This window comes from Macaca mulatta, chromosome 8, assembly GCF_049350105.2.
Source record: "Macaca mulatta isolate MMU2019108-1 chromosome 8, T2T-MMU8v2.0, whole genome shotgun sequence".
In the NCBI taxonomy this organism is placed as follows: Eukaryota; Metazoa; Chordata; class Mammalia; order Primates; family Cercopithecidae; genus Macaca; species Macaca mulatta.
This window is the reverse complement of record NC_133413.1, coordinates 29,361,784-29,433,354: the sequence shown is the minus strand read 5'-3', so window position 1 is coordinate 29,433,354 and position 71,571 is coordinate 29,361,784. Positions and strand designations below refer to the sequence as shown.

At 46.0% G+C, this 71,571-nt stretch overlaps 1 protein-coding gene, 1 long non-coding RNA gene and 1 other non-coding gene across 3 annotated transcripts; 1 reads left to right on the top strand and 2 right to left on the bottom strand.

Moving 5' to 3' along the window:
• Positions 1-11,326: 11,326 nt before the first annotated feature.
• LOC114680469 (U6 spliceosomal RNA) lies at positions 11,327-11,430 on the bottom strand. Its single transcript, XR_003732692.1, has one exon. It is a non-coding gene; the product is annotated as a U6 spliceosomal RNA (small nuclear RNA).
• A 7,798-nt stretch (positions 11,431-19,228) lies between these two features.
• Positions 19,229-57,455, bottom strand: SCARA3 (scavenger receptor class A member 3). Its single transcript, XM_015145037.3, has 6 exons — positions 57,150-57,455; positions 41,689-41,787; positions 39,862-39,981; positions 34,345-34,443; positions 32,319-33,362; positions 19,229-21,417 (listed from the first exon to the last, which is right to left on the bottom strand). The coding sequence occupies exons 1-6, from the start codon at positions 57,154-57,156 to the stop codon at positions 20,966-20,968; spliced, it is 1,821 nt and encodes a 606-aa protein (XP_015000523.1). The 5' UTR covers positions 57,157-57,455; the 3' UTR covers positions 19,229-20,965.
• Positions 57,456-58,521: 1,066 nt separating this feature from the next.
• Positions 58,522-60,963, top strand: LOC144330762 (uncharacterized). Its single transcript, XR_013397219.1, has 2 exons — positions 58,522-58,704; positions 59,973-60,963. It is a non-coding gene; the product is annotated as an uncharacterized LOC144330762 (long non-coding RNA).
• Positions 60,964-71,571: the final 10,608 nt, after the last annotated feature.

Sequence of the window (71,571 nt, the reverse complement as noted above, 5' to 3'; positions counted from 1 at the left end):
AAGAGGGAGACAGAGAGATACAGAAGGAGAGAATAAGAGAGAGAAGACGTGAAGATGCAGTCAAGGGCACGAGCGTTTTGAGATATGGACAATGTTTGCCCCCCTTCTTTAAATGCACACAGGCTACTCATGTGCTGACTAGGTGGAGCTGGCCTGTGGACTCCCTGTCTGATGGGAAGAAACCGTCAGAAATACCAAGATACATGCTGTTTGTCTCAGTTCTTGCGACAACATGGTGAGGCATGGAGGTGAGTAATTCCTGTATTTTATCACAGAGTGTCAAGATCAGAAGGGGCTAGAAATTCCAAAGTAACACAGTGACTTCTGATCAGTCTCTTGGGCACTCTAATATTGGAAAAGGTAGCCTCTCTGGATAACAGATACAGATATTTGGTCTCTAGAAGTTTAAGTCATTTAAAAAAATCTTTATTGTATTTATTTATTTTGGTAGAAATGTTGTCCAGGCTGGTCTTGAATTCCTGGCCTCAGGTAGTCCTCCTGGGTCAGCTTCCGAAAGTGCTAAGATTAATTACCAGCTGGAGCCACTGTGCCCAGCCTAGAAGGAAGTTGTGCTCATGATAAATACATAAACCGCCTCTCTGGTCCACACTGGTCTTTGGGATGGGCCCAGGATCCTCTGCTAGGTCCGGCCCAGGGTAAGCACAGCTGAGAGAGCACCAGGTCTCCCATCCCACTAGGTTCTGCGAGGACCTGGGGCCCTTCGAGGACCCAGCTGGGCCATCCCCAAACATGCGGTTCCCAGATTCTAGAGCAATTAGGTGTTTTCTTGATGCTCACACACCCACATCCAAACACAACAGCACTTGTGTTTTCAAAGACAGGACCTTGGTAATCCTGTCCTCCCACCCAGATCTGCCCTCTGTGCTGTGGGGAGGTTATGAGATATGAGTGGGTCACAGCTCAGTGCATTCCCAGCATTGCGTTGGGTCACTGGCTTAGCTTGGAACCGGCTCAGGATAATCACGCTTTTCATCAGCCGCCCCTGTTTCCCTTCCTCATTCCTCTTCCGTGTGAACTTCCACCCCCAGCCTGGAATAAAGCCCTTTCACTCTCAGCGTTCCAGGTTCTCGAAAAACAAAACTAGTTCCCACTGCCTCCACAAGCCCGCCCTTCCGTCGGAACTGGGGGTCCTTAGACCCTGGACCCAGACAGTGGCTCCATTTCCTATGGACACTTCCGGAACTGGTTTATCACATCTCACTTCTCAGGATGCTTTTAGGCTGCCTCGACACACACACTCCTCCCAGACTCCGCTTTGGATTTTCAGACCTGTTCTGATTGACTTGCTGTGGTCACTAACATTTTCAGGATATTTCCCATGGAATTCCAGGTTCTAAGTAGGTGCCTTGGGGGCTGCTACAGAGAGCCTCTTTAAACACAGAGCTCCCCAGCCCCTTCTTATAAAACACTGTGAAATATATCATACTTTTAGAAAATAACAAAAACATACGCATGTATGTACAGTTGAAAAATAATTATTAAGCCAATACCTGTGTAACTTTCACCCAGGTCAAGAAATAAAATATTGTCAGAACCCTAAAAGCCCCCTGTATGGCCCTCCCTAATCTACTTTAGATGTTTAAAGTTGCAGCTAAGAGCTCCCTTCCTAAGCAAGTCTGAAAAATACTGGGTTAAGGGATTCTTTCCTGAATGCCCCTATAGCCATATTCACTGTTAAATCTTGTATGTTCGCGTTATCTCTCCAGGTCTCAGAGGCTCCGAAATTTTGCTCTCTCCCTACCCCTGACCTCTACCTCCCAGACTCAAGTAATCCTTTTGCCTTTAGCTGGGACTATAGGCACACGCCACCATGCCTAGCTCACTTTTTGATTTTCTGTAGAGACAGAATCTCACTGTGTTGCCCAGGCTAGCCTTGAACTCCTGCACCCAAATAATCCTCCTACCTCAGCCTCCCAAAGTGCTGGGATTACAGGTGTGAATCATTGCATCTGGCGAATTTTTTTTTTTTTTTTTATTGCTAATGTCAAGGACTTCTAGCTTTTTTCCTTTATATTTATCTGTTGCTTTCTATTCACTTTTCCCCTCCTTCCCCATCATAAGTCATCACTGACCATCTTTCATGAATACAACAAATCATTCCTTCCCAAAGATGGAAATAATTGTAGAGTACAAACCATACACAGGCCACTAATTACAGGGACAGACTGGTTGCATAATCCAGTTCTGTTTATCATTTTTCATTAGAATACTCGAAATACAGGAGACATTTAATAAATATTTTTGAATAGTTGAAAGTTTCTTGGAATAGCTCCTACTATTCCTGTCCAGAATGTTCTTCCTCTTGGTTACTAAAGAAGCCATCAGATTCCTAGTTCTTCCTTCATTTTCTTTTTTGAGGTGGAGTTTCACTCTCGTCACTCGGGCTAGAGTGCAGTGGCACGATTTCAGCTCACTGCAACCTCCGCCTCTCGGGTTCAAGCAATTCTCCCACCTCAGCCTCCCAAGTAGCTGGGATTACAGGTGCCTGCCACCACACCCAGCTAATTTTTGTATTTTTAGTAGAAACGGGTTTCGCTATGTTAGCCAGCCACCTGACCTTAGGTGATCCACCTGCCTTGGCCTCCCAAAGTGCTAGTACAGGCATTGGCCACCATGCCTGGCCTACTTTTCTTTTTCTAAGTTAAGCATCCTCTGCCCCTCTGGGGCCAGATACCATAGAGTCAGTCCCTCTGTACCTTTTACCATTTATGTTTCTTTATTGAAATTTATAAGATCTCCAGTTCGGTATTGAATAAGTGGTGAATGCAGGTAGACTTTTGTCTTGTTCTTGATTCTAAAGACAATGCATTCTCTTCCTGCCTTCCTTGTTTTTCTCTCTGCCTTTCTCTCTTTCTTACTCTCATTCTCTCTCTCTCCTCCCTCTCTTTCTTATTCTCTCTTTCTATCTCTCCCTTCACCCAGGGCCTTTTATTAATGAATATCCTGCACGATTGAGGAAGGAGACTGGCTAGCGCAGGGGAAGTATGGCTGTATTCAGAAACTCTAATATTGGCATCAGGCTCTGTTTCTCTACTTTTCTTAATGGTGGCTTCTTTCTGAGGTAGGGTCTTCTCTCCTATTCAGACAGATGGCCACAACAACTCCAGGCTTTCAGTCTTCTAAATTATCAACCCAGAGAAGACAAAGTGCCTCTTTTCTAATACTTCCAGCAAAATTCTGGGAGTGAACACTCTTTGGCTAATTGGTTCAGCCTGGGTAAAAAGCCTGTTCCTGCGATCAAGGTGATATTATCACTGGTCAGACCTGAGTCACCTGCCCACCCCTGGGGGAAAGTGGTTGGTGAGGTCAGCCCCATTTGAACCGCATGAAGTTATTAAAGGTGTTTATCCAAAAGAAAATAGGATTGTTGTTCACACTGGGGCCTGTCAAGGGGTGGGTGGGGAGAGGGAGAGCCTCAGGAAGAACAGCTAATGGATGCTGGGCTTAATACCTAGGTGATGGGTTGATCTGTGCAGCAAACCACCACGGCACATGTTTCCCTATGTAACAAACCTGTACATCCTGCACATGTACCCTGAACTTAAAATAAAAGTTGAAGATAAACAGAAAATAGGCATGTTGTTACCTGAAGAAGAGGGTGTGGATATTCGTAAACTAACACAACAGCTACCTGCTATAGGCAGCGTCTGAGCTGGGTTTGCAGGATGGACAGGATTTAAGCCCAGAGCAATAAAGAACAAGGGAAAAATAAATGGTACATGTGGAAGCCAGGGAGGTGCAGTGTAGACGTTTGAACCAGCAGCCTGGTCCCCCAGGAGGCCCCATGATAGTGAACAAAGAAGCCTTGTGTCCTCCTTGTTTCTTACTAAAATACTTGTTTGTATTATTATTTTTTGTCTTTAAAGTTTGCCTATGTATACATATATATGTGTGTATGTATGTATGTATTTTTTTTTAAGAGACAGAGTCTCACCTGTCGCTCAAGCTGGAGTGCAGTGGCACAATCACAGCTCACTGCAGCCTCGACCTCCCAGGCTCAAGCAGTCCTCCCACCTCAGCCTCCTAAGTAGCTGGGACTAGTACAGGTGTGCGCCTCCACACCTGGCTAATTTTTTCCTTTTTTGTAGAGAAGGGGTCTCCCTATGTTGCCCAGGCTAATCTCTAACTCCTGGGGTCAAGGAATCCTCCCACCTCAGCCTCTCAAAGTGCTGGGGTTACAGGCATGAGCCACCACACCCAGCAACAATAATTTCTTAACATAATCTAGTAATAAAATCTGCATTCAAATTTCTATGATTTTCTCAAAAAAACCCCACTTTTATTTATAAGTTGGTTTGTTTAATTAAGATTTAAACACAGTTCACACATTGCATATGGTTATGTATCTCTTAAGTCCTCTTTTTTCAATAAACTTTTGAGGATTAACTTTAAGTCTCTTTTAATCTTTAACATCCTCTGTTCTCATTTCTCATGTGTTTATTTGTTGAAGAAACTGGATTTTACAGGGTTTGACTGGGCAGCACCTCCCCAGTCATAAAAATTGAGTTGTTTAACATGTTTCTTTCTTTGGAGCTCTTGCCTCTAAACTGAAGTTAGTTCTAGAGGCTTGATTACACTTCGGGTAATTTTCTTTTGTTTTCTTTCTTTTTTTGACAAGTCAACTTCATAGGTGGTGGTGTGTACTTTCCGTTGCATCATATCAGGGGGCACGTCATGTCTGGTTCTCTTTTTGTTTGTTGGTTTGTTTGTTTTCTTTTTGAGACGGAGTGTCGTTCCGTTGCCCAGGCTGGAGCACAGTGGCATGATCTCGGCTCACTGCAAGCTCCGCCTCCCGGGTTCACACCATTCTGCTGCCTCAGCCTCCCGAGTATCTAGGACTACAGGCGCTTGCCACCACGCCTGGCTAATTTTTTGATTTTTGGTAGAGACAGGGTTTCACCATGTTAGCCAGGATGGTCTCGATCTCCTGACCTCGTGATCCACCTGCCTCTGCCTCCCAAAGTGCTGGGATTACAGGCGTGAGCCACCGTGCCTGGCCATGTCTGGTTCTTTTAAATGGAATACTTCCACTGCTTCAGCTTTCTGAAAGATGTGGGCATTTTGGGTACATACTATTTATTAGATCTAAAAGTTCCCTTTTATTCCTAGTTTGATAAGACTTTTCAAAAACTGTAAATGGATGCTTAATTTACTAAATGCCCTTTCTGCATCTATTTAGGTATTTTCTTTTCCGCTTTGGGTAATAGGATTTTCTGTCCTCATAAATTAAGTTAGGGGATGAGCTCTGTTTTTTCAGTTCTCAGGAAGAGTTTGTGTTGGATTGGAATTTTGACTTCTTTGAGTGTTTTGGTAGAATTTGCTTGTAGGTCTTACTATGTGGGCCTGGTGTTTTCCTTGTGGGAATATTTAAAGCCACTGATTCAATTTCTTGAATGGTTTCAGACCTATTCAGGTTTTTTACTTCTTAAGTCAGTTTCAGTGAGTTATGTTTTCCTATGAATTAGTTTGTTTCATCTAAGTTTTCAAAATTATTGGCATCAAATTTTCATAATATTTCCTTTTAATGTCACCTTTTCCATTGCTAATATTCTGTACTTACGCATTTTTTCATTTTCTTGATCAATATTGCATAGGGTTTGTTGTTGTTTCCTAAAGAAGAGCGTGTGGAACTTTTGGTTTTCATCGTCTTCTCCATTCTAAACTTTCCTTTTCACTGATTTCTACCCTTTATTATTTCCTTTCTACTTTCTTTGTATGTGTTCTGGTACACTTCTTTAAACTTTTTTTCTTTACATTAATTAATTTTTTTTTTTTTTAGAGAAGGGTCTCACTATGTTGCCCAGGCTGGGGTGTAGTTACTATTCACAGATGCTATCAGAACTCACTGCAGCCTCAAATTCCTGGGCTCAGGCAGATCCTCCCGCTTCAGCCTCTTGAGTAGCTGGGACTATAGATGACATTGCATCCAGCCAAACTTCTTAAGTTGAATACTTAGTTCATTTTACTTTTTTTTTTTAAGACACAGCCTTGCTCTGTTGCCCAGGCTGGAGTGCAGTGGCACAATCATAGCCCACTGTAACCTTGAACTCCTCCCTCAGCCTCCCAAGTAGCTGGGACTATGGGTATGTACCGCCATGCCTAGCTAATTATTATTATTTTTTGTAGAGATGGGATCTCCCTATGTTGCACAGGCTGGTCTAGAACTCTGGCCTCAAGTGATCCTCCTGCCTTAGCCTTCCAGAGTGCTGGGATTACAGGCATGGGCCACAGTACCCAGACTTTTGTTTCTAATATAGATGTTCAAGGTTATTAATTTTCTCTCCAGTTGCTGCCTCAGTCACATTCCTGTACTTATTTTCGTTATAAAATAGTTTGAAAATGTTTTCTATATTTATTTAAACTAATTTTTATTGCTTCTTTTTTTGGCTCATGAGCATTAGGAAGTTAATTTCTATTTTTATGACTTTTTTAAAAGTTGAGTTTTACTTTATATTCAGTGAAATGCACAGATCATGTGTGTTGTTTGATAAGTTTTACCAAATGTAGATACCTGTCTAAATCACACATCTATTAACATAGAGACCATTTTCATGACAGCAAAAACGTATGCTTTTTCTATCAGCTCTTTCTCTTCCCTGCACGACGTGAAGCAAGGACTATTTTTATTTTTAGCATCACAGAATAGCTTTGCCTTTTATAAAATTTAACATAAATGGAATCATACTATATGATTCTCTTTACGTCTAGGTTCTTTTCTTCATTACATTGTTTTTGAGCTTTTTTCATGTCGTTGCTTATATTTTATTGTCATTCTCCTCCTTCCTGTTTTTCTTCTTCTTCCTCCTCTTCCTTGTTCTCCTCCTCCTCTTTCTTCATAGTGTCACATTTCATGAAAATACCACAATTTACTTACCCATTCTCCTGTTGATGGATATATGGGCTGTTTCCAGTTTGGGGCAAATACGAGTGAAGTTGGTATGAGTGTTTTTGTACAAGTGTTTTTGTAGACTATGTTTTTCTTTCTCTTGGGCAAATACTTACAAGTGGAAATGCTGAGTCATCTGGTAGATGGGTGTTTACCTTCATAAGAAGCCAAACAGTTTTCCAAAGAAGTTCTACCATTTCATACTCCTACCAGGAAAATCCTAATATTTGACATTTTATATCTTTAATTTTAATTATTCTAGTGAGTAAAATATTATATTCTAGTTGTTTTTAAATTAGTTTTATGATTTTATAATGTATAGTTTACATACAAAAAAGACACACATATTGTTGGGCATAATTTGGCAAGTCTTGACAAATGCACACACCTGTGTGTGTAACCACCACCCTAATCAAGATATAGAACATTTCTCTCACCTCAGAAGGTTTCCTTATGCTTCTTTACAGTCAATTACACCCACTTCTGCCCCAGGTTACAATCTCATTTCTACCACTCTATTTTGGTTTTGCCTGTTCTAGAATTTTACATAAATGGAATTACACATGTTGTACCCCTTTTTTGTATGGCTTCTCTCGGCACAATTTTTTTTTGAGATTCATCCATATTTTTGAGTCTAATGTTATTTATTCCTTTTGACTGTGGGTGTGCCACAACTTGTTTATCCATTCTTCTGATGATCGACATTTGTTTTTTTTTCATTTCTGGCTAATTATAAACAAATCTATGAATATTCTTGTACAATAATTTTTTGGATCTACGTTTTTATTTCTCTTGTGTAAATTCCTAGGAGTAGAATGGCTAGACTATATGAAGGTGTTTGTTTAACTTTTCAAGAGACGATCAGACTGTTTTTCAAAGTGGTTATCTATCAATACCTGTGAAAAGAAGGGAAGAGGAAAACCAAAGGAAAAAAACAAAGTGGTTACATAATTTTACATTCCCTATAACAGTGTATGAGAGTTACATCCTTGCCAACACTTGGTATGGTTTTCTTAATTTTAACTCTTCTATTATGAGTGTAGTGGTTTTAATTTGCATTTCCTTGATCACTTGATAGGCGTTAATTTTTTTTTTTTTTTTGAGACGGAGTCTCGCTCTGTCGCCCAGGCTGGAGTGCAGTGGCGCCATCTTGGCTCACTGCAAGCTCCGCCTCCCGGGTTCACGCCATTCTCCTGCCTCAGCCTCCCGAGTAGCTGGGACTACAGGCGCCCGCCACCTTGTCCAGCTAGTTTTTTGTATTTTTTAGTAGAGACGAGGTTTCACCGTGTTAGCCAGGGTGGTCTCGATCTCCTGACCTTGTGATCCGCCCATCTTGGCCTCCCAAAGTGCTGGGATTACAGGCTTGAGCCATGGCGCCCGGCCGATAGGTGTTAATGTTGACCATCCTTACACATGCTACGTATCCTTCTGCGAAGTATCTGTTTAAACCTTTCACCTGTTTATGTGGACTATCTTCTTCTTATTGAGATGCAAGAGATATTTACATATTGTATTTATAAATTATTTGTCAAATATATTCTCCTAACGTGTAACATTCCTTATCATTTACTTAAATAGACCTATTAATAAGCAGATTTTAATTTTGATAAAATACAACTTATCAATTTTTTATGGTTAAGGCTTTTCTTGTTTTAGCTAAGAAATCTTTGTCATTCCAAGTTCATGATAGTATTTTCCTTTATCTAGAGACTCTGTAGTTTTAACTTTTATATTTAGGTCGTGATCCACCTCAAATTAATTTTTGTGTATGTGATGAGGTAAACATCAAGATGCATTTTTTCCCATATGGATATCCAATTGTTCCAGCACCATTTTTTAAGAATTTTTTCTCCATTCATTTCTTCTGGTGCCTTTGTAAAAATGTAATTGACTATTTATTATTAAATTCATTTCTGACTCTGTTCTGTTCCATTTGACTATCTGCCTATCTTGACATCAATACCACACTGTCTTGATTATAATATCTTTATAGTAACCAGCAATGTAAGTCCTCCAAATTGGTTCTTTTTTTCAAGATATTTTTGTTTTATTTTGCTGTTACTATTATATGTCCTTTGCATTTTCATGTACATTTTATCATCAGCTTCTCAATTTCTACCAAAAAAACAAAAATCAAAACAACACATGCTGGAATTTTGTTTGGGATTACATTGACTATAGATCAATTTGGGTATAGAGATATATCATCCATGAACATGGTATATCTCTCCATTTGGTCTGGCTTTTAAAAATTTCTTTCAGCAATGCTTTTCAAGTTTATATGTAGAGATTTGTTTATTTTATTTTTTAAGACAGGATCTCAGCCTGTTGTCCAGGCTGGAATGAAGTGGCATGATTTTGGCTTACTGGAGCCTTGACATTCTGGCTCAAGCAGTCCTCTTGTCTCAGCCTCCAGAATAGCTGGGGCTACAGGTGCATGCCACCACACCTGGCTATTTTTTCTTTTTTTTTTTTAAGAGATGAAGTCTCGCTATGTTGTCAGGCAGGTTGTAAACTCCTGGCCTCAAGTGAGCCTCCTGCCTCAGCTTTCCAAAATTTTGGGATGATGGGAGTGAGCCACTGCACCCAGTCCATATGTAGAGATATTAAACAAATTTTGTCAAATTTGTTACCAAGTATTTTTTTTTTTTTTTTTTTTTTTTTTTTGAGACGGAGTCTCGCTCTGTCGCCCAGGCTGGAGTGCAATGGCCGGATCTCAGCTCACTGCAAGCTCCGCCTCCCGGGTTCACGCCATTCTCCTGCCTCAGCCTCCCGAGTAGCTGGGACTACAGGCACCCGCCACCTCGCCCGGCTAGTTTTTTGTAGTTTTAGTAGAGACGGGGTTTCACTGTGTTCACCAGGATGGTCTCGATCTCCTGACCTCGTGATCCACCCGTCTCGGCCTCCCAAAGTGCTGGGATTACAGGCTTGAGCCACCGCGCCCGGCCCGTTACCAAGTATTTTATGTTCTTTGCTGATCATGTAAGTGACAGTTCTTGAATTTAATTTTTTAATTTTTTTTTTAGCTAGTATATATACAATTAACTGTTATATATTGACCTTGTAGGCTTTGATCAAAGTTTATATTTTATTAACAGTGAGTTTTTTTGTAAGTTCCTCAGGAATTTCTTTATTTGTAAGTAGAGAAAATTTTACTTCTTCTTTTCCAATATTTATAAGTTATCTTTACTTTACTTGCCTTATTTCACAGGATAGGGCCTCCAGTACAATGCTGGCTGTAAGTGGTGAGAGTCAATACTCTTGCTTTGTTCTTGATTTTGGAGAGAAAGCATTTGGTCTTTCACCTTTAAGTGTGATGTTAATTAAAGGATTTTTAAAAGGGCTTTGTCTAAGTTTAAAGTTTCCTTTGATTCCTAGGTTGCTGAGAGTTTTAATTATAAAATATTAAATTTTAACAATTATTTTTTCTGTAGTTATTGAGATGATAAAATTATTTTTCTCCTTAACGCTGTACATATGATAAACTATATTGATTGATTTTCAAAATGTTAAACTAACCTAGCATTCTTGTGGTAAGCCCCACTTAGCCATGGTACATTATCTTTTTTATGATGACTAAATTTGATTTGGTGGCTGCTAATTCAATTTGTTAAGAATTTTTGCATTTATAATCCTGAGAATTATTTGTCTATGATTTTATTTTCTTGTACCTTACTGGTTTCATACTCTTTTGAAAGAGTTTGTTTACTGTTGGCATTATTTATTTCTTAAATGTTTGAAATAAATCAGTAATAAAACCAACTGGACTTGGAGTTTTCTTTAGGAAAAAGTTTTAAACTACGAATTCAATTTTTTAAATATTAATGGAGTTTTTCTTTTTGCATTAGTTTCTGTAATTTTTATCTTTCAAAGAATTTGCCCATCTCATCTAGGTTATTGAGTTTGATGATATAACCTTGTTCAAAATGTTTCTTTGTTATCCTTCACTGTCTGTTGATTCTATAGTGATGTTCCCTTTTTCATTACTAATACTGTTATTTCTTCCCTTTTTGTCTTGATCAGTTTATCTAGGGGTTTCTTAATTTTATTTATCTTTTCAAAGAAGTAACTTTTGATCGTGTTGGTTTCCCTTATTTTCTTTTTTCTGTTTTATTGATTCTGGCTTTAATATTGTTTTCTACCTTCAATTTATTTTGGGTTTAAATTTCTTTTCTCTTTCTATCTTATTAAAGTGGAAACACATATCAGTAAGTTTTAAATCTTTATTTTCTTCTTACTCATTTAAAACTCTAAATTTCCTAAGCATTGCTTTATCTGCATCCAACATATTTTGGTATGTTATGTTTGCAATACTATCCAGTTCAAAATATTTTCTAATTTTCTCTGTGATATTTTTTCTTTCTGATCTATGGTTATTTAGAGGTTTTTATTTTTAATTGCTAAGAACTTGTGGATTAAAAAAAAAGGGGAGACTTCATGAGTTTGCATGTCATCCTTGTACAAGGGTCAGGCTAATCTCTGCATCATTCCAGTATTAGCCTATGTGCTGCTGTAACAAGTACTTGTGGATTTTACATGTATCTCTCATTTACTGATTTCTAATTTATTTCCATGTGGAGAGAGTATTATCTGTGCAATTTAAGTCTTTTTGAAATGCATTGAGACTTACATTATGGCTCAGCATATGGTCTATTTTGGTTAATATCTGATGTGCCCTTGAAAATAATGTATGTTCTGGAGTTGTTGGTTATTGTGTTCTGTAAATGTCAATAATGTTAACATAGTTAACCTAAATCATATCTTTTCAAATCTAATAGACTTTTTTTAGTCTATTTGACCTATCATTTCCTGAGAGGGTAAATTTTGTTGTTGTTGTTGATACAGGGTTGCTCTAAAAACTATAATATACATTCTTAATTTATCATAGCCTACCTTGCATTAATATTTTTGACTTATCAGAAGTGAATATGATACAAGATATTCCACTTATCCACTTCCCTTTCATTGTGCTACTGTTACTGCTCATTTTACCTTCATATGTCATAAACCCCACAATGATGATTCTCCCTTTAACAACACATGTTTTAGAGAAATTAAGAAATAAAAAAGTGTCTTTATTTTCACCACTACACTAATGAGGAAAGAAAAAGTATTTTATATTCATATACTTACCATTTCTGGCATCTTTCATGGGGGAAGGGGGTGCAGAACCCAACTTTCTAACCGATATAATTCCCTATTTCCTTTCAGCCTGAAGATCTTCCCTTAGCACTTCTTTTTATTGTCTGTGTGTGTGCAGGTCTACTGTTGATGAACTTGCTCAGCTTTTACCTATATAAAAATCTTTTATAGTCCATCTTTGTGCTTTCCATGTCATATTTAAGAAATATTTGCCTAACTGAATAGGTTTTTTTCTGTTGTTTATTTTAGAATTTTTATGGTGTTGCCTTTTACATTTAGGTGTATCCATTTTTAGTTAATTTTATGTATGTTGTGAGGTAAGAATCAAGGTTCATATCATTTCTATGCAGTTGTTCCAGCACCATTTGTTGTGAAGATTATCCTTTCCCCATCAAATTACTTTGGAACCCTTGTTGAAAACTGATTGACAATATGTATGCAGATCCATTTCTAAATTCTCCAATCTGTTTCATTGTCCTATAAGTATCTCTCTGTAATAACAGTACACTGTCTTGATTATTACAGCTTTATAAGAAGTCTTGAAATTGGGTAGTGTTAGTCTTCCAAGTTGGTTCGTCTTTTAAAGAATTGTTTTGGCTCTCCTAGGTCCTTCGCATTTCCAAACAAACTTTAGAATCAGCTAATCAATTTCTACAAAAAAAAATCTGGATGGAATTTTTCTTAGAATTACATTGAATATATATATATATTGATATGGAGAAAATTCAGATTGTAACAATCTTGAGTCTTTGGTTCATAAACACGGTATATATCTACATTTATTTGGATCTTCCCTAAAATCTTATAGTAATAGTTTTATAATTTTCAGTCTTCTAAATTTGAAGTTATACATCTTTTTCAAATTTATTACCATTCCACATTTTTTATACCATTGTGTTATTGCTTTTTAATTTCAATTTCAAATTCTGCCTTGCTAGTATATGGAAATTAATATTTGTATATTGACCTTGTGTTCTGCAGCCTTGCTTACTCACTCATTACTGCTAGTAGCTTTTTTAGTAAGTTTTGGGGAATTTTTACACAGATAATCAAGCTGTCTTCAAAGATAGTTCGATTTCTTTCTTCATTTTCAATCTAGATACCTTCCTTTTTTCTTTTACTTTCTTTATTGCAATGGTTAGGATCACCAAAGCATGGTTAAATAAAAGTGGTAGAAGCATACATGTTACCTCCTTTCTGATCTTAGGGAAAAACATTAAGTCTTTCACCATTAAGTATAATATTAACTATAACAGTTTTGGGGGATGCCCTTCATCAGAAAAGTTCATCCTATTCTTGTTTCTCTGTGAGTTTTTTCTTTCATGTAAATAAATTTTGAATTTTTTTTCAAATGCTTTTTCTGTATATACAGAGATGATTGTATTAGTTTATTTTTACTAATGTGATGAATTACATTTTTATTTATTTATTTTTTGAGATAGAGTCTCACTCTGTAGCCCAAGCTGGAGTGCAGTGGTACGATCTCAGCTTACTGCAATCTCTGCCTCCTGGGCTCAAGTGATTCTCATGCCTCAGCCTCCCAAGTAGCTGGAACTATAGCTGTGAGCCACCACACCTGCTAATTTTTTGTATTTTAGTAGAGACGGGGTTTCACCATGTTGCCCAGGGTGGTCTCGAACTCCTGAGCTCAGGCGATCTGCCTGCCTCAGCCTCCCAAAGTGCTGGGATTACAGGTGTGAGCCGCCACGTCCGGCCTACATTGATTTTTGAGCATTAAAACAACTACAAGGCTTATCCTGAGATAAATCCCACTTACGATATATCATCCATCTTAAGTATTGCTGCATTTGATTGGCTAAAATTTTGTTTAAAGCTTTTACTTCTATATTTATGAAGGATATTGGTTTATAATTTCCTTTTCTTATAATGGCTTTATTTTATTGCAATTTGTATCAGGTTTTGCTATTAGGGCAATGCTAGACTCAGAAGAAGTTTGGAAGTGTTTCCTCCTCTTCTATTTTCTGGAAGACTTTGTGTAGAATTTGTATTATTTGTTCCTTAAATGTTTGGCAGAATTCATCAGTGAGCCTATTTGGGTGTGGAGTTGTTTTGTGGGAAGGCTTTTACCTATAAAGTTCATTTATTTCGTAGTTATATTAATAGCAATGGCGCTATCCACATTATTTCTTCTTGAGTGAGCTGTGGTAGTTTGTGTTCTTTAAGAACTTTGTCCATTTGCATGTAAGTTGTCAACTTTATTGACATAAAGTTGTTCATAATGTTCTGTTACTATCCTTTTAATATCTAGGATTTGTGGTGATGGTCTCACTCTTGATAATCTCTGTCTTCCCTCTTTTATTTCTGATTAGTCTGACTAAAGACTTATTCATTTGTTGATCCCAATGAATCAGTATTTGGTTTCATGAGTTTTTCTCTATATTTTTCTATTTGCTTTTTCTTTAAATTCTTATCTTTATTATATCTTTTCTTCTGTTTATTTTGGGTTTAATTTGTCCTTCTTGTATTAAACTTTAAGGTTAAAGTTTAGGTCATTGATTTGAGAACTTTCTTGTTTTCTAATACAAATGTTTAATGTCATAATTTTCCCTCCATATTCTACTTTAGCTGTATCACAGAAATTTCATATGTTATGTCTTCATTTTCATGAAGTTCAAAATATTTTCTAATTTCACTTGTGATTTTTTTATTTGACTCATGAGCAACTAGAAGTGTGCTATTTCATTTCCAATTATTTGAAAACAGTAGTATCTTTCTGTGCTTATTTCTAATTAAATGCCACGTGGTCATAAAACATACTCTCCATGATCTGAATTCTTTTACATTTGTTGAGGCTTGTTTCATGACTCACATCATGTTCTAACTTGGTAAATATTTTATCTGCCCTTGAAAGAATGATCTTCACCCACAGCTGGTGCAGTATTTTTCCCATATTATTAGGTCAGATTGGCCGACAGTTATGTCTTCTATATCCTTACTGATTTTCTGTTTATTTATTCTATCAGTTATTGAGAGAGAGATGCTGTTTTTTGTCTTTGTTACTGTAGTCTAGAATAGCTCTTACTCTAGAACTACAGTGGTTTTACTTTTAAGCTATGGATTTTCTGGTGTCTCAACTGAATGCATGGTGCTGTTTAGTAAGGCCTAGCTGGTCAGACCTCCACAATTCCCCACTGCTGTATACCCGTCAGCATCTCTAGTCAGCTCACAGATTTTTGCCCCACAGATTTGAGCTGATACATCACTCAAGGGGAAGTCTGTGCAGATATCTGAGCTCCTTCTGTGCACAGCACAGTACCCCATCCAATTCCAGCTGCCTTGGCAGCCCCAAACTGCAGGCACCGTTTCTTCTTCCCATGAGACCATAGCTCTGTTTGGGTTCCACTTCTCTGTGTGGTAGTTTGGAAAGTGGCCCCGAACAGGAAGCTAAGGTGAATCTGGAACTAGCCTTTTCTGTAGGTAGTACAGTACGGGGCAGCTAGTTACAACTCAATAGCTATTTGTTGAATGAGTGAAGGAATTCAGTGGGATCCGCACACTGCCTGTTAAGGTTTTAAATGTATCTACGTCTGGAAGAAGGGAAGCCTGTGAAGCTGAAATAATGACGATGATGGATGATGGGGAACAAGCAAGTCCCAAGTTGTAAACTTGGGGAACAAGCTTGTCTGGCGGTTCAGAAGAAGAAGAAACCATCATATTACACATCTGGGTAAAATCATGTGGATATTCCCTTTCTCCCTTTTCCTATGGGGAGCTCTGTTTTATCAAAAGGCAGAGTGTTGGAAGCAACAGAGTTGGGTTTGAGCAGTGGTGTCCAAATATTTTAATCACATCCCCCATTAGTAAAATAGAAATTTAAATCATCTTCCTAATATAGGTACATTTATTTATTTATAAATTATTTTCAGGTATCATAATTGGCTAGTGTCTCAAGGCATAATATGCACTTAAGATGATGCTTACCATTAAGGATAGTAAACAAATTCATTCTCAAATTATATTCTTGGTCATCCTGGGCTTTATGGCTGGCTTTATATCATATCCGATTATGTGAAAACAAAGTGTGACTTAGAATAGATGAAACACCTTGAGATGTTCTAATATTTAATAGTTTGTTTCTCATTTTAGGGGATTTCATTGGACACCTATGTTGGAGACCTTTGGCTTAGGGAAAAGGCCTTAGGGAAGTCAGGGGGCCTGGCTGAGGTCAGCACCTGGCTTCCTTTGAGAAGCTGCCAACTCTCCCAGCCAGAAACACGCTCCTGCTGCCATCTCCTGCACTGCTCTCACTGGTAGTGTTAGGGCAGCTGGAACAGGGAAACCCAGCAGCCCTCAGTGTGAAACCTTGTCACAGCTTTGTCATTGGCTGGCTCTGGGACCTTCAGCAAGTTGATTCTGTGGATCTCAGCAATCTCAGATGCAAACACAGGTCTCATCTAATTTCCAATCCCATCTTTCTGTAAGAAGTGGCTCAGTAGAGTGGCTTCTAAAAATCCTGGGTTCAAAACCACTTAACATCTATGTGGCCTTGAGTGAATGAGTTAGCTTTTCTGAGCCTTGTTTTCCGATCTATAAAATGCAAACACACTTTGCTTGTGAAGATTAATTGAGATTATATACATAAATCAAAAAAACAGTATTTTTCTATATCTCCTGCACCTGTGGCTCTCAAGTTTTATATGGGGCATCAGAATCCGTGGGAAACTGGGTGAAATAAACGTTCTGCCCCAACCTCCCCACACCCCGTACCGCCCCATTCCTCCCATCCCACTGCATCCCTGATTCTGAATCAGAGTTTCTGGGGTGGAGGCCCACAATCTACATTTATTTATTTATTCATTTATTTAGAGATGGCATCTCACTGTGTTGCCCAGGCTGGAGTACAGTGGTACAATCTCAGCTTACTGCAACCTCTGCTTCCCGGGTTCAAGCAATTCTCCTGCCTTAGCCTCCTGAGTAGCTGGGATTACAGGTGCACAGCACCCTGCCCAGCTAATTTTTGTATTTTTAGTAGAGATGGGGTTTCACCATGTTGGCCAGGCTGGTCTTGAACTCCTGACCTCAAGTGATCCACCCGCCATGGCCTCGCAAAGTCCTGGGATTACAGGCATGAGCCATCACACCCAGCCCGGCAATCTACATTTTGAGGGACTCCTGCCTGCTTGCACTGCACCAGTCTGTGTATACCACCTGCCACACCAAGTACAGAGTCTTGCACTTGGAAGTGTTCAAAAGAAAACAAAAGGGCAAGACAGGAGAAAGCAAGCAAAACAAAGGGCCTGTGCTCCTGCAGGTCAAACAATCCCCAGCCAGGCTACTCAGCACACCACCCACAAGTCAAGGCTTGCCAGCCCAGCCTAGCCCAGCCCTGCTGGAAAGTTCGCTGTGGTCAGACCATGTTTTTCAGCTCTCTGCTCTCCTCTTCCGTGGCTCTGTTTTGACAGGTGTATCCAGGGCTGGCGCAGCAGAAGTTGTCAGTTCAGCCCTGGCTAGGGACGAGTTGGAGGGAGGGCAGAAGGCTTGCCCAGCCCCCTTGTCCTGCCTGGGTTGGAGAGGTAGTGAGGTCGCCGGGGTGAAATGAGTGAGCCGACCTGGGGTTTTTAGACGCACTCAAAGGACATGGGCCAGGTCTGTGGTTTCCAAAAAGCCCCTGCTCTCCTTAGAAGGAGCCCAGGCAGCCTGGCGCGGTGGCTCACTCCTGTAATCCCAGTACTTTAGGAGGCTGAGGTGGGTGGATCATGAGGTCAAGAGATCAAGACCATCCTGGCCAACACGGTGAAACCCTGTCTCTACTAAAAACACAAAAATTAGCTGGGCATAGTGGCACATGCCTGTAGTCTCAGCTACTCAGGAGGCTGAGGCAGGAGAATTGCTTGAACCCAGGAGGCAGAGAGCCAAGATCACGCCACTGCACTCCAGCCTGATGACACAACAAGACTCCATCTCAAAAAAAAAAAAAAAGGGGGGGCCCAGGAGTGACTTCAGGGCTTTGCAAGTCTGGTGGGGATTAAAATCATCCCAATGGTGAAGGCTCGGCTTCTAATCTGGGGACTGAAATTCTACTGGCTATTACCACTCAATGTGGGTTCAGACTTCACTGGGGCAGGAACACTTCCCAAGAAATATGTGGTAAGAGGCCTCCTGAGGACCCTCACCAATAGGAAAGTAGCCTGAGAACTGGATCTACCACTAGCCAGAGACACCAGACCAGAGTTCCAGCCTCAGATGTGTAGCAAACCCCTCCACTGCTCTCAGTCCTTGGTTTGTCCCATGAGAAGTAAGACTTGAGCCTCAGACCCCCCCGCCCCCGATCCCTCCCAGCTCTCACAGTTCAGGGAGTGTGAAATGAGACTTGCAGGGGCTGGTGTGCTGGCCACTCACCTGCAGAGGAGCACGGAGCACACCCACCGTGGCCCAGGAGGCTCTTCACCCATATAATAAGGACCACCGTGACAATGGCTGATGTTTATGGTGTGTTGAATATTGTCAGGTGCTGCGGACATCTCAGGTGTCAGTAGGGAGGAGGGACCTCATGCTACACACTACAGAGGAAGCGGTGAGGTCCATGAGAGGCAGCCATGTTTGGCCCCATCCTCACTCCCATGCCCTTTTGCTCACTTCCTCAACTAAGCACCAACCCACCAAAAAACAAACAAACAAACAAAAAACCCCAAAAACAAAAAACAGGGCCCCAGGCTTGCACTAGGTCACATCTGTCTTGCCAGTAAGTGAAGCTGCTGTGCCGACTCACAGAGGATCCAGCTGTCCTCTTCCGTAATCCGCAGACCCTGCCAAGCCAGGCCCCTTGGGGCAGGTCTGGCCTGGTCTCTGCCTCCTTTCCTGTTCTATCTCCTTGTCTTGGAGACAAAAGCCAGAAGCAGGAGGTGTCACTCACATGTCCAGGCCTGCCCTGTTTTCTAATCTTGTTTTAACCAAAGAGCTCCAGGGCCAAGCTGCAAGATGCACGGGGCTTACCATTTCCTGCTCTGTTCCTGCTCGCTCCAGGTAATTCCCTCAGACGCTCTTGGTCCCTGGCCGAACTCAGTGTTTCTAAAACGAGGTTAGACCCAACTCCACAGTGAGATCGAATTTCTGGGGGACTCTTGTCACTGGTTCTCCTTCAGAGGCTCACCTGGAGTGCAGCCCTGAAGGCATCATGCCCCCAAGTCAGGCAGAAAGGACTCAAAGACACCTCACTCCTGGAAATAGCTGTTTACTGAGTCAGTAATACTATGCAGCATGGTATTATCATATGTGGACAGGAGAGTTACATGGCCATGGGGTGTGTGGTGCAAACCAGTTGCACATCCAGGACAGTCAGGAAGGTGCAGAAAGGCTTTTGGGCAGGGAAGGGCTGTTCTCTGGGTCTGTGTTGGGAAGGAGAAACTCTATGCCCTCACCCTGGGTGGGACAGGGGGTCTGAATCTGTTTGAACATAAAGGCAAAGCAGCTTTAGAGCAAGTGCAGCCAACAGGAGACCTCCACCCTGCGGGGTGACTTCCCAGCGCCCCGCTCTGCCAGTGTGTGCCGGAAGTTGGTGGGTGCCAAGGAGTGATGACACGGGGGGCCTCTGTGGGTGTCCAGGCCCTTCCCACTCCTAGCCCAGCTGGCTGCCCATGAAAAGAGGGCTCGGGCCATTGTGGGTCCTGGTGGGACAATGTCGGCATGCAGCTGTGATCAGGAGAGCTGGGTGCAGGAGGTGAGAGCTGCCCTGTTGCAAGGGGTTGGCCCTTCTGCAGCTTGTTCCTCCCCACCACTCCAGAGGAACTCCCTTGGGGAATGGGGCAGGCCAGCCTCAGGGACAGCAAGAGGCAGCTGTGCAGAGAGAACCTTCTGGCCTGCCTCTGTCTCCCATCTCCACTCAGGCCCAGTGTTTCAGGGCCTACAGAGTGCCCCCGTACAGATGAAACTCCTGCTTGGATTCCTTCCGGGCTGCTCCTGAAGGGCAGAGGCAAGGATGAACTGAGGAATTTTCTGGACATGTAAAGAAATAAATGTTGAACTTCTCAGGGGGCGCTGTGTGCAAGGCCAGAGAATGTCAGCCTCGTGGCCCCACTGTGCTGTGACAGACAGGGACAGCTCCCGGGTATGCTGTTCCCTTGCTTGTGGGGAGGGTCTGGGGTTGCCAGGTCCACTTTGCCTCTGGAGTTTTGGCAGTAACGCCCACCCGCAAAGGTTTCCTTGGGGCTTTTTAACCCCGGGGAGCCCTGGGAAACTGCTGGTCAGCATGGGTGCCCAGAGACAGATGTGAGATCTTCCTCCCGAGGTAGCTGCCTCCCTGGCAGGCTCAGTCACAGGAGAGGGGGGTCTTCCTCTGCCCTCTCCTCCTGCCCAGCCAGGGAAACCCAGTTGGCCCACCTGGCCAGCAGAAAAATCTGTGTATGTGCATGTGTATATGTGTGTTTGTGCATGCGCATATGTGTGTGTGTGTGCATGTGTGCCTGTACACATATGTGTGCATGTGTGCCTGCATGTGTACTGTGCACGTGTGTTTATGTGTGCATGTGTGTGTGCATGCATGTGTATGCGTGCATGCGTGTGTGCCTGGATGTTCTGCATGTGTGTGTGTGCATGCATGTGTATGTGTGTATGTGTGCATGCGTGTGTGTATGTGTGCGTGTGTGTGTGTGCATGCGTTTGTGTGCATGTGTGCATGCATGTGTATGTGTGTATGTGTGCATGCATGTGTATGTGTGTATGTGTGCATGCGTGTGTGTGCATGCGTTTGTGTGCATGTGTGCATGAATGTGTGAGTAGGGGCTGCTTTCCTATGGTACAGTTACTAAGGGGGAGCCCAAAGCTGCAGGGTCAGCCCTGGGGAACCCCCTCGTTGGAATCAGAGGACCACAACTGTCTGTAGGTGAGCCTTTCTGGGGCCTGGATCTGCTCGGTGCCCCTCCGGCATTCTGTGTGACAGTGTCTCTGCCCCAGCCCTCCTCAGTAGAAGCTCTGGCTTCCTGGTGGGCCTGGAGGCCCGGGGAGACCAGGGGGACCCTGGATCCCTGGTTCACCCTTAGGCCCCATGGCTCCCCGCTGGCCTGGTGAGCCTGTCTTCCCTGCGATCCCCGGTTTTCCCTGAGGCCCTGAGGGCCCTGGAGACCCTGGGGGCCCTTCTGGCCCTGGGGGCCCTATGTCCCCTTTTGGGCCTGGCTGTCCTCTTGGCCCTCCTGTTCCAAAGCTGCCCTTTGAGCCTTTGAGGCCTGGGAACCCTCGAGGGCCAACAGGGCCCCTCTCTCCCACAGGCCCGGCTTCTCCAGGTTGCCCCTGAGGACCCTGGGATCCCGGGGGGCCCAAGCTGCCGGGGTCTCCTTTTGGGCCTCTGCCGCCAACAGGCCCTTTCACGCCCATATCTCCTTTGAGTCCTCTTGGTCCTGGAGGGCCGGGGGCACCTGAGGTTGGAGAGAAGATGGGAGAGGTCAGTCTTTGAGGGGCTCCCCGCCCGAGGCTCGCCCACGAGCAGAGCGGGCACGGCGACAGCATGAGGGCTGGACAAGCCCAGCAGACACTCATCTCTCACTGCAAGGCTTGCCGATAGCTCCACACACACAATGAGGTTAGGGACCGAGGGGCTGGTCAGCTTCAAGAAGGGGCCAAGGTTATCCAGGATTGCCTGTCCTGCTCTGAGGCCGGTCTGACCTCCTTCTCACGCATGGTCTTTGACCACTGTATTCACCCCTACCCCACCCCCATGACTTCTCAGACATTTGGGAACAGGGTTGGAGTCAGGTCACATGGAGGAGAAAACCAAGAAAGTGCGGCATGAGAAATAGGTGTGTCCCAATGTGAGTAAGCAGGCACAGTGACAGCCCAGAAAAAGGTGAGTACCTCCAGGAAGCCCACCCTGATCACCCAGCCTCTTCGCTGAGCTCTTAAGGCTACTACGTTGTGAGTCTTTTCATTGACACATAGAAAGAGAAGTCACCGCACACTGAAAGCGAACACTGGATACTATCTGGCGGGCCCTGCTAGACTGTGCAGCCCCAGGAAGATGGCAGGAGCCACGGCTCACATCCCAGCCCTGGACACAGAGAGCCTGGCATGCAGTCAGGAAAATTCAGTATGTGCTTGAAAAGGGTGATTCACCAAGCAGCCGTGGACCCTCCTTCGAGCCTGGCTCTGCATGAGGGCCTGTGGGAGATGCCAAGATGAAGATACGGCCCTTCGTTAAAGAGCCCTGTCTAGCGCCCAGGACAGGGGTCTGATGACCTCACGTCCTTCTGGCTGTGTGGGTCTGAGAGTCTCCACCCCTCATAGCTGTGCCAACCCTGAGGACACAAGGCAGAAAGTGGGCCTCTCGGGGGAAGGGATTCTGCATGCTGGGAGCTGGGAGCCCTCCATTGCCGTATCCAGTTCTGTGGCACAGGCCCCTTCATCCTGGCTGATGCTACCTGAGCCCTCTTCTGTGCCCCTCTCCGTTTTCTTCCCAGAGTGTTTCTAAGTGGAGCAGAGTCAGTGAATACGTCCTCTATTATGACCTAAACTGGAAACCAAAGCCCAGACAGAGCCAGCCCCACCAGAGCCAATAAAACCTTCCAGTCAGTTCCCTGACACCACCTGCCCTTGCCCACTTCCCGCCATGGGGATGTGGCCCTGCATGGCTCACGTGGCCTGCCAGCAGCAAGGCTGAGATTCCATTGTTGAGTTAGCCAATGATGAAGGGTGACCAGCAGCAGTGGCAGCAGCCTGGCCTCAGAGAAGCCGGGAGGCAGGAGCTGCCCTTGGCCTGCAGGAGCTGCCCTTGGCCTGCAGGAGCCCCTGGCAGCCTGGCAGCCAGAGTGCCACGGGCCCAGGCTGACGCCTGCACAGGAGCCACCTCCCCACCCTGGCAGGACCTGCAGGGAACCAGCAGAGCCATAGCGTCTGTCTTCACCCTACCTCTGCTCCTGGTGCCTGGGCCAGCTGCGGTTTGGAAAAGCAGAGAGCCATACAGAGGCGGAGAGGCCCCCCGAAGCTGTCGGTGGTGTGGCAACACTGGCAACACTGTCCTGTTCCAAAACTCAGATTTCATCCACAAGATCGTGTGCTCACTGAGCTTCCAAGGGCCCTGCAGCTCCGTGACCCCTTCTCCTGCCACTCCCTCCTCCCTGTCGGGGTGGGCACTTGCCTCCTCCCTCTGCCCCAACTCCTCCTGGGCTCACTTCTCTCCCAGGGCTGGTCCCCTGCTCCCTGGTACTCCACTCTCTCCACTCTCACCTTCTGGGTGGACAAGTTCACAATCCCCATCTCCAGCCTTGGCTCAGGAAAAGCCTGAGAAGACTTGTTGGGACAAGGACACCCTGCCCTGCACCCACACACAGCTGGGGCCCCCTCACCTTCTTCCGGAACTCCATTCCTTTCTATGCCACCATCTTTGGTGGACAACCTCGCCTCCCTGGTCCCTAAGAACACAGCAGCCAGCTGTGAGGATTTCTTCCTTTTTCAGAGACAGGGTCTTGCTCTGTTGTGGCTGGAATGCAGTGGCACAATCACAGCTCACTGCACCCTTGAACTCCTGGGCCCAAATGATCCTCCAACAGGCACATGCCACCAGGCCAACTGATTTTTTTATTTTTTTGGCAGAGATGGGGTTTCACTATGTTGCCCAGGCTGGTCTCGAACTCCTGGGCTCAAGTGATTCTTCTGCCTTGGCCTCCCAAAGTTTTGGGATTGCAGGCATGAGCCATCCCACCTGGCCTATATCTGTGATTTCTAAGGGATTCTATGCCAGCAGCAAAGGGGAAAAAACACTCCCTCCTCCCCAGCAGCCCCCTCCAGCTCGTCTTTCCTGGGAAGCTCTGGGGAGTCTTTCCCTAGGTGTGGAGGCCCAAGCGTCCACATGCTGCTGGTGGATGTCTGTGCAGAAGCCTCAGTCATATCATTCCCTTCATTGCCCAGGAGCTGCAGCCTAGCGTGAGTGGAGGGAGAATGCAGGGAGAAGGGTTCCCTCCTTCTCTATATCCACCCCTAAGCCACAGCTGCTGCTGCTGACGCCATCTCTGGGAACCCAGATTGGGGTGGGAGGTGTTCCAGGCAGTGGCTGTGAGAAGATAGAGTGGACGATGTTATTGGGGGCCTGTCTACATCTTGTGGGCCTCCGCATGGGCTACTGACAGGTGCCTGTGGTGCCGACAGAAGCCTCCCTTGCCGCCTGTGTCACGGCTGGTGGACGGAGCTGCTCGGTGCTGGTGTGCCATAGTCAGCCCTGCTCACTCTCTGCCTGCTCCGTGCCTTCTCGAATCTCCCACAGGGTGGAGAAGGGAGGGACATGAGAGCGCTGACATTTGCCAACTTCATCAACTGAGTGTCTGCTATGTCCCAGGCAGGAGGCTGTTGCTCCATTTTACAGATGACAGGGCAGGTGCAGCAGTTGGCCACGTGCTGAAGACCACAGCGCTGGGATCAGGATTCTAGTCCAGGCCCGAGAGGCTCTGAGACCCAAGCTCCTTCCCCCATGCTGCTACCTTGGCTCCTGTGTCACTCCCAGCACTGCCGGGGCCTCCAGGCCTGGGTGCTGCCTGGAGGAGGGAGAGGCTGCAATCCTAGGCACTGCCTGGAGGAGGAGGACCCCAGAGCCTTTTTCTAAAGAGTGCTTCGGGGTCCCCACTGACTGAGAAGGGGACTCAGAAGGCTGCCTTCCTTAGGTGAGCAGGGCCCCACCTGCCCTCCAGGCCAGCCATGAGTCATGCAGGCAGAGGACTGACAGCAGGCGTGACCTGGTCTGGCTAGGGAGGAAGTCAACAACTGTAGTTTAGTAGTTAGTGTGGGGGCAAGGAATGTGGACAGAGACTGACCAAGGACCCTCCAGGCCGGGGTGCCACTGATCTTGCCAGTAACAAGGCAGGGGTGAGGGGCAGAGGAGAGAAAGGCTAGAGGAGGGCTAGTGGCTGCTCTGAGCTGAGGGAAGGCACTTCAGGCCACCAGGGAAGACGGGCAGCAGTGGCTGAGGTGCGTGGGAAGGAGAGGGACCGGCGCACCCTGGAGTCCGGTGGAGGGGGGCGGCCATGATTACTCAGGAAGCCACAGACTGTAATCAGGCTCTCCAGGCTCATTAGGGTCCAGCCACAGCTGACCTCACGTCTGGGACCATGGAGTGGCTGGCTCTGTGGTCTGCGCTTGGGATAGGGAGGAGGGGGTGGGCTGAGCAGAGTGCCCAGTGTCTCGGGGCATCAGCACTGCCCACCCATGGGAGGGGCAGTGCATGGCCCAGGAGGAACCCACAGTACATCTTATGGTCAGAGGCAACTGGCCGGCTTACAAGGACAGAAGAACATAAAACAAAGGGGTGCCTCTGGAGGGACTGGCCTGGTGTTGTGGGAGGCACATTGGCGTGGACATCGGGTGCCCAGTGTTTGAGTCCCAGCTCTCATATTAGCAAAGCGGGTGGCTTGGGCTCAGGCTCCCCTATGCTCCATGAGAATACTGGCCTGGCTCAGGGACTCTCAAACCTGCTTGTTGCCAACTGAGGGCTGTTAAAAACATGCCCATGGGCTTCTACTTCAGCTTACGATGGACTAGTTTATGACAGATTCAACCTCCCACGGAGAACAAACAGAGCGGTTAGAGAAAGACCAAAACATCCTTCTGGAGGCTTTGGAGGGATACCAAGGGCCAAGGTCCCGGAGAAGAGAGGCCTCGTTGAAGTCAGCCTGACATCTTTTCCTCTCCAGGCATTTGTGGATTTGTGATTGGTTTGGGCAGAGAGGCTTAGAAACCAACAAAAGGCTACAGCTATTAGGCTGAGAAGCTGAGTGGAGTTTTCAGCAGTATCACAGAGCTGAGAGAACAAAAACTGGGGCAGGGCCACCAAGCCCTCTTCATTGTCACCTCCGCAGGTTGCTCCTTGGGCCTGACCAGCAGAATGATGTGACAGTCTGCTTTTTCCTCCTTCACATGTAAACTCCTGAACACTTCAGTGTGGAAGAAGGATGGAGGGTGGTGATGATAGAACACATTTGCAGATTGAATCCCTTTGTGTCTTGCCCATCTTGGGCTTCTACCTTTTGTTCACACTTTCACTTATTTGTTCACCAAGCAAACATTTCTTGTACTTTCCAAGAGCCAAGCACTCTGCTGGGTCCTCGATGAGTAACACAGGGAGCCTAGGTCTCCAAGCAATTTATCAGCATAATAATCCTTTATGCAGGGCACCCTTTCATATTTTACAGGAACTTGTTCACACCCATTGTGAACACTGATCCTCACAATTACCCTATGGGATACAGGCAGGAAAGGCATTAATATTTCTATTTGCAGATGAAGAAACTGAGTTCAAAGTGTGGCTGGGTGTGATGGCTCATGCCTATAATCCCAGCACTTTGGGAGGCCAAAGGTGGGAGGATTGCTTGAGCCCAAGAGTTTGAGACCAGTCTAGGCAACAAAGTGAGATCCTGTCTCTATAAGGATAAGATGGTTTTAGTCTACAATTCCCAAATGATAGTCCTAGCACGGACACTGTCTAGCACAGACACTGAAATTACCCTACAGAGTAGGAGGAGATAAATATTTTATGAGAGGCACAAACACTATGAAACTACCACAGTCTTTCTGTTGAGTAAATGGGGGCTTAGAATTAATTAGAGCTGGAATCTCAGAGATCAGCTGGTCTTACCCCTTCATTTACAAATGAATGAAGCAGAGCCCTGGAGGGATGAAGCGATTCTGCCTAAAGATCCAGAGCACATCAGAAGCCAGGCTTCTTGCCTGTGCAGTCTCAGAGTTCCAACTCTTCCATCAGGACCTGGCACCTTCCACACAGCCCCCGCCACTGCAATCCCTCCCTTTATTCCAGATAGCCGCTCAGCTCCGGCCCAGTGGAGACCTCATTGCCAGCTCCTGTGTCCCAGCCTGTCTGTGCCTGTCTCTGGATGAATGAATGAGTGACCAGGTCCCCAGAGAAAGGGATGTGCATTGTGTCCCTGAAATTTGCTTTCAGATGTGAGAGATTTTACATGTGGTGACTTTAACAACCAGGAGAGAGGCTGCACAATTTAAACAGATGTGCAGACGTCGAACCAAGACTCAGGTGTAGCTCAAACAGATGCCCCGTTTTGTTCTCCATGCATGACTAGGACTCCTAGTCATGCAACTCCATGCATGAAAACTCTATGCATGACTAGGACAGCAGCAAATGTAAATTTCCAAGAGTACTATTGGTTACACTTAGAACGGTTCCTCTGTCAACACTTTTGGTACCATCTCCCTCTTCCCCACTCCCTGCCCAACACCCTATAGCTTAGCAGGACCTGAGCAGAAATGTCTTGTTGGCATCTACAAACTCATGCTCTGGGCATCTCCTTTCCTGGATGGGCACTGGATTGTGTCCATTTCAGAGCATTGGGGAGCGGTCAGGATTTTAAATCAGAGTGACCCTGTGCTTATTCCTTTGAACTCCCTACCCTATCCTCAGATTACTTTTCTATAAATAGAGTCACCAACATCTGCTTTGTTTACCATGCAAGGGTTGTCATGAGGCTGAAATAAAACAAAGTTTGTAAATGGACATTGTAATCAGGAAAGCTTTAAATTGCCTTTGTTCTTAGGTTGAACTCAATGAAACCACACATCTGCCAGGGGCTGAACCATAAGAACTATTTACTAATGCCCTTCCCTGGAACATTGTGCCCTAGAGGTCATGCACATACATATTTTAGGTGAAATACTCTGGGAAGATTTCCGTTACCATGTCAGGGGACAGGAAATAAATTTGACGAGAATTCGAGAGCCTTCCATCTCAGTGAAATTTCCAGAGGTTGGGTGGTATGGGTATGTGGAGACAGATATCCCTTCTAAGGTGAAGGATGAGTTGTTGCATCAGGCCCCTCCTAAAACTAAAAAGAAGGCACAATGCCTAATGGGTTGATTTGGACTTTGGAGGTAACATATTCATCATTGGAGTGTGTATTTCTACTCATTTGCCAAGTGACCTGGAAAGCTTCTTGTTTGAGTGGGGCCCAGAACAGGGGAAGGCTCTGCCACAGGTCCAGGCTGCCATGCAAGCTGCTTTGCCTGGGCCATAGGACCCAGCAGATCCAGTGGTGCTTGAGGAGTCAGTGGCAGATAAGGATGCTGTGTGGAGCCCTTGGCAGTCCCCTGTAGGTGAATCAAAGCACGATCCCTTAGGATTTTGAAGCAGCCCTCCCATTCTCCACAGATAACCACTCTCCTTTTGGGAAACAGCTCTTGACCTTCTACTCGGCCTTGGTGGAGACTAAACACTTAACCATGGGCCACCAAGTGACCAGTGGTCTGAGTCACCAATCATAAACTGGGTGGTAGCTGATCCACTAATTCATAAAGTTGGGTGTGCAGAGCAATACTCTATCATCATAAGTGGTATATACATGTGATCTGGCCTGAGCAGGCCCTGAAGGCACACGTAAGTTACATAAAGAAGTGGCCCAAATGCCCTGAGGTCCCGCTCCTGCTATCCTATCTTTTCTCTCCCAGCCTGCACCTGTGGCCTCATGGGGAGTTCTATATGATCAGTTGGTGGAGGAAGAGAAGATTCAGGCCTGATTTACAGATGGTTCTGCAGGATATATAGGTACCACCTGAAAATGGACAACTGCAGCCCTGCAGCCCCTTCCTGAGACATCCCTGAAGGAGAGTGGGAAAGGGAAAGCCTCCCAGTAGGTAGATCTTTGGGCTGTGAACCTGATTGTTCATTTTACTTGGAAGGAGAAATGGTCAGATGTGTGACTATGTACTGATCCATGGGCTGCGGCCAATTGTTTGGCTGGATGGTCAGGGACATGGAAGGAACACAATTGAAAAACTGGTGACAAGAAGATTTACGGAAGAGGTCTGTGGACGGGCCTCTCCGAAGAGGCAAAAATACTGAAGCTATTTGCATCCTACGTGAATCCTCACCAAAGGGTGACCCCGGCAGGAGAGGATTTAATAATCGGGTGGATAGCATGACCTATTCTGTGGATACCAGTCAGCCTCCTTCTCCACCACCACTGTCATTGCCCAATGGGCTCATGAACAAAGTGTGCATGGTGGCAGGGATGGAGGTTATCCATGGGCTTAGCAACATGGACTTCCACTCACCAAGGCTGACCCAGCTATAGCCACTGCTAATGCCCACTCTGCTGCAGCAGAAACCAACACTGAGTCTCTGACATGGCACCATTCCCCAGGGTAATCTGCCAGCTACCTGGTGGCAGGTTGATTACACTGGATCATTTCCATCATGGAAAGGGCAATATTTTTACCAGAATAGATGCTTGCCCTGGATATAGATTTGCCTTCCCTGTACACAATTCTTCTGTCAAAACTACCCTCCGTAGACACAGAATGCCTTATCCACAGTCACGGTATTCACACAGCATTGCTCCTGACTGAGGAGCTCACTTCACAGCAGACGAAGTGTGGCAATGTGGCATGGAATGCACTGGTCTTATCATGTTCCCACCATCCTGAGGCAGCTGGCTTGATAAAACAGTGGAATGGCCTTTTGAAGACTCAGTTACAGCACCAGCTAGGTGGCAGTACCTTGCGGGGCTTAGGAATGGTTCTCCAGGAGGCTGTATATGCTCTCGATCAGCATCCAATACGCAGTGGTGTTTCTCCCAAAGTCAGACTCACAGGTCCAGAAATCAAGGTGAGTTAATGGCAGTGGCACTCTTATTCTCATACTGGTGACCCACCAGAAAATTTTTGCTTCCTGTTCCTATGATCTTATGTTCTGCTGAGATAGAGATCTAGTTCCAAACGGAGGAATGCTGCCACCAGGAGACACAACCATGATTCCATTGAACAGGAAGTTAAGACTGCCACCTGGCCACTTTGGGCTCCTCATGCCTCTGAATCAACAAGCAAAATAGAGAGTTTCTGTGCTGGTGTGGGTGACTGGATCCTGACTGCCAAGGGGAAATTGGACTACTACTCCACAATGGAAGTAAGGAAGGGGATGTCTGGAATACAGGAGATCCCGCAGGGTGTCCCATAGTATTACCAAGCCCTGAGATTAAGGTGAATGGAGTATTCAATAATCCCACCCAGGTAGAAATACTATAGCCCAGACTCTTCAGGGGGGAAGGTTTAGATCACCCCAGCAGATAAAGAGCCAGGACCAGATGAGGGGCTTGCTGAAGACAAAGGGAATACAGAATGGGGAGTGGAAGAAGGTGGTGATGAATACCAGCTACAACCATATGACCAATGACAGCAACAAGGACTGTCATGGTTATGGTACGTCCTCCTTATATTTTATTTTATTTCTCCATTTGGACATTCTGAATATAATCAATCCTCCTTATTTTTTTAATGAATATATTAAAAAATATGTGTGTGCATAGCCAACAATTTTGTTTTCTGTCTTCTCTTATTCCCTTATTGTGTAAAATAACATGTATCTACTTTATAGCATAGTTAAATATTGTTAACTTTACATCATATTATTTAAGTTACAGGGTATCAGCAAAAGAATAAAATTCACTCAAGGACTTTAACTCCTCTTCAGGGGAAAGTGTGTGTGTGTTTTTGGTTGTACACAGGAGAGTTGTATCACATTAGGTGGAATTATGACCTTACTGTTGTCTTTATTTGGAGATTAAGTGTGGTTTAAGGAGATGTGTACAGGTGCCAAATTGACAAGGGGTGGGCTTGTGATGGTTAATTTTATGTGTCACTTTGACTAGGTCAGATGCTTGGTCAAATATAATTCTGGGGTCTTCCTTGTGAGGGTGTTTAGGATAAGATTAACATTTAAATAGGTAGCCTGCATCAAGCAGATTGCCCTCCCTCATGTAGGCGGGCTCATCTAATCAGCTGAAGGCCTGAATAGAACAAAGAGCTGAGCCTCCCCCAAGTAAGAGGGAATTCTTCCTGCCTCATGGTCTTCAAACTGGAACATCAGCTCTGCAGATTTTGGACTTGCCAGCCTTTCTAATTACAGGAGCCAATTCCTTATAATATCCATCTATCCATCTATCTCTATCATTATCTATCTATCTATCTATCTATCTATCTATCTATCTATCTACCTACCCATCTATATCTATCATCTATCTAACTCATCTCTATCTATCATCTCTATTTCTATCACCTCTCTCTCTCTCTCTACTATTGATTCTGTTTCTCTGGGTCTGTCTATCTATCATCTATCTCTATATGCTATTGATTACTTCTCTGGATCTATCATCTATCTATCTATCTATCTATCTATCTCATGTCTATCTCTTTATCCTATCTATCTATCTATCTATCTATCTCTATCATATCTATCATCTATCTCTATACACTATTGATTCTGTTTCTCTGGATCAATCAATCAATCTATGTATCTATCCATCTATCTATACACTATTGATTCTGTTTCTCTGGATCGATCTATCTATCTATCTATCTATCTATCTATCTATCTATCTCATGTCTATCTCTTTATCTCTATCCTGTCTATCTATCTCTATCATACCTATCATCTATCTCTATACACTATTGATTCTGTTTCTCTGGATCAATCAATCAATCAATCTATATATCTATCCATCTATCTATACACTATTGATTCTCTTTCTCTGGATCTATCTATCTATCTATCTATCTATCTATCTATCTCTATACACTATTGATTCTGTTTCTCTGGGTCTATCTCTCTCTCTCTCTCTACACTATTGATTCTGTTTCTGTGGATCTCTCTCTCTCTCTCTCTCTCTTTCTCTCTCATACAGTATTGATTCTGTTTCTCTGGAGAACCTTGATAAATACGGAAGACATGAGGTGGATGAGAGTAGAAGAGTGTGTCAGAGTGACAGCCTCCCGGGCAGAGGGTTGGGTGGTTGGGAGCATTAATGAGGGGGTGGGAAGGGAGAAGAAAAGAGGAGACAGTTTTCAAAACACAAGATCTGCTTGTTTCTCTATTAGGACATGGTTAAACAAATCTAAATATAAAAGTTCAGATTTGTGTAATAGGCAAAGTTAGAAGCCATAATACCTTTACAAAAGAGGTTCGCAAGGATGTTCTCTTCCTTTTTTTTTCTTTTCTCTTTTTTTTTTTTTTCCAGACGAGGACTCACTCTGTCTCCCAGGCTGCAGTGGTGCAATCATAGTTCACTGTAGCCTTGACCTCCTGGGCTCAAGTGATCCTTCTGCCTCAGCTTCCCAAGCAGCTAGGAGTATAGGTACACACCACCATGCCTGGCTAATGCAAGTACATTTCTTAAAGCTGCCTATTGCTCTAGGCATTTGCTATAGGATTGTGTTAGCCCACTAGTACTTTGCCTAAAACCAGGTACTTCTGTGTCCAGCAAGATCACCAAGCCTCAGTGGAAGCTTTGTAGCAGCCCTACCTGGACCCAGCTCTTACCTCGTAGGATGGTGACATTGCGAAGGATTTCTCCATGCTGCGTGTCCACCGCCTTCATCTCCTCCACGATCATGGAGAGGTTCCGGACGTTGAGGTCCAGCCGGGCACTGAGCAGGCTGAAGCGCTCCCGGAGCAGGTCTGTGGTGCCCAGCATGATGGAGACAGACTTGTTCAGGTAGTAGAGCTCCTCGGCATGGGTGTGGAAGCCCAGCGTGCAGGAGAGCCGCACGTCATCCAGGTACTTGAGCATGCTGTGCACGTGGCTGTCAGTGGCATTGATGTTGGTGAAGATGGTGCCAATTTCAATCTCGTGAGAAGCCATGCGTCCTTCCAGAGACTCAAACCTCTCCACGGTGCGGTTCTGGGCATAGTGGGTGTGGTACTGAAGATCATGCATGTTCTCCTCGTGGTCGTCCAGGAAGGACGAGATGTTATCCAGCTGCAGCTGCAAGCCCATGACCTGGAGTACCAGGTCATGCATGCTCTCGGAGTTCTGGCTGATGCGCTGTGAGGAGGCCCCCAGGGTGGCCTGGATGTTCTTGACTGCCTCTCCGGTCTTGGTGGAGGTGGTACGCAGGCCACTGAAGAGCCGGGTATAGTTCTGCCAGTCGGTGACAATCTTCTGGAGGGTCAGGGTCTCCTCGTCCGTCTTCCGCTGGATCCCATGGATCCACTCGGAAGTCTGCCCCACGGTGAAGTTGATCTGGTGCATTGCAGCCTTGACATCGTAGCACTCCTGGGTGAGGTCCTTCAGAGAGAGGTCCAGGCCAGCTGTGGTGGCCTGCCAGCCTCTCACCTGGGCCAGGAAGAGCCCCAGAGACTGGTTAACCTGGTGGATGGAGAAGGAGCAACTGCCCATCTCCTGGGAGATCTGCCTGCTGGTGGTGGAGAGCACCTCCTGGGCCTGCAAGGTCTGGTCCAGCTGCACCTCCTGAGCCAGAAGCAGCTTCTGAATTCCCTCCAGCTCCTCCTGCAGTTTTCGGACCTCTGGCCCCAGCTGCCCAGCTTCATGGCAGAAAGAGCAGTTGTTCAGGGCTTTTGGATCTTTAGGGGAAAGGGACAACAGTTTGAGTTGCTGAAGGGCCACGGTATGACGCTTCCTCTTTAAATTAAATATTTCAGAGCATAAGGAATTGGTAAGTAGCTTCCCAAACCTGCTTCCTTCCTGAAGTCCTGTTATGAATCCCTTCTTGGAAAAGCCTTGCCACCTCTATGGAATCTCATGTTTACCAACTGTCTTGACTCTGATCTGAAATGTAGCATTTAGGACATTTTCTCCTTCTCACCACCAAATTCTCAAGAACATATCTTCTTAATTTTTCTTAGGTGACCAGGAACTTCCCACTTAAACTTGATTTAAAAATTTCTCCCAATATTTGTATATCTGTTATCTTATTCAATCCTCTTACAATAATAAATTTGCAGAGAAGGTGGCACAGGGATTTTTGACTTGTGACTCAAGAGGAACGAGGCACAGAGAAGTGGCTTGGCAAATAGCCACGTATATTGGTGCCAGACCAGAATCTTCTATTTGAGTCAGAGAAGAATACCCCTGTAAACCCTTCTATCATTGCTCCTTCTGTCTCATTCTCTCTTAGATTGTTCCAGATTAAAGCAGGGGATAAACAACATCAAGAATTGTGGCATGACCTAAGCAAATTAATGGAAGAACAGAAAACCAAAGACCACATGCTCTCACTTATAAGTGGGAGCAAGATTGAATATATGTAGACCCTGGGCGTGGTGGCTCACACCTCTAATCCCAGCACTTTGGGAGGCCGAGGAGGGCAGATCACGAGGTCAGGAGATCGAGACCATCCTGGCTAACATGGCGAAACCCCGTCTCTACTAAAAATACATCCAGGGGATGGAGAACCAGCTAGGGAGGGAGCAGGGAGCCGGGGATGTCCTCTGTGCCTAGAAGGCTGATGAAGGTTGCTTGGTGCTGGGGCACTGTGGTGTGGGGAGGGTACCCTTGCCCTACCTTGATGATCACTGCATCACAGTCATCAGTCCATCTACTTACCCAGGCCCTGGAGATTTTTCTGCATTAACACAAGTTTCTTGTCATAAATAGACTGGGTCAAGGAGATGTCTTCGGAGAGAGAGTCCACTTTTCTAAAAACTGTAGGGAAAACAGATGAGAAGCTGGGGCAGGGTCTAAGCTCAGAGAAACAGCAGTCATTCCTTGAGAAGGCATCTTTATCAGCCCCTCTGCAACCAAAACCTTTCACCCTTCTCCTCTCAGGCTTCTTCATGGTGGTTAGGGAGGACACTTCTTATGGCCAGAGTTTGCCACAAGGCCCTGTAGAGACATAATCACTCACCCCACGCCCCACATTTTAGAAATAGGACCTGATCATAGAATGGAACAGGGGAAATTCAGGAAAAAAACATTTTAAAAAAAATTATTCTTATTCCTACCACCCAAAGATTGCTACCATCAGTGTCTTCATGTATTTATTCTAGTTTTGTTTACATTGATAACCATTCTTCAGCTACACAGATATATGCAGTGTTCTCCCCTTACCTGCAGGGGATACATTCCAAGACCCCCAGTGGATGCCCGAAACCTCAGAGTATGGAACCCTATATATACTATGTGTTTTCCTATACATACATACCTCAGATAAAGTTTAATTTATATATCAGGCCTAGTAAGAGATTAACAACAGCTAATAATAAAATAGAACTATTAGAACAATATGCTATAATAAAAGTTATGTAAATATGGTAATATCTCTGAGAATATCTTATTGTACCGTATTCACCCTTGTTCTTGTGCTGACATGAGATGACACCATGCCTGTGTGAAGAGATGCAGTGAGGTGAATGACATAGGCATCGTGACTTAGTGTTGGGCTACTACTGACCTTGCCGTATGTCAGAAGGGGGATCATCAAGCTGTGATGTGGCCGATTGACCTCGGGTAACTGAAACTGTGGATAAGCAGGGACTGTTGTACTTTCTTAGGCAACAAAAGCAAAACTGGGATGCTCTGAACATCTCATCTGCTTTCTTTGATGTTGCTTTATCGGTATCATGTCATGGATATTTTTCCATCCAGGGTTAAATCACTTTAACATCATTACTTTTGGTATCTGCATGGCACTCTATATAAATAATACAGCAATTATGTATGAATCCCCTACTGTTGGGGACACTTAAAGTACCTCCTCTTCTGAGCTCATAAATAAAACTTGATATATAAATATAAGTAACGCTTAATTCTAGAAATAATCCTTATATATGATGGTTGTATGTATATGATAATTCTCTTGGGATAAATTGCTTAAAGTAGAATTATGGGACCCAAGGGTATTAACATTTTTGAAGTCCTTAATACAAGCTGCCAAACTGCTGCCCAGAAAAGGTTATACCAATTTATAGCCCACGGGCAGCCTTGCACTCTACTAAGGGGGCCATGTTGGCCGGTGGTTAGAGCACATCTTGGCAGTAGCAGGACGCCTGGCTTTTTCCAGTGGGTGCCTGAATGGGCCTGGTAGTGAGGAAGGGCATGGGTTGTTCTGAGGTTCAGCAAGATGTTTCCCACAGATCCTCTTAAGATCAAGTACAAGGGGAAAGAATTAGCACCACCAAGAGCACTGAGTAACACAGCTTCTAGTCCTAGTTTACATCACAATTTGTCGGGTGACTTTGGTCAAGTCAGTTACCCTTTCCTGAGCTCAACTCAATCACACGTAAAACAAAAATGTGGAGCTTGATGACGCTGAGGCTCTCCTCAGCGCCAAAATTCTATGCTTTCAAATTATTTGGAATCTCCAGGTTCCAGTTAATACTGTACACCTCAGAGCTGTCAGGAGATTTACTTAATTAGTAACAGCGACACGTTGAGAGAGTTTGGGAATAAGCACATGCTGTTACATGAGACAAGCACTTTACAGTTTACAGTAGTTATTATTCCATTTGAGCCTCCCTACAATTAAGATTTCATGCATAGATGAACAAAGATACAGAGAGATTAGGTGACTTTGATTCCTATTCCTATGCTTCATTAAGTCTACTTCCAAGCCAACAGCCAAGGCTCACTCCACTCCGTGTAATTCATTCACCTGTTCATTTCTTTTTTCTTTTTTTTTTTTGTGAGACGGAGTCTTGCTCTGTCACCCAGGCTGGAGTGCAGTGGTGTGAAAAGGGCTCACTGCAGCCTCAATCTCCTGGGCTCAAGTGATCATCCCAGCCCAGCCTCCTAAGTGGTCGGGACTACTGGCATATGCCACCATGCCCAGTCAATTTTCAATTTTTTTAAAATTGAAATGAGTGGGGTCTCACTGTGTTGCCCAGGCTGGCCTCGAAATCCTGAGCTCAAGTGATCCTCCCACCGTGGCCTCCCAAGGTGCTGGGGTTACAGACATGAGCCACTGCACCTGGCCTTGCTTATTTTTTCATTGTGCATTTCACGCTTAATAATTATAAATTTCTTTATAAGCCATTTTACTTACTTTCTAGACATGATTTTTCTTCATCCTTATAAAATTATATTTATAATGCAGACAATATGGCAAATAGTACTTATGTATCACTTATAAATAAATAGGTATATTTTGGAGGTGTGACTCTATCAAATTTTTCTTTTCCAACATTTAATTTAAAAATTTCTCAAACAATAGAAGGACTTGTACAGTGAAGACCTATGTGCCTATCACCTAGATTCTACAAGTAGCATGTTTCTGTATTTATTTTATATTCATCCATCTCTTTCACCCATTCATCAATCCATGTAAATTTTTGGATGCATTTCAAATGAATTTTTTACTGATGGGATGCACGGTCAAGAAAGTTTAGAGATCAGTGATCTAAACCAGGGGATGGCAAATTACGGCCTGCAGGTGAAATCCAGCCCAATGCCTGATTTACAGGAGTTGCCACCCCTATTCATTTAGACTGCTTGTGGCTGCTTTTGCTCTGCAATGAGTCTGGTTGTGACAAAGATCGTATGTAACCTGAAAAGCCTAAAATATTTACTATATAGCCTTTTACAGAAAAATATGGCCATAATCAGCTCTAGATTATAAACTCCATGAAGGCAGGATCTGTGTTTTACTAAGCAGTATACTGCCTAGTATAGAATATAGTTCTTGGCCCCCTGTATGCTCTTGATTTAAAAAAAAAAATACTTGATTAAAATGAACAGAGTTGGTTTATAATGTCTGCTGACTGATTTTCCCAACCCTCTGGACTTTGATCACAATCCTGGTTGTAAAGCATTGACCAGTCTATTCACACACTCACACACACACCATACACACACACACACATGCTTTACCCATCTATAGTCATTCTTTCAACAGATATTATTGGGCACCTGCCATTTAGGCCAGGATGGTGCCAACACTGATCTAGGGACTTGGGATACTCAAGCTGGAGGCAAAAACAAAAAAGGAAACCCAAAGTTCTCCCATGGTTCACAAACACGCACTCCTCACCCCAGTTCTTCTGATCCTCTGTCCAGTCACTCTGGATCTTGGGGCAAATCCTGTCCCCTCCCCAGGACTGTTCCCTCCCTCGAGGAGTAGGGCCAGCCTCCCGCTCCGGCCTGCCAGGCTGACTCATGGACGTTATGCATGTAACAGTGTCTCACATTCTGTCGTCCTCTCGGGAACTCTTTAGTGCCTACGCTCTTCTCTGGGCCTGATCCTATGGTTCTTGGAGCTTTGATAATGGCTCCAGGTCCCTTGGGTGCTGTGAGCTGAGGCCCTAAAAGGGGTGGCCAGAAATCTTGACAAGTTCTCTGACAGCAAGTTTGCGGCCTCTGATAGGCAGACCGTGGCTCCTTCCCTCCTCTGGCCTGGGATTTTGGCCACTTTCTGAAAGGCCAAACCCTGCGAATTGATTTAGCAGAGACAGGTGGTGAGGGGCTTGGGAAGTTCTGAAACCCTTGGTCCTTGAATCTAGCTGTACATTGGAACCCTCGAGGGGATTTATAAATGACTAAGGCCTGGGTCCTACCCAGAGATTTTGATTTAATTCATCTGGAGTGAGGGGAGGGGTGGGTACCCTGGCACTAGTATTTTTAAATGCTTTCCAAGGGATTCCAATATCCCCTGACAAGAGGGAAGAACCACACCCCTTGATGGTGAAATGTAATTGACGCAACTCAGTGTTCCCAGTGCCTGGCACAGAGCAGGTGCTCAGTTTGTGTTGGATTAATTAATGCCTTCGGATTACTGGAAGACGACTTGTGTCTATTCAAATCATTAGTATGCTGGCCTCTTGCCTTCAAGCTAAGAAGGCTGGTAACTGAATATCTCCAGCCAGGGCCAGGACGAGGCGCCTCTCCTTAGGGATGCGCTCAGGCTCAGGGTCTGCATGAGAGCAGGGGGCGCCCCCTCGGAGCCTCAACTGCCTCTCCCTACTCCCGGCCTTGTTTCTAAAATCTAGTAGATTGGAATAAATAAATTTACCAGAGCGTGGATTTTCAAAGTTTGAAGCTAAGTGTGGAATGGGATTGCACTCCTAGCACTCTTAGTGAAATGGGATTACAAACACCAAATTTGTTGTAACCAGTTTACCACAATCTGTCAGCATCTGGAAGGCAGAAGTGACCTACCTCTGGCTGTGTGCTGTGACCTAGGTCAACTACTACAAACCCTAATGTGTATGAGAAGAATCAAACCTCAGATCCCTGGGTCTTACCTGCAGGACCCCCCAGATTCCTTGGTCTCAGCAGGTCTGGCTGAGGGAGACCCAGGAATTTGCATTTTAACAAATACTGGAGGTGAAATTGCTGCAGGTAGGCATCCAGCCTCACTTTGAGAAACACTCACATAGACCATGAAAGGGGGCTTAGAAGTCACTCAATCCAGTGATCTCAATCCTGGGTGAACAACGGAACCATCGGGAGAGTTGAAAGATACTGAATTAATTCCACGACTGGGGTGGGGCCCAGACATCAATATTCCTTTTTTTTTTTTTTTTTGAGACGGAGTCTCGCTCTGTCGCCCGGGCTGGAGTGCAGTGGCCGGATCTCAGCTCACTGCAAGCTCCGCCTCCCGGGTTTACGCCATTCTCCTGCCTCAGTCTCCCGAGTAGCTGGGACTACAGGCGCCCGCCACCTCGCCTGGCTAGTTTTTTGTATTTTTTAGTAGAGACGGGGTTTCACCGTGTTAGCCAGGATAGTCTCGATCTCCTGACCTCGTGATTCACCCGTCTTGGCCTCCCAAAGTGCTGGGATTACAGGCGTGAGCCACCGCGCCTGGCCTACATCGATATTCTTTAAAGCTCCAAGGTGGCTGTAACATGGAGCTGAAACTGAGAAGCACTGACCTGGTTGTATCATCTCATTACACCAAGGGGACAGCAAGGGTCCCCGGAGGCGGGTGCCTTCCTCAAGGCCACAGAGCTCATCAGTTGTCAGTGTCTGCAGTTTGGATTAGGCATAGAGATCCCCTAGCCAGGAAGATGCTGGCTCTGGGCCCTGGGATACAGATATCAAGTGTTTGTCTTTGCAGGGGAGCTTTTGGTGCCGGATCCCTGACCAGACACCCCACTACAGCCCGGGGTGGGCAAGCCCTGGACTCACCCAGAGAGGCCAACACAGCCACAGCCACCAGGAGCAGGGCCAGGAAGAGGTAAAGAATCCTCACTGATGTGTGCAAAGACAGGTTCTTCTGGCAGCGGCTGCAGCGGGGCCCTGGCCGACCTGTAGGGCATACAAGGAGACAATGGCTTAGGCCAGTAGCCCAGGCCGGAGCTGAAGGGTCAGTTCCATATTCCTGCTCTGGCCTGTCTCATCACATTTAAACCAGGCTCAGAAGGGGAGCTGTTCTCGACCCTCATTCTCTACCTGTCCTACCACCTTTCTCTAGGTGCTGGCGCTTTCTGGAATGCAGGAGACGGAGTCAGGACTTCAAAGAACAGCTCCCATCACTACCATCATCCTCTCTCTATGGCATCTTCATTTGGCCCATGGGGAGGGGCAACACCTCTTCCCTCTCCATTGGTCCTACTGATGACCCACAAGATGAGCAGCCAGCCTGAGACCCCACTGAGTGACCAACTTGTCTGGGCTTGCCCAGGACCTTCTGGGTTTTAGCACTGAAAGTCTCCTGTCACGGGAGCTCCTCAGCATGGTGCAAATCATCCTGGTTTGCTAAGATTGTCTAGGTTTTAAAACTGAGTCTTCAGGGTGCAATGGCTCATGCCTGTAATCCCAGCACTTTAGGAGGCTGAGACAGGGGGATCACTTGAGCCCAGGAGTTTGAGGCCAGCCTGGGCAACATAGCAAGATCCCATCACTATTTTAAAAAATAAAAAAGAAAATGGAAAGCCCCAAACCCTGGGAATCCCCTCAGTCTCTGGCAAACCAGAATGTTGGTTACCAGTCCCCAAACTTTTCAGGGAACCAGAAGTTCTACTGGAAACCAAACAAATAGTCACAGTCCACCAGTGGAGTTACTGGTATGGAGGAAGGAGCGAGCCAGATGTTCCTGAATATGCAGGCAGGCGGCCATCACCCAGTGGGAATGCAGTGATGGCCCAGCTGCAAATTCCTAAGGTGAATTCAACTGTAGCCACACATTCTGAGTACTAGGATGCTTAAAAATCCTGATGCCCAGATCCCACTCCAGGCCAAACAAATAGGAATTTCCAAGGGTTGGTCTCATGCATCCACAGGTGACTGTAATGAAGAGCTAAGGTTGAGAACAACTGCTCTAACCTGCACCAAAGCACTGACGGGCCCCACTCCAAACAGCGGTTCAGGTAGCATGGGACACAATGAAGGAGACAACTCTGGGCTAGCTAGAAGATGGGCCCCAGGGACAGAGTATGTAGCTCTGGGAGATGGCAGACATCCCTGATGGGTCTCAGGAAGAGCCCAGGAGACAGGTGGCACTTGTGCGAAGCTTTGATTTCAGGCCAAGCGCAGTGGCTCACACCTGGAAACCCAGCAATTTGGGAGGCTGAGACAGGCGGATCACTTGAGACCAGGAGTTTGAGACCAGTCTGGGCAACATAGCAAGACCGCTGTATCTACAAAAAATAAAAAAATTCATCCAGGCATGGTGGCGTGCGCCTATAGTCACAGCTATTTGGGAGGCTGAGATGGGAGGAACACTTGAGCCCAGGAATTTGAAGCTGCAGTGATCTATGGTTGTACCACTCATACCAGCCTGGGCGACACAGCAAAACCATGTCTTTAAGAAAAAAAATTCTAAACTCCTTTGACATCATTGGTACTGCACGCCCAGGGCCATGAACTCTGCCCTTTAACCATCCAGGAAGCAGTGCGGAAAGGACACCCAGGCTTTTGAAACCACCTAAAGAGACACGTCTCTCACTGGCTTGGGGATGGAGACAGGGATCTCTCAGCCCGGAGTGGAGATCAGGGGCAGCCCAGAGTCCTTACCCTTCTGGGTGCACGGGAAGCTCGGCATGTCCTCGTCATCACCCACCAGGTCCTCTTCCGTAACGCACAAGGCATCTCCATCGCCGCCGGCTGACCTCACTATAATGGAACCAGTGCCGTCAGATCCAGAGCCATCCCAGCCCTCTCCAGCAGCCCCTTTTATTTACCAGTCCCCACATCCCATGCCCACCTCTACCCCTGAGCCAGCTCACTGAGCTCCAGGTGGCCTGATGTAAGCTGCAAAAAGGGGGTAGATGTAGGAATCAGGTGGCTGAGGAGCTGGGATGTCCTGCCCCTCTGGATAAGGAGAGCTCCCCATTTCCCAAACGCTGGGAAAGACACATGGGCCAGCCCAGCGCCTGCTCTCTCTACAGCTTGTTGAAACCCCTGGAGGTGGAGTAAGGAGAAATAAGAGCTGGCTGCTTGCTACGGCTTAGTGTCCTTCTATTCCCCAACACTTGGTCACCGAAGCAGAATTCCTCTTCTCCAGGACAAGGCTGAATCTGGCTCCAGCATAGTCCCCACCAAGACTCTGCCTCCAGTATAGCTGGAAGGCTGTGAAGAGGAGGAGGCCAGAGGGAGGAGGCAGTCAGAGGGAGGAGGAGACAGGATGGGTGCAGATCCCTGCCTCACACAATCTCACCCAGGACCCACCAAGTGTCAAGGGGCCTTGGGCGGAGCAGGTCTCCTGTCAGAGGCTGATTTGGTTCTTATTCCCTGGGACAATATGGTCCCTAACTAAGACCTAAATGATGTATCCCTCACTCAGAAGATTCCTCTAGTTCCCCAGACACCCTTCACCTCCCACTCCTTGTAAGTAAGACCTGGCCTTTTCCTTCCTTCCTTCCTTCCTTCCTTCCTTCCTTCCTTCCTTCCTTCCTTCCTTCCTTCCTTCCTTCCTTCCTTCCCTCCCTACTATCCTCCCTCCTTTCCTTACTTCTTTGCTTCCCTTTCTTCCTTCCTTTCCTTCCCTTTCTTTCCTTCTTTCCTTCCTTCCCTACTTTTCTCCTTCCTTTCATTCTCTCTCCCTCCCTCCTCTCTTCCTTTTACTCTCTCCTCCCTCTCACTTTCTTTCTCTCTCTCCCTCCTTCTGTCTTCCCTCTCCCTCACTTTCTTTCTATCCCTCCCTCCCTCCTATCTCTCTCTCTGTCTCTCTCTCTCTCTCTCTTCCCTCTCTCTCTCTTTCTCTTTCTCTCTTTATTTGCTTGTTTTTGGGGGTCCTTAAGGATTCCCTGCTTCTTTCACCTTTAGCTATGCACTTAGCAGAATGTCTGTAGTTTATTTAATGCCTACATTTTATAGCCCGAGAATATTTTAAGTTGGTAATGCTAGAAGTAGAAGCTTCAAGTTTTGCTTTTTTCCTTTTTGTTTTTAATGCAATAAAGTGCTGGGTTTTGCCTCAAGGCAATCTTCACAACACCTTATAAACTTTACAGTCCAGAGAATCACATTTATGGACAAAAAGACTGAGGTTCAGGGAAGTTCAGAATGTTGCTTAGCAGCCCACAGAATAGAAGTGGTGAAGCCACGATGTGAACTCGGAAATCTTTTCTATCATACCTACAACCACCTTGAGGTAATGAGCAAAGGTTCCACAAAGTGCTAAGAGATCTTGCTCCTGCAACAGCAAGGTCAGCGGGTAGACAAGAAGAGGGTGGCACATGAATGAGCTGCGGAGCCCTGGGGGCTCCTGACCATGACTGATGGGCATCTTGAGTCGCATCCTAGACCTGTGAGCACCTGGGGCCCAAATGCCATGCCACAGCCATTGTGATCAACATAGGAGCTGAGATGCAGTCGGCAAGGCGCCGTTGGTAAGCAAAGGCAGCTCTGAATGGACTCAGTAGGGAGAGGACTGAGGGTGACCCCAAATTACGGATGCTACCATCACGGCCATGAACGTCCTCTGCTTGGCCTTCATGCATGGCTTAAACATCACTTCCCCAGCAGACTTTCTTGAGCTCCCAGACTAGTGTAAGGCCCTGTTGCCCACACCTCACATGCTCTGTGCTCTCCTGTGGAAGAATGCACCTCTCCTGTCCATGCGGTGGCTCTCTTCCCCAGCACTTCAGCTCCAAGGGCAGAGACCATCTGTTTTGTTCTCTGCTTTATCCAACACCCCAAGCACAGTGGTTGGCACAGAGAAAGGCTCAACAAACACAATTTCAAATAAACCAACGAAGGATTTGGTATTATGCTTTCCAGCCATTCTACGCCTGCCTTGGAGCTCTTTGGGGAGCTTTCAAGGGACCAATGTCAGTCAGAGCTCCACCCCCAGAGATTGAATTAATTTGGAGAGACAAAGGAGACCTGGGGTTTAGGACTTTGAAAGCGCTCTCACATCTATTACCCCATTTGATCCCTACAAGTAGCCCGAGAGACAGAGTGAGCACATTTTCTCCTGATTTGACAGGTGAGGAAAGTAAATTTTGTGTATGTGGGCACGTGTGTGAGGGTGTGTGTGATGCATGTGTGAGTATACGTGCATGCTGTGCTTGCACATGTGTGCACGTGCATTTTTGCCCATGAGTGTGCATGTGTGTGTACCTGTGTATGTGTGGTGTGAGGTTTTTAATGCCTGGCTCAAGTCACAGAGTTGGGCAGTGGCAAAGCTTCCTGAAGCCTGGTTTTCCTCTCCACAATAGGAGATTCCAGGTAGATTTGCTTACTGGGGCACTCGTGCGTGTGTGGGAGCGGCGGGGGTGCAGGCAAGCGCTTTGGAGGGTAAAGCAGGAGAAGGAAGGAAGCATGAGAAGTTCCTTTTCATGCATATCCTAAGAAGCATCACTTTCAGCTCTCCTTGGGCAGCTGTCCCGTCATCAATCTGCCAACAGTTTACAAGGAAGCCTGGCCTGGGCGGTCACCAGGATTACGATCTCTTTCCCATAAATGAATGCCTGGGGCAAGGCAGGGGAATTCCTTGGTACCTTCTGTTTGTCTGACCAAAACCTCCCCCTACTAGCCATGGCCTCTCACCTTCAGAGAGCCCAGTCAGAACCACGCTGTGGGCTGTGGGATGTATTCACCACCGCCCCGGAGCTACCGTGGGGTAGTATTCCTTCCATCCCTTAGAGCAGAGCTGCCTCCTCGGCCCAGTTCCTCATCTCTCCCCATCCTTGATGAGCTCCTCTGCCCTCCCCCGTGACTGGGCCTCCTCCCTGTTCTGGCTCTAGGGCCAATTTCATCACTTCACTGTTTATAGCCTTTGCAGGGAATCTGGGATGACTTAAATCAAGCAAGGCTGACACCAGGCTTCAGCAAACACCCTCTCAAAAAACACAGAGCTTTGTTATAACCAGCTTTCCCAGTGGATAGCCCCCCAAATTAGCAACTGTTAGCCAGTGGAAATTGCTAACAAGACGTTCCAGTACTGCACCAAGTGACCCATGGGAAGGGAAGTGGCAGCTTCCAGCCAGGATCTTGGATCTCTCTAGACGAGGGAGACCACGGATGTTTGGCCATCTTCCCTCCATTGACATCTCAGCTCCATAACTCACAGCCCTCCCCAATCCACAAAGAGTTCTTCTCTCTCTAATCCCTTGGATTTCCTGTCTTCCAGCACTAAGCCCCGGACCATGGGGACCCCTGACTCATCTATGTCTGGAATGTTGTAGTAACTCACCACTGTAGCCTCGTTCACTTAATAAGAACATAATCCAAAGCATTTGTGAGGCTCTTATAAGCCGAGCCCTTTGCAAGCACAAGCTCATTATGTTCACGTTATACCAAGACTGTTCTGATCAGAGTATGTATGGATGAAGAAACAGACATCAAGAATGAAAAAGCCCTGGCTGAGGCCCCAGAGTAGTGATTGATTAGAGGATGACTGATTAGGCAGGCATCCGTAGTCCCTCCTTGAACTAGGCCAAGCGGAGTTAATAGAGATGGCAAAATAATTTCCTTCCCCTCTCCGTCTTCTACGCCTATTCTCCTGCCATCAAGGGCAAACCGACTTAGTGTTAGGTGCACCAGCTCTCCAAAGGTGTTTCAGGGATAGAGAACCACAGCCTGAGAGGGTGGGAAGGGAATTTGCAAATTCACCTCCATCATGTTACAAAGGCTCAGATACGTTAAGTGACCTGGAAGCTGGTTAGTGGCTCCTAAATATCCAAGAATCTGAGGCAGGATCCAAACACGCATTCGAGTGTCTGCAGAGTTGCGCATGCCCATCTCAGAACTGGCACAAGGCCTTTCCATACAAGCCTGATATCAGTTGACAGGTCACACTCCTAGCAATTGCTACATCCCTGCAATCAGGAAAGCTCCCCTCAGCTGCTTTCAGCACCGGGTTGATCACATAGTGGATGTTTCATAAAGATGGGTTTTCTGACCCTCTGCAAAGGCCTATGTTTTCAGTTAACTGTTATCCTCTGCTGTTTTAATCAGGAGCTCATGTGTCTTTAAAAAATGAAGATTGATGACTTAAAATAGGGTTGAAATCTGGTTTATTCTTAGGATTCTCCATGACTAGGGAGTGCTGGAGACAACGGATGCATTTGGGGTGCAAGGCTGAAAGCAATGAAGGTGAAATTCATAGACCAAGGGCTGATGTTTGAACTGCAAAAGAATGAGCTGGTGGAGGAATGGGTAGGAGCAAAATGTTGGCTCTGCTTCTCCTCCCCTTCTCAGAACAGAACAAAGGACATCATACTCTCCTCCTAAAGCTCCAAGGGCTTTTGTTTGTGGGGCTCATGTTTTTCCATTGTGGTCCCAGTTAATCACCTTACAATACCACCTGTATGTAACATGTCTATAACTCTCTAAAGTAAGGCACTGGTTCTTGTCTGTGTCATGTATAAAGAAATGGAGGACTCTTGCCATGCTGCAAATGGAGGAGTGCCTGAGTGTGAAGCATGCTGGGTGTCTGGAAGGGGTAATGAAATCTTCATGTTATGATAGGCTCTAGGTGTCTGGAGAGAGGCTCCATTTGTAGGAAGGCAGAAATAGCATTGGTTGCCTTCTGTCTCTTCTCTCTTTCTCTCTCTCTCTCTTTCTCTCTCTCCTCTTCCTTTCTTCATCTTCCAGGAGCAAGTTTATTTTAGCAGGAGCGGGTGGGCTTGGAAGAGGACACTGGAGAAGGTAAGGTGATGCTGGGACCTAAAAACCTACGGGGAAACTCCTCTCTGGGGACAAACTTGGGACAGCATGGGAATCATGAAAGAATGAACATCTGAGACTTGGTGAGCCAGTTTCTGCCTGCCCTGTTCCCAAGGCCCCAAGGGACCACAGCTGCTGTGAGGGAGGGCCCTGGTCCCTGTCACAAAGAAGCCAGCCCCATGGATTTCCTAGTGAAAGGCACAGCCAGGTCCCAATCTTATTGCAGCGATTACTATCCGAATCACAGGCAGGGTGCTTAGAAAAAAAGTTAAATAGCCTGGGAAGGCCAAGGCCAAGGCTGCAAGCCCAGACCCATAAAATAGTGGCAACCACTAGAGATTTGAAAGGGCCTCTCTTCCTGTCACCTCTTAGGTCACAATATCCATCTCAAACTCCAGAAAGAAGGACAGCCATAAGAGGAGAAATTCCTTATTTTATTTTATTTTTTTTAAGCCTCTGCTCCCACAGAGCCACGTAGCAAGTTTGATGGAGGGTGCATGTCTTGGCACATTGCTAAGCACGGCCACTGATTCCACTGGGGTTGAGCTTGGTTTAGCTCTCCCTTTGCGGGTAGAAAACAGCCCGGACCTGTTAACCAACTGCTAACTCAACTGTGGTCACCGATGCCGGCTTTCTTTTGGTGCCCACAGATGTGTCCTTGGTTCCCTCTTTCGCCTTTCTGGGACTGCATTCTTCCATCTGAGTCAACAAGGGGGAGAGATTCGAGGAATTGAATAAAAGGTCTTTCTTTGGGCACTTCAAGGAACATATTTTGATAATTATCTTCTGCAGGGTTCACAGAGTGGGTTTTCAAAACAGCCAATTGGATCAGTAAAAATAAAGATTTAAGAGTCTTCTCTGGAGCCAATGCTGTATTTAAAGTGCAGAATAGCTATAGTTTAAGGTTGGAGAATGCTATAAGTAAGACTGCAAAATTGTTTTCATTAGAGCCCTTCCGCCACTACCCCCTCTCCACAGGCTTCCTTTGTGGGTTTGTCTGTAATCGGTTGGGAATCCGCCTGCCCACTCAGGTCTCAAGACGCGGGTCCTTTCCCTTCAGATCTTCCTGCTCAACAAGTTGTCCTTTTCTGCTTCCATGGTTCCGCCAGTTTCTCTCCTCCAGCACTTGCCCCTTTGTTGGTCCCCATCCTCAAGCTTCTGCATCCCTAAAACCACATCTGCTGCTCTGAGACAGGCTTCTCTCTCGCTTCCTGCTACCTCCACCTGAATCCCTTCGGCTGCCTCCCAGTCTGTTCTTGGTAACCACAGAGGTTGTGGGTAAATCCCTGCTTTATCCTAAACCCTCTTTAACCTAAACAACTTTCCTCCCCTTTTTTGCCCTCCACTCCTCTAACTGGGACCCTATTCCAGGTGGTGCAATTCTTCATTAGATGGGCATGGCCCACTCTGCACAGACATTCAGCATCCTGGCCTTGCCCACTAAAGGCCAGTAGCAATCCCTGGTCATTGTGACAACCCCGAATGCCCACCCATTTCTAAATACCTGCTCGCAGCCTGGTGCTGCCTCTAGTTGAGACAAGAACCCAGGCTACTCACCCAACACAACAGGCACTCTCCCCCCATTACTTACACATTGGTCTCCTCTGTGTACACAGCACTCCCCCCGACTCCCCTGAACCCCATGAATTCAGAGGGATGGGAGGGGTGGGAATCACCGGCTTTCTTTTCTTTTTTTTTCTTTTTTCTTTTTTTTTTTTATAGACAAGGTCCTGCTCTGTTGGCCAGGCTGGAGTGCGGTGGTGTGATCACGGCTCAGTGCTGCCTGGACCTCCCGGGTTCGAATGATCCTCCCACCTCAGCCTCCCAAGTAGCTGAGGCTACACGTGCGCACCATCACACCCAGCTAATCTTGCTTATTTTTTGTAGAGACAAGGTCTCACTATGTTGCCCAGGCTGGTCTCAAATTCCTGGCCTCAAGTGATCCTCCTCCCTGGGTCTCCCAAAGTGCTGGGATTATAGGCGTGAGCCAACGTGCCTGGCTGGGAATCACCAGTTGTCTTGATCCCTCTTGTCACCTCTGATCCTGCAAACCCTAGTCTGTCTCGCAGGGGCACCCCACTTCCCTCCTCTGAGCTTCATGTTCCTTAAGTGTAAATGGTGGGGAGATGGTCTGCTTCAATGAGCTGCTGTGAAAATCCAATGAGATATATATGAAAAGTACCTGGCACATAGTAAATGCTTAATAAATAGTAGTAGTCACTTTTATTAGGATTATTTTTCTATACTATTCCAATGAATGCTCTCATTTATGGTCATCTCCCAACCCCTATCACTCCCAGGACCAATTTCCAACTTACAAGAAATCAGTTTTTCAAAACATATCCTATGGGACACTAGTCCCAAATTATTCTTTGTGAAAAAGGATTATTTGATCAAGTAAGTGTGGAAAACATGGCATACTCTATCGCCATCTTAGAGATTCACATTCACATAGCAAACATTTTGAAAAGTGCTGGAAAAATAATAATAAGCCCATTTAAATCTGTGTTTAATTCCATGTTTCTCAGACTTATTTGGCCATGGAACTTCCTGCAGATCTTGAAAAATAAATATATCTTTTCATTCTGGGACCTATGTTCAGAGGCAGAGGGACTCTGACTTTAGGGAACACTGTTCTGGATAATGACATCACCTGGATTGGATCATTTCTTCATTCTGTCTCCTGCCATCAGCTTGAATGGAGGCAGCTTTTCTGTTGAAACTCAGGGCTCCTGGACATGGGACTTACTGTCTCATCTCTACACATCTTGCCTGCCCTCTGGAGCTTAAGGCTTATCGCTGTTCCATCTGCTTGATCTCCAGCCCCTTCCCTTCTTTATCCCCAGTGCACTAAGCCTTTCCTCACTCTCCTTCCTCCAGGCTCTCATTCGCCCTGAGCTCCAAGACCAGCCCAGTCCCCATGGTTGGCTTCTGCCCCCTGGAGCCTATAGTTCTCTCTCCTGGGCACTGTCACTTCCATCCTCAGCCTGCTTTCTTAGCACTGAACTAGGGAAGCCCAGAGCTGCAGGAGAGTGTCAGAGGGTGGCACACATTTGGCTTCAACCAAGTCCTGCCGTCTGGAGCCTCACTTCCTATTCCTGGGTTCCTCGGGGGTCAGCCCACCTCATTCTCTAAAGATGAGCTCATCCCCTCCTTTTCTGAAAGGATCAAGACCATGAGATTCCAACTCCTTTCTTTATGATCCACTAACTCTGTACAGATGCCTACACTTCAAACTCAGCCTGGGAGAGGGATGGGGAAAGAGGCCTTCTTGTGTATTCTGAGTAGTCTGACACCCTCTGTCAATACTGCAAGGGCGAGTGCCCTTTGACTCAGTAATCTTTCTTCTAGGAACTTCATGTTAAGAGAATAATTATACGACTAGGCCAAGGTGTACGTGTAAAGGTGATCACTGCATGCTATGATACACCTGGGGGAAAAGGCAAATAGCTAAAGTGTCCATCTCTAGGAGATTGGTTACATAAATTATCACAGAGTCTTACTATGGGATGTTATGAAACCATTTTTTAAAAATACTGCAAGGTGGGTGCAGTGGCTCATGCCTGTAATCCCAACATTTTGGGAGGCTAAGGCAGGAGGATCACTTGAACCCAAGAGTTTGAGATCAGCCTGGGCAACAAGGTGAAATCTCATCTCTCCAAAAAATACAAAAATTAGCTGGGCATGGTGGCATACACCTGTAGTCCCAGTTACTTGTGAGGTTGAGGTAGGACAATTGCTTGAGCCCAAGAGGTCGAGGCTGCAGTGAGCCAATGATAGTGCCACTACCCTCCAGCTTGGGCAACAGAGCAAGACCCTGTCTCAAGCAAAGAAACAAACAAACAAAAACACAAGCAACAACTAAAAACCATCACCACCAATAAAAACCCCAAGTAATTGGGAGGCTGAGGAGGGAGGATGGCCTGAGGTCAGGAACTTGAGACCAGCCTGGGCAACATAGCTAGACTTCATCTCTACAAAAAATACAAAAATTAGCTGGGCATGGTGGCACCTGCTTGTAGTCCCAGGTACGTGGGAGGCTGAGGTGGGAGGATCCTTGAGCCCAGGAGGTCAAGGCTGCAGTAAGCTACGATGGTACCATTGCACTCCAGCCTGGGCACAGAGTTAGACTGTCTCAAAACAAAATAAAATAAAAACAAAAATAACATGGATAGTATAATCTTATCTACATGAAAAAAGTCTGTGCAAACATACACAGAATGAATTCTGAAGGATGTTCGTCTACATTTTGTCATTTATTATCTCTAAAGGGTAGGAGTTCAAGTGAGTGAATGTTTCTCCTTTTCAGAATGTTTTGGTTTTTTAAAAAAATAATAAATGTGTTATAAAAAGGTTAAATGCAGCTGCTAGTAATGCAGTTTGCCTGTAACCATCTTTTCTCCTTCCCTTGCCTCCCGATAAAGAGATTCTTTCTTCTCAAAGCAAGTCTCCCCCAATTCCACTGCTCTGTCTCCAAGTCCCCCTACACCTGCTCTTCTGTCCCTCCACCTTCCAATGAGCACGGGTCATCCTTGCCTTGAAAACCCTTTGAGCTGGGCCCTGCCTCCCACTCTAAGGACATAGCTCCTCCAGCGCCTTTGCTTCTGATCTACCCTGCCCCTCTGGCCCTTGCAACCTGGCCTTCTCTGATCCACAAATCCTGAGCTAACTCTACTGATCAGCAGTCAACGCTGGGGTTCATTTCCTCCCCCTTGGAACTCTCTCCTCTCAATTTCCATGACATTACCATCATGGTTTTCTGCCTGTGCCCTTGACTGTTCCTCTTGGCTGCTTTACAAGCTCATTTTCTTCCTCCCACTCTCTAAAAGTAGAGGTTTCCCAACATGGGCTAAGGCCGAGAGAATATCTCCAGGGGCAAGTGGCAAACAGGCCTTCTCCTGACAAACCCTCCCAGGGCTCTCCAATGTCAACCAGACACAACCGCATGTCCTACATGGAGCACTCAGGTGCTCTCTGGCTTAGGGCTCCCTCAACTGCAGGCCATCTCTCTCCCCCACCACCACTCTTCCCCCCAGTCCGGCTATCCAGCTTTTCCCAGCACTCCTTCCTGCCTTCTTCACTGTCCCCATCCAAGTCTTCCCCCAGCCTTCAGCTCCTCTCTGAAGCCTTTCTGAACTGCCCAACTTGAAATGCTCCCTTTCTCTCCCAGGATTCTCATCCAATCTCCCGTATATGCCATGCATTTGTTCTTTTGTGGCATCTGCCTGGATGATTCGGTTCTCCTCTCAGGTGTGCACATCTTGTTTCTGCTGGAAGGGCAAAAAGTACCCAGGGTTGCCTTCCAACTAGTGTGCTTCCTCCCTGAAAGCAGGAACTCCATGCTTGTCGGCTGACTGAAAAGTGTGGGCTGGGGCAACATCCCAGAATAACCCATTTTTTAGCTTGGGTTCAGGTAGAGGGAAGGTATCTCATTTGAACCATGAAGAAGATGCCTGCAGGTCTCTACCTGGAGACGTTGAGGACACTGATGGAAATACGGCTGTGAAGCCCAGAGAAGCAAATCTGGTGCCGTCAGATTTGCCGACTTCCACGTGTCACATCTTCAAGGCTGGGAGAGATTGTTCAGGGAACAGGTGCCAGCAAGAACCAGGAGCCTGTCTGTGGCTGAAACCGAGGACGCATCTCGAAGAACAGCAGCAAAGAAGGAAAGCCAGGAAAGGAGCCCAGCCCACCCCCAAACTCCCTTGCTGGGACCTCCCTTAAGACACTTATCACTGTTAGTGTTTTTTCAAGTGACTTGGACACAAATCCTACGTGTCCTAGTAAAGAGTAAGCTCCTTGAGAGAAGGGACAGCATCTGAGCTCTTTGCAGCTTCCTCAGTCCTTAGACATATATAGACATACAGACCTGGCACCTGGCAGTCGCCCCATGGACGTTTGTTGAATACAGGCATCTTTCTGCATCTTTACGAAATGCCTATGTGAGGTTCTGAGGATACCATGGTACAGTATAGATGCGCACACTGAACAGATGTAGTGGACACCCCTAAGTGCTAGGAACAGAGACCCCACTCTCATGAAACTTACACTCTGATACCATCCTGTGGGATCACCTGGTCCACCTGGATGAGGGGACTGACCCCAGGGAGTACCACAGACTTCATCCCAGTGATAAAGTTGGCCTGCGACAGGGCTGGGCCTGACCCTGGGACTCAGTACTCTACACAAGCGAGCACACACACACACACACACACATATCACTAAATTAAACATGATCAAACATGGGCAGTGCATGTATGAGAGGCATGCCCAGCTAGGCCACACTGTGCACCAATTCTAACACCCAGAACAGCTGCCTGTCCTTCATGGAAACTGCCAAACTATCCATCAACCTAGCCTACTGAGAAACAGAAGGCTTTTTCCTCGTCTCAAATGAGCCTTGGGACCTGAGTCTTCAGTTACCAGGCTTACCCCCAGCTAGAGGGCAAGATGACTGTTTTGGCCGGGGCTGGGGGTGGGGCGGATGTTTAAGGGTTTCGAGCTAAACTCCAACATCTGAGCTGCGGGGCTCCCTGGACCCCTCAGTCAGGCCGTCTGGTGGCTCTTTTCACCTTCACCACATCAGTTCCTTTTCTTCTAGCCCTGGCTCCTTCCGATGCCCCTGGGGAAGGAGGTCAGGCTTTCTGGGACCCCCAGCCTGGCCGCTCGTGAGTGGAGATCCTCTCCTCTCTGCCAGAGGAACGGTGCAGGGTGGATTCCTCCCGGGATTGCTTCTCTGTATTTTCACAGCCTCTCCTCTCCCCACCTCCACCCTTTGCCCACATGAAGTGGGCACTGCTCTCTGATTCTGCAGGGAGGGGCTGTTCCTCCCACGCCTGAGGAACACAGGGCTGCCCCCTGCCCTGGCCACCGCAGCCAAGCACAAGTCTCTCGGGGCAAAGGGGCCACATGGTGGGCCCGCTTCCAGCCATCTCACCACTGAGTCACTTCCGCTCCCCAAGTGGTGCTCAGGCGCAGAGCCCTTGGGCCTCAGGGACCACCCAGGAGGACAACGGGGCTGAAGAGGGCAGATGATGGTGCCAGGACTAGACATGTTTTTGACTCTTAAATCAGTCTTCACAATGCACCAGCCTGTGTCTTGGGCATCTTGGGGGCGGGTCCTTCTCACTGGAGGTGTGGAAACAGCTCCACAGGTGGCTGCTAGTGGCTTGGACAAGCCAGTGGGAAGCTCCAAGGTGGGCCTGTCACCAAGGGGCTGGTGGCATCTGAGTGTCCCCTTAGGGCCACGTGCGAGAAGGGCCAGGTGCCAGCTTGGATCAAAAGAGGCGGTGGCCTAGGAGGCCCAGTCAGCTGGCCATGGGGCAGGAGGGGCCTGGAGGTGGAAATGGCTTGGCCGGCAGAGTGGGCCCTGGCGCTAGGCCACTGCTGGGCTGGGCAGCCCAACGAGTGTGTTTTCTTAATCACCATCCCCACCATCATCTGTTCTCCATACGACATCACATCACATCACATCACATCACATCACATCACATCACATGTTTATTGTGAGCAGGGCATGGTCCTTTGCCAACAGATGTAATTCGAAGATTGATGTGGCCTTTGGAGGAGCGCGGAAAGGGTTCTCTGGAAGGGGCTGCCTGCCCTGCTCTGCCAGGCACTTTACTTTTTCCACTCGGGTGGGAAAAATGTTGGTTCTTTACACCCCACAGATCCCAAAAGACAAATATTTGCTGTCTGCCCTGCCGTTTCCATCTCAGGTAGAGGCGGCGGCTCTTCCCGGCTGCCAGGGAGGGAATTGCTGGAAGTCAGTCCCCAGTCCTGCAGCCCGGGCAGCCCCTGGGATGTTAGGGGAGACCACTGAGGGGTTTCCGAAGGCTGGAGGAAAAACACACCAGCGCTGCCCTCAGGGCCTCCGTAGACAGGAATCCCGCCCCACACATGAAGAGGCTGTGGGATCCAAGGGAAAGGAGGAGAGAGGTAGGGCTTGGCTTCCTGTATAGGAACCCACAGCACAAGGACAGCCTGGAACTCGGCAGCGTGGTGTCAGCGGGTCCTCCTCAGGCACCTTCTTTTAAATATTCATTCACACCAGCTCTTTTCTTCTCTATTTCACAGGATTTTGGCCCTGCCTCTTTTTTTTTTTAATAAATTTTATTTTTTTACAGATAGGGTCTCACTCTGTTGCCCAGGCTGGAATGCAGTGGTGCAATCATGGCTCATTATACTTCAAACTCCCAGGCTCAAGTGATCCTCCCTCCTCAGGCTCCGGAGTAGCTGGGATTACAGGTATCTGTCACCATGCCCGGCTGGTTCTCTTATAGTGCTTGTCTGGAATTGGGGTGGAGCCACTCTGAGAATGTGAAACATCTTACCACTATCATCAAGGTTCAGGTCTGTGTGGCCCCTTGTTAGATGTGGTCCAAGACCTTTCTACAGGCTTCCAGTAATGGTCTGCCCTGGGCCAGCTGACTGCAGAGGGTTCAGCTGCAAAGGTGTCTCAGTGAGGAGCAGGACTTGGGGCGAGGCTCCCCTCGCTGCCTGCCAGGTGCTCCCTAGGGCTGATTATAACTTGCTTGGCTCATCCCGCATAGCCTAGGACTTGGAGAGGCCAGCGGGAAGCACAGAAAGGTGCCAGAGGCAGAGGGAAGGAAACCACAGAGAGGCAGAGTGGATTCTAGACTAGAAGTCAGGAGTCCTGGTCTCTAGTCACCCCGACTAACTGTGATTCGTAACAACTCACTTCTGTCCACAGGACCAGCTACATAATTTGTGGGGCCCAGTGTAAAATGCAAGTGTGTGTGTTTGTGTGTTGGTGGGACGGGATGACTTGTTAAAAAATTGTAAGAATTTCAGGCCGCATGGTGGATCAAGTCTGTAATCCCAGCACTTTAGGAGGCCGAGGTGGTAGGATCATTTGAGGCCAGAAGTTTTAGACCAACCTGGGCAACATAATAAGGCCCCGTCTCTACCAAAAAAAAAAAAAAAAAAAAAAAAATCCAGGCATGGTGGTGCACACCTGTAGTCCCAGCTACATGAGAGGCTGAGGTGGGAGGATCACTTAAGCCCAGAAGTTTGAGGCTGTAGTGAGCTATGATCATGCCACTGCACTCCAGCCTGGGCAACAGAGTGAGTCCCTGTTGCTAAAATAAAATAAAATAAAATAAAATACATTTTTAAAAAGTTCAAGATAGCACCTGCAGAGCATTAAACCAAGTGTGGGACCTTGTAGGATGGCACTGGTTGCCGAATCCATGAAGCCAACCCTACCTGCTTGGGCCTCAGTTTCCCTAACTATGCAATGTGGAGGCTGCATCTGGTCAGAAGTTTGTCGGTGGAGCCCTTTCTTCCAATGAACCCTCAGGCCGTTCTACATACAAGAGACAAACAGCTGGTCTGATTGAAGTAGGCTGAGAGCTCTGACCCCACCTTTTCCACCTCCATACCTGTCAGTGGCACCTAAGAGTGTGGCTGAGAGCCCTGCAGATGATCTCAAAGGCCCTTTTCAGTTTCTACTTTCCGTAAGTGGATGAGGTGGTGAGGTTCTCACTGCTAGGAACACAAGCATCTGCCAGGGGTGTTACAGGAGGATTACTGAAAGACACCCGGAATGGCCTTAAAAACCTCAAAGGTTCCCTGCCTCATGACTCCAAAGCCTGCTTCTCCTCTAGCCTCAAAATGACCTCGAAGACCAAGTAGGGGCCTAAAGACACCCAGGCCCTGGAAATGGCCACTTGGGATCATGTCTGGTTCTTATTTCTATCCCAAGAACTGGCTGCAAGGGCCACCCTGGTGCTGGCTCACCACCCTGGCGAGAGCTCAGTCCTGGGCCATGAGGCTTCCCCAGCGGCTTCCTCACAAGGAGGTCAGAGGGTGGGTCAGGCAAGGTTCAGGGGTTGGGAAGGGCAGGGCCTGGGCTGAGGGGCTCTGACACTGCAGGTCTCTTTTGGGGAAGGGCTGGAGGTCCTAGGGGAGAATCCTAAGCCCGGCGCCGGTTGAAAGCTCCGTTGGGCGGGAGGGTGCTGCAGGGGCCTCTCTGATGGGTCCCCAGGGTCGAAATTTACACTGCTGGAAATTTGGGTTGGTGATACCTTTCTGCGCCTATTGGTTAAAGGGATCAGAAACTTCTCTGGACTTTAAAATTATTTGTGAGGTTAGAGCAACGGCCGATGAGAACAGGACTGCAAGGGGCGTGTGTGAGTGTCCCCATCCCCCCTTCTCCTCTTTGCTTCCTCCGGTCTTCAGGGATCCGTCCTGTCTCGCAGGATGCCCAAAAAGGCAGGGGAAAAGCCAGAGGCGCCCTGCCCTCCTCTCAGCCTCGACTGCAGAAAAGGCGCCCCCAGGCCCTGGGTGGAGCGGGGGGCAGGCGGCCCCCCTCGGACCTGCCCCCCAACGGCCGCGCTTACCTTTCATGGTCCCTTCCTTCGGGGCCTCAGGAGGGCCCCGCTGCAGGCGGCTGGAGCTGTAGTGGAGCCGGGCGGCCGGCGGGTTCTCCAGGGCGCGGATCGCCGTCCTAGGCGCCGCCCGCGGCCGTGGGGCTCCCGCCCGGACTCATGCTCCGGCGCGCGGGCTGCGGAGGCGGCGGGCGGAGTGGAGGGTCCCGCGGGGTCGCAGCCTGGGGACGCCCCGCCGGGCGCCTAGCGCCGCGCCCCGCCGCCCAGAGCGCTCATCCCGCCGCCGCCCGCGCTTCCCGCTGGGGCCCGGCTAGGTCTGCCGCCGCCCCTCGCCCCGCGCGTCCTCCCTTCCTCCCTCCCGCCTGCTCCTCTCCCTCTCCCTCCTTCCCTCCCTCGCTCGCAAGCCTCCCTCCCTCCTCGTCACTTCTTGGGCCCTGGCCCAGATCAACTTCCTTGGTATTTTCAAAACTGCCGCGGCCGGCCTCTTTGTGCAGCCACGGGCACCCCCCCCAAACCCCACCCCGCCCCGCCTCGCCCATGCGCCCCCGCAGCCCCAGAGCCCGGCCTCGAACCGGGGCCCCGCTGCGTCTTCCCTGCCCGCGCTGTGGCTGCAATGGGGCACTTACTGGGAGAGCTCTTTGATCTTAGTCAGTTTCACAATCGGGACCGCCACGTGGCTGGGGCAGGGGTGGGGACCCCCCAGATTTTAGCCCTGCATGTTTTTTCCTCACCCATCTATGGTGTAGAGGACCTGGGAGAAGGACGTCTGGGACCGCACATTTTAGTGCTGAAAGTCGCGTGTCCAGGGCAGACGTGGAAGGTTGGCCACCCTGTGAGCACCCTGGCTCTGCCCCTGCCTAGCTGAGTGACTTTGGGCATCCAGTTCACATCTCCAAGCTTCCGCTTTCTACATGAGAGAACGGGACCTGGAGTGTGCCACATTCTGTGATTTATTTTTCATTTTTATTTGTTTGAGGCTCTAGCCGTCCAGGCTGGAGTGCAGTGGCTCAATCTCGGCTCACTGCAACCTCCCCCTCCTGGGTTCAAGTGATTCTCCTGCCTCAGCCTCCTGAGTAGCTGGGATTACAGGCATGCACCACCCCGCCTGGCTAATTTTTTTTGGTTTTTTGTATTTTTAGTAGAGACTAAAAATGTTGGGCAGGCTGGTCTGGAACTCCTGACCTCAGGTGGTCCACCCACCTCAGCCTCACAAAGTGCTGGGACTATAGGCCTGAGCCACTGCACCTGGCCATCAAATTCTGTGATTTTGTTGTTGGAGGGGCCTCTGGGGTAATCAGTGACACCCAAGGAAAGTGACTGCAGGCAGGGAATTGAGACTGGTCATACGTGCCCCTCTGGATTCTCACGTGTCATTTTTCATTGATTGAACAAACATTTACTGAACTCCCAGCTGCTGGCCAGGTCTAGGTCTGCTCTGCCCACCCCACAAGCTGCCTCTGCAGGAAATCAATCAGGTGACATGGATTTTAGAAAAGAGAAAAGACTCATTGGCAAGGGCACCAAGAGAGGAGGTAGGAGAACAGCTCTGAAATCCACCTCCCAGAAGGTAAGACTTAAGGATATTTATGGGTTAGGGAAGTAGAGTGGTCTAAGCCATGGGGAAAGGCGATTGGCAGTGGAGACAAATGAAGAAACAGGTTCATTCCATGCCAGTGTAGTCTGAGCTCATGGTATTTTATAGGACATGTGTGCAGAAAATGGCAGTGTTAGCATGATCCACGGGTGGAGTTTTTTGGCTCTCCGACATTGAAAGGCCACCTCTTGGGGCACTTGCCCAGTTGAAGGGCCAGTGGTCTCACCAGTTTGAGATGGGCAGGAGCTGGTCCAAGTTCCTAAAAAACAACTGAAGAGATCATTACCATGGTGACCTATGAATGTTACCTATCAAGTAGCGAATGAAGGTTAAGTTTTAAGTTTCAGTGTTCAGTGGTGTAGCCTTCAGCTTCATGGAAAAAGGAAAAAAAAAAAGAAAAGAAAAGAAAAAGAAAACACCAAAAAAACAAAAAGCAAGCAACCAAAAGCAAACAGGGCAGCCAGACCATACCAAATCGGTTTCACTACAAGGGACCAGCCTCTGCCCCAAGCTCCGGAAGTGTGAGAACATGTCACATGGCCAGTCTGGTTAGGAAAGCCGATAATGAAACAAGTAGCAGTGCAGAAGTGGGATGAATGTTATAAGAAGAAAAGTTCTGGGAGAAACGGGACCACAAAGTGGCACAGGCCAGCCTGGTCTCTCCTGATGCCACAGTCAGCACCATCTCCCCATCCCCAAGCCCTATTTAATGCTGATGTGAAGTAGGTGAGACCCAAGGGGAAGAGAAAGTGTCTCCTAAGCCTGGAGTAGAGAAGAGGACAAGGACAGCCACCCCTGTCTGTAGATCCCATCAGATCAGCAAGGGTAATGCTGTGTTTTCTCTAATCTCCATTTTGCCATGGCAAGTTTACAGATTGCAAAGTCCCTTCTCTTCATGATCTCAGCAGAACTTCACAACACCTCACCTGAGGGAGGTATCCCAGGGACTGTGCTGCCCATTTTACAGACGAGGAGACTGAGGTTTAGAGAGGGCATTGCCTGCCTGGTGACAGTCATGTGCTCCTGTTACCTGTATCTAGATTCCGAGTTTGCCGCACGATCTGAGTCTCCCAGGACTAGGGCATGGATCAGGAGAGTGTTTTGTAAACACCAGGGAGATACTCACCTTGGAGGTTACCTGTATGCTAACTTATTTACCTTGGAGGTTACCTGTATGCTAACTTATTTAATCTTCATGTCCGCTCTATGAAGTAAGCAGTATTATTGCCTTCATTTTTCAGATGAGGAAACTGAGGTATGAAGAGGGTAAATAATGTCCTTAGCACCACGGAGCTAGTAAGTGGAGACCTTTGGAATATGAACCTAGGCAGGCTGAACCCAATGCCTGTATGCTAAGACATGGTCCACCACACTGCCTCTCAGAGGGTGCTCAAATATTTGTTGACGAAAAGTACAAAAAGTGTGGGAATGTAAAGTAGTACAGCCATTGTGGAAAACAGTATGGAGGTTCTTCAAAAAACTAAAAATAGACTACTGAATGATCCAGCAACCACTGCTGGGTACATACCCGAAGGAAAGGAAATCAGCATATCCAAGAGACGTCTGCACACTGCCATGTTTATTGCAGCACTATTCAGAATAGCCAAGATATGGAATCCACCTAAGTGTCCATCAGCAGACGAATGGATAAAGAAAATGTGGCATGTGTACACAATGGAATACCATTCAGCCATAAAGAAGAATGAAACCCCGTCATCTGCAACAACATGGATGGAACTGGAGGTCATTATGTTAAGTGAAATTAGCCAGGTATAGAAAGACAAATGCTGCATGATTTCATTCACATAAGGGAGCTACAAAAACGGACATCATGGAGGTAAAGCATAGAACGGTGGTTACCAGAGGCCGCGAAGGAAGGTGGGTGGGGAGAGGGAGAGAAGTTGGTTAAGGGGTACAGAAATACAGCTAAATAGAAGGAACAGGTATTTGATACTACAGTAGGGAAATTAGAGTTAACAACAATTAATTGTGTATTTCAAAAATAGCTGAAAGAGAAAAATTGGAGTGTTCCCAACACAAAGAAAAGATAAATGTTTGAGGTGATGGATGTCCCAGTTACCCTGGTCTGGCCATTACACATTGCATACACGCCTCAAAATATCACATGTATCCCTAAATATATACAACTATGACATATCAAAAAGAAAAAAAGTAAATAAAATTAGAGCTTACATCATTAAAAAAAAAAAAAAAAAAGGAAATAACAAAAAATGACCCTGGTTTTTTATCCAAGCTTTCTTTAGTTGGTGGGAAAAATGGCCTAACCCTGCCCCTGTGGTGTTAAAGGGTGTGGGCATCCTGAGCTGTTGCTATGATAACTCAAACGCATCAGCAAAGAGATGGTTCACACCTGTAATCCCAGCACTTTGGGAGGCCGAGGCGGGTGTGGATCATGAGGTCAGGAGATCGAGACCATCCTGGCTAACAAGGTGAAACCCCGTCTCTACTAAAAATACAAAAAAAAAAATATTAGCCAGGCGTGGTGGTGGGATCTCTTCCTCGTAGTTGCCAAATATAATACCCTTCTCAAAAATCCGCAACTTCTTCAACCATTTTGTAGCATTTAACACCATTAGTGAGGGTTCTCCAAAGAAACAGAACCAATAGGACATATGTATATAGCTATGTATGCATCTCTTTATATATATATCCATATCCATAGACATAGGTGTATAGAGAAATATTACATAGATAAAGAGAGAAATAAATATTTTAAGAAATTGGCTCATGCAATTACGGAGGCTGGCAAGTCCAAAATTTGCAGGGCAGACTGACAGGCTGGAGACCCAGGAAAGAGGTGATGTTGCAGCTCAAGTTTAATGGCAATCTGGAAGCAGAATTCTCTCTTTCTCAGGGCACCACATCTTTTTTCTCTTAAGTCCCTCAACTGATTGGATGAGACCCATCACATTATGGAAGGTAATTCACTTTATTCAAAGTTTGCTGATGTAAATGTTAATCTCATCTAAAAAATACCTTCATCTTAGAAACATCTAGAATAGTGCTTGACCAGCTATCTGGGAACTGTGGCCTAAGTTCACACACAAAATCACCCATCACAAACTCCATTGACAGCTCCTTCTTGACGCTTTTCTGGCTTATCTGATCCTACATACTTCTGGTCCTCCTTCTAAACTTCTTTGACTTTCGCTGTTAGCTTCTCCTATTGGCATATTTTTTATTTCTCTTTCTTTCTTTCCTTCTTTCTTTCTCCTTCCTTCCTTCCTTCCTTCCTTCCTTCCTTCCTTCCTTCCTTCCTTCCATCCTCCCTCCCTCCCTCCCTCCCTCTTTTTCCTCCCTCCCTTCCTTCCTTTTTTGTTTTTTGTTTTTTTGTTTTTTTTTTGGAATGGAGTCTTGCTCTGTCACCCAGGCTGGAGTGCAGTGGTGCTATCTCAGCTCACTGCAAGCTCCGCCTCCTGGGTTCACGCCATTCTCCTGCCTCAGCCTCCTGAATAGCTGGGACTACAGGTGCCTGCCACCACACCTGGCTAATTTTTTGTATTTTTAGTAGAGACCGGGTTTCACCTTGTTAGCAAGGATGGTCTCAATCTCCTGACCTCAAGATCAGCCTGCCTCAGCCTCCCAAAGTGCTGAGATTACCGGTGTGAGCCACCATACCTGGCCTTCTTTTCTTTTTCCTTTTCTTATCTTTTGAGACAGGGTCTCACTCTGTCACTCAGGCTGGAGTACAGTGGCACAGTCTTGGCTCACTGCAACCTCTGCCCCCCAGTTCAAGTGATTCACCTGCCTCAGCCTCCCGAGCAGCTGGGACTACAGGCGTGCACCACCATGCCCAGCTAATTTTTGTATTTGTAGTAGAGATAGGGTTTCACCATGTTGGCCAAGCTGGTCTAGAACTCCTGACCTCAGGTGATCCGCCCACCTTAAAAGTGCTGGGATTACAGGCATGAGCCACCATGCCCAGCTGGTGTATTTTCTAAATACAGGCATTCCCTACCCTTATGTTAGTCAGTGTAAGTAACAATCGCTGCTCTAGCAACCATCCCCACACCCCATTATCTTTAATACAATGAAAACGTATTCCTCACTCACGTTGCAATTCAATATGGGTTAGGCAGTTCTCTTCCAAATGATGACTCAGGGACCCAGGGTTCTTCCATCTTGTAATGCCATTATCTGTAACAAATGGCCCCTAAGGTTGCTACAAAATGGAAGAGAGAATGGAGGATCATGCATAGGAGAATTTTATGGACTGGGCTGGAAGTGGGATACAGCACTTTTACCCACATTCCATTGGCCAGAGCCCACTAAACTGGGCTCAACCTAACAGCAAGAGGGCTTTAAAACAGAGGCAGCCATATGCCCTGGAAGGAGAGAAGAAACACAGATCAGGGGGTACCAGCATTCTCCACATAGTTCACCTTCCTGGTCACCAAATACCTGTTCACTCCTTTGTTTTCACATATACAACACATTCACCCCTCACCATGGAGGCAACTCAAAGTCCCATCTGGTCATTGCATTGAGATCAAAGTCCAGGCTCTCTGTGTAATCCTTATTCATCAGGTCAGCCTGTAGCTCCCATATAAAATGGGAGGAATATGGATCTGATAATCACAATCAAAATGCCCATTTAGAAAATGGAAGAATGAAAGACACAGAGTTGCTACTGATCTACAGAAATGTTGAGATCCCTCAGATGTTCTAAAGATCTCTAACCCTGGGGTGGGGAAAATTGCTTGTTTAGGCCCTGATGCAGATCTCTGGAAGAATTCTCTTGTCCATGACACCTTAGATGTGCCCTCTGGAAGGTGCTTCCTGGTGTATCACCCTCTTTATGCACATCTAAAGTGGATGTTGGGGAATGAGTCATTCCTGAGGGCTGTTCACTTCTCACAGCCCACTTCTTCTTGGAGCAAGGTTGTTTTTTAGCTCCACAAGTCAGGATGATGCAGGACAGGTGAGCCCTCAAATTGGGGCTTAGCCTGGGAGGGTTGTTGGCTTCACCTGGGAAAGAATCAAGGGAGAGCTGGTGGTGTTAGACAGTAACTTGTATTGAAATGGCAGTGCACATCGGCAACAGAGGGACTGCTCCTTGCAGAGCAGGGCCACCCCACAGGCAGTGTGCCCAGATTAGCCGCTCAGAGGCAGTTCTGCAGTCATATGTATACCCACTTTTAATTATATGCAAATTAAGGAGTGGTTTATACAGACATTTCTAGGAAAAGGATGGTGACTTCTGGGTTGCAGGTCGTTGCATGGAAAGGGGTGGTAACATCTGGGTGCTGGCATGACAGTGGTAAATTGACATGGCATCCTGATGGGCTTGTCTTATGGGAAGTTCCTTCTGCCATGCCCCTGTTTTAGCTAGTCCTCAGTTTGGTCTGGTGTTCAAGCCCCATCTCTGGAGTCAAGTCCCACTTTCTACCTCAAAGGTACAGGTGAAGGTCTGGACGTGTAGGGGTTTTGGGCAATGGTAGTCCCTCAACACTTAGCAAAATCTCATCTATTTGCTTCTAGTCCATTCCATGGGCCGGTGACCACACCCAGAGTTTTTTCCTAGCTGTAGTTTCCAAACCTACTATTTTCATTTGTTTCCTCTACCCCAGGCCTCTCTCCCTAAGGGCAGTCAGCTACCTTGATGCTACAAGAGTTGACTGGAAAAGCCACATCCTTAATCTAATCATTCCACCTGGCTAAGTCTAAGAGGGCCTTGGCTACTGGAAAGTTTTGCAATTTACTTCTGTTATCTGGGATCTACAGGCAGTTGGTGTTTTCCTTCCCTTTAGGCTTAAATTTTCCGAACTTTGTTCCCATTCACTTCTCTTTGCAAACCAGTCAATTATTTCACTTTTCTCTTCCTTGTGTTCCTTCGTTAAATACAGGCAATAGCAGAGAACACACCACTACTTTGCTTATTTCTAACAGATGCCCCTAGGCACGCTGACTCCATGGTAGATAGCATGGGGCCTGCTATCCTCAATATCATAGGCCCAGTTTACCAATTATCATAACACCAAGGATCATCTTCAGCCTCCTAATGTCAGGGTCCTCACCTGCTATGCAGTATTTCCATATTTCCATTTTTAGTATAGCAGCATGTCATTTCGAGCTATCAATTTCTAGAGTTGTTAGAGCAAGTAGCACCATACATGGTCATACCTGGCTCTGACAAATAACTGTGAGATTTTAGTGACAGCACAATAATCGTTTACTTCTCATTCACATCACAATCCATGGCAAGTTCGGTGTCTGTCTTATAAATGTTGACTCAAGGATCCAGTGTCCTTCCATCTTGCGATGCTGCCATCTTCAATATGTAGCCTCTAAGATTTGGTAGAAAGGAGAGAGATAGGAGGAGTGTGCAGTGTAGAAAATCATGCGATAGGCCTGGAGGAGTCACACAATTGCTATCAGGCACGTTTGTTCCATTGACCTTAGTTCGGTCATATGGCTCCAACTAGAGGTTAAGGGGGCTGGGAAAAAAATCCCCTAGCTCTGTTTCCCTGAAGAAAAGGGAAACAAAGATGTTGGTGAACCCTAACTCATTAACGAACCCCTCTCCAACCCAGACCTCTGCAGAATTTTTACCTTTTCTCCCTAATGAGCTTTCTAATGTCATGAATTGGAGCTTCATGCAGTGTCGCTGCCTTGGTTTCTCCCCCAAAAATCAATCCTTTGGAAGTTGAAGAACGAAATATTTTTGAGAGAACACAGAGGACTAGTCAAGGGAATGTCATAACTGTGTTCTAGCAAAGTTGGCTATCAAGTGAAAACTTCAATTTAGTTCTAATATTGACTTCAATTTACAATAAGAAATAGAATGCCCTGAAAAAAAAAAAAAGTCCATCAACATACTCTATTGAAGACTTGTCCAGATTAAGTGTTAAATTTACTTTTTAAAGGCCATCCTCTGAACTATGTGATATTTTCACAATTCAAGAGCCTCCTTTCTTTTCTTACTTCCTCCCAGAACTTCCCCTATGATATCTCCCATGTCTATGGATTCTTGCCTCACTGTACATTTACCAGTACTGGAATTTTTGAGTACTATAATGGCAAAGAGGTGTATTGCAATACCACTCTTAAACCAGTGGGTGATGCTATATAACATGGCCTCTTGTAGCTTGATAAATCTTCAGAGGGTTTAACAGGGTCAAGTTAATACCTATGAACCTTAGGTATTAATTGGGTTCATTAATTAGGTTCATGAACCTTATTTCATGAACTCTGTAAGGATACAGTTCTGAGAAAAGTCGCTTAATTACAAAGGATATTTCAGCGCTTAACCCTCACAGATTAATATAATAACAGCAAAGACAAACTACCTAGGTTCTTCATCTGAATCAATTATAAATTCAGCAAGAAAGTGGCTGACTTCATTTGGGGCTGGATGTAGATGAAAAAAGAAAGAGGCTTGAGGGTGTGTGGGAATGGGAAGCGTCTTTTAATTGAATGATCCACTGGACAATGAAAAGGGATCCCTGCAGGAAGTCCTACGATTTAGGTTACTGCAAATAGGACTGGAAACATCTCTGTCTTCAGGTGTTGAGGAATTAGACATATTAAAATAGAAGGATCAGAGCTGGAGAGATGGGACTGCTTTGGGGAAGGTATTCTCCAAAGCATTTGGTACACAGAAATGTCTTCATGGGAGCCCTGTAGCAGGTTGGGCTTTTAACATGATAAGAAGGACATGATGGACATTTCTATCCGTGTTCTGGATGGAGACCCAGAAGTCCAGCTTACCTGTTTGTTTCTTACTCAAAACTGGAAGAACAAAATTCAGAACAATCTTGACAGAGGGCTATAGTGCACTGATAAGATACAATTCAAGAGAGATAAAACCCCACATTTAGTATCACATCATTTTCACTAGTAAAGGATGAAGCTTAGTAATTCAGAGCAAAAGATCTAGTTGATATTTCGTCATGCATGACTTTTGTTCATTTATTAAATTAATATATTTTGCTTGTGTAGCCAAGTACTATGAACCAGAGATATGTTTCCTATCCTCATGGATAGTATAGCTTTGATATGAATCAAAAATAAATAGGATCTTAGATTGCACTAATGGAAAAGTTATTTCAGGTAATTTAACAAGCATTCATTAAGCACCTACTGCATGCTAAACTGTGTCTTAAAGAAGGGGAGCTGCTGTGGTTTGAATATTTATCCCCTCCAGAATCCACATTGAAACTTAATCCTCAATGTGGCAGTGTTGAGAGGTGGGACTTTTACCAGGTGATTGGGTCATGAGGTCTCTGCCCTCATAAATGGACTAATCCATTCATGGATTAATGGATAAGTGGGGTAATGGATGAATGAATTATCATGGGAGTGGGACTGATGGCTTTATAAGAAGAGGAAGAGAGACCTGAACTGGCACACTCAGCCCCCTTATCATGTGATGCCCTGCATTGCCTTGGGACTCTGCAGAGAGTCCCAACCAGCAAGAAGGCCCTCACCAGATGCAGTCCCTCAACCTGGACTTCTCCTCTTCCATAATTGTAAAAAGTACATTCTCATTCTTTATATATTACCCAGTTTTCTGTATTCTATTGTAGACAACAAAAAACAGACTAAGACAGGAGTTGAATGCTGAATGACAGAAAAAGGTGTGAACAATCATCTGATAAATTTCAATATAAAATGCTTAGTCAGGATTTCTTTAATTTTTCCATTGCCATAATGATGGAAAAGAAGTAGCAAACATATCTTTGAAGTCTTTCATTTTATTTTTAAAAACTGTATAAGAGTTACATGCCATACCACAATGAAAAAATATATATTTTAATATTCAATAATAATGGTTTTACTGAATTGAGGGTAGGAGCTGATATTTTTAAACTGTATGAAAATGCATTTACAAATAAAAATAATAGTTTGAATTAACTCTAGACATATGTTATTGTCCTACACAGGAAGAAAGAATACAAACGTGAATTCTTCTAAAACTAATATGTACATTTAATGCAATTATAATTACAATGCCATGTTTTTTCTTTTAATTATTTTTTTCTTTTTAGAGACAGAGTCGCCCTCTGTTGCCCAGGCTGGAGTGTAGTGGTACAGTCATAGCTTACTGCAGGCTCAAATTCCTGGGGTCAAGAAATCCTCCTGCCTCAGCTTCTTAACTAGCTAGGACCACAGGCACACACCACCATGCCCTGCTCATTTCTTAATTTATTTTTTGTAGAGATGGGATTATCGCTATGTTGCCCTGGCTGGTCTTGAACTCCTGGCCTCAAGTGATCCTCTTGCCCCAGCCTCCCAAATTGCTGTGATTACAGGCAAGAGCCAATGCACCAGGCCTAATGCCGTGTCTTTTCAATGGGGCAAAATTAATTTAAAGTTTATATAGAAGAATTAATGTCCAAGAAAAGTCAAGAAAATTTGAAAAGGAAGAGTGAAGAAGATGACTTTCTCAATATTAAATATTATTTTTAAGGTAGATAGTTACAGCTGGGAGTGGCGGCTCACACCTGTAATCCTAGCACTTTGGGAGGCTGAGGAGGGTAATATGCTGACATCCTGTCTCATAAATAAATTTTTTTTTAATTAACTGGGCCTGATGGTGTGCACCTATAGTCTCAGCTACTTGGGAGGCTGAGATGGGAGGATTGCTTGAGCTAGGGAGGTCGAAGCTGCAGTGAGCCGTGATCATGACACTGCACTCCAGCCTGGGTGACAGAGTGACACCCTGTCTCAAAAATAAATAAAATAATATTTTTAAAAGCTATGTCATTAGAACAGTATATTATGCAAGAAGAGAGGAATCCGAGGAATAAACTAGAAAGTCCTGATACAGATCCAAGTTTATTTGGGAAAATTTATGTGTGAAAAAATGGTATTTCAACTCAGTGTGATTAGGGTGATTTATTTGATATATTATGTTGACATAATTGGCTATACATCTGGAAGAAAATGAAGTTAGATCCTACCTCATCCTTCTCTTATACTTGCATACACACAGTCTTACACACATATACACAGTCCTACACACATACACCATAAACATATCAATTCCATTTTGATTACATATCTAATAAGAAATTGACGCAATAGAAAGTTAGAAGAAAATTAGAATAGCTGTCTTCTAGCCAGCAGAAGACATTCTTAAACAAGACATGAGATTTAGAAACTATAAAGAAAAAGATGAACAAAAATCACTTGCATAAAAAGTTTAAAAAGTCCTTGGTAATCAAGGATTAAAAAATGGTAATCTGGTTGGAAAAACATTGACAACGCACAAAGGGTCACTTTCTCTATGTATTTAAAGAGCACCTATAAATTGATAGAAAAAAAGATGAATAACTTGATAAAATGAGCAAACAATATGGATAGACAAGTGACAGAGGGGAAATTTTATTTAAAAATAAATAGTTGAAAACAAAAAATATACAAAGAGATTAAGGTGGTAAAAATGTCATTTTTCACCCACAAGATTGGCAAAAATTCAAAGGATCAACACCAGCCTGATCAACATAGGGTAATGGACATTCTCAGACAGGGTGGAAGCCACAGCAGCTTTTGGGGAAAGTCATCAGGTAAGATATATGAGCATTAGGAATACATGTTCTCTTTCATCCAGGCGTCTCAGTGGGACTCTCTACCTCATATAGAGCCATAAAGGCTCTAACAAACTAGGATGCATGCAGAAGGCTGTTTATTGTGGTAGTGCTCAGAGTGACAGGAAAAACTTGGACAAGGGGAATGGCTGAAGAACATATGCTCAGCCTCACCATGGAATATTATATAGCTATTAAAAATATGAGTTAGATCTGTCTGTGCATTAGCTCAGAGGGATGTTCATAATATTTTACTAAGTGGAAAAGAGTAGATAGCCAAGCAATATGTATCATAAAATTTTGTATTTATTTTTTGGAAAAGATAAAAAGGCAAAATCCATTTAGTAGATATCAATATCTAGATAGATATATACATACACACATATATACACACATGCACACATATATTCTAAATATAAATATATGTATATGTATGTATATAAATAGACAACCACTTTACTTTAGAAGCAGGAGATTTAGCGAGGAATCGAAAATAAGGCAGAGAGAAAGGAAGGAAGGGAAGGGAAGAGAAGGGAAGGGAGGAAGGAGGGAAGAAAGGAATGGAGAGCCAGAGGGAGAAAGGGAAGGGAAAGGGAAGTTTACTCACCAAACATTGACTTTCCCCCCGAAATCTCTGAATAATACCAGAGCCAGTGGCCTCCTTGTCTCTGCGTGCAGTACAGCCTCCCCAGAAGTCAGCTTGAGCCAATCTGAGAAGCACAATGTATTATAAGATAATACAAAAGGAAGCAGAGAGTGCCTTGGGACCACAGGGAGTGACACCTCTCAAATCACAGGTAGAAAGTGTCCTGCCACTCTCTCCCCTGGCCAGTCAAAACAGTTCTCCCGTGTTTGGTGTAAAAGCCACACAGAGGGACAATGAAGAAATGCAGCATCCTTGGGGGCAGGGATGAGGAGAGTGAGGTTATCTGGCAACTCCACTCAATGCGAGGAGGTTGAGGGACCTTATGCTATAAGGAAATACATTTAAGTTGAGATACAATATTGGTTTTCAAATGTTTGAAGGGCTTTCTTGTGGGGGAGGGGTCAACTTATGTATTGCCTTAGAAATAAGATATGGGGCAAAGAAGTTATAAGGAGGTGGCCGGGTGCAGTGGCTCACACCCGTAATCCCAGCACTTTGGGAGTCCAAGAGGGGCAGATCACTTGAGGTCAGGAGTTCAAGACAAGCCTGGCCAACATGGTGAAACACTGTCTTTATTAAAAATACAAAATTAGCTGGGCGTGGTGGCGCACACCTGTAATCCCAGCTACTCAGTAAGCTAAGGCACAAGAGTCGCTTGAACCCAGGAGGCAGAGGTTACAGTGAGCCAAGATCACGCCACTGCACTCCAGGCTGGCCAACAGGGTGAGACTCCATATCAAAAAACAAAATAAAACAAAATAAAAAACAAAAAAAAAAAGGTTATAAAGAGGCAGACTTCAGCTCTATGTAAACAAAACCTGCTAAGATTCCTTTGCACCCCTTTACATTTTCTGTAAAATGAGAACCATATCAGATGCTCTAATAATGACAGAGAGGTGCAGTGAGAAGATGGGTTAAATTCAGAAGTGGTCCTTGACTTTAGGTGCTCATTAAAATGACTTGGAGAGTTTTAAAATCCTGATGCTCTGGCTCCACCCACAATTAATTCATTCATAACCTCTGGAGGTGGGACTCAGGCACTGATAATTTTTAAAGCTCCCAGGTGATTCCATTGTATAGCCATTGTGTAGCTGAGAACCATTGGTCTAAAATAATTATTAATTGACATCTGGGTAGTTGTGGAAAAAGCAGGTTTGACTTAAGGCAGATCTGGCACCATTTTTTTTTAAGGGATCACTCACCTAATAATTGGAGCTAAAGGTCACGGTAAAGCAACTCTGGAGTGAAATACAGACCACATAGCCAGTCAATAGCATGAGGGATAGTGAAGGTAGCATAAGCAACCTTTGTCTACTTGTAGGCACATGCTAAGCAGTTCAGGATTGGCTGGCCTCAGAACTTTCCCCAAGAAGCTCCTGAATGGGAAGATGAGACACACCCACTGATGGAGTGAAAGTTTCTGGACTTTATGGAGGTCGGGGGAAAATCACTCAGAATACCTCTGTATCGTCTGTGGGCTGATTTCACTGGATATGATTTTATTAGCCACCAGTTTATCATGGGCCTGTAATTGATTAAATAAATGTATATACCCATTAAATAATTACAGCTTGGAAAGTGTTTCTTTTTTACTAAGGTTTTTTGTTTGTTTGTTTGTTTTTGTTGTTGTTTTGAGACAGA

Bases quoted from the DNA above. Each gene is read 5' to 3' on its own strand.
- SCARA3 (XM_015145037.3), bottom strand. The intron at 39,982-41,688 runs GTAAGGACTCTG...TATGCCCTACAG, and splicing joins CTTCCCGTGCACCCAGAAGG to GTCGGCCAGGGCCCCGCTGC. The intron at 34,444-39,861 runs GTGAGTCCAGGG...TTTTCCCTACAG, and splicing joins GGCTGTGTTGGCCTCTCTGG to TTTTTAGAAAAGTGGACTCT.